The 72,089-nt window shown below is 42.0% G+C and overlaps 1 protein-coding gene across 2 annotated transcripts; it reads left to right on the top strand.

Moving 5' to 3' along the window:
• The first annotated feature begins 18,833 nt into the window (after positions 1-18,833).
• Positions 18,834-59,428, top strand: MMD (monocyte to macrophage differentiation associated). 2 transcript variants are annotated; one of them, XM_075846286.1, is made up of 7 exons: positions 18,834-19,010; positions 36,591-36,672; positions 46,091-46,251; positions 47,758-47,832; positions 50,507-50,608; positions 53,138-53,207; positions 56,031-59,428. In XM_075846286.1, the coding sequence occupies exons 1-7, from the start codon at positions 18,988-18,990 to the stop codon at positions 56,217-56,219; spliced, it is 702 nt and encodes a 233-aa protein (XP_075702401.1). In that variant the 5' UTR covers positions 18,834-18,987; the 3' UTR covers positions 56,220-59,428. The 2 variants fall into 2 exon arrangements, with proteins under 2 accessions (XP_075702401.1, XP_075702402.1); XM_075846287.1 differs by lacking the exon at positions 18,834-19,010 and adding an exon at positions 21,234-21,273.
• The last annotated feature ends 12,661 nt before the right edge of the window (positions 59,429-72,089 follow it).

The following is a 72,089-nucleotide window of genomic DNA, read 5'->3' as shown; positions in this document are numbered from 1 at the left end:
ATGGACTTCGTCACGGACCTTCCACTCTCAGCAGGATGCAACAGCATCTGGGTGGTGGTGGACCGGTTCTCTAAGATGGCACATTTTATCCCGCTGACCGGCCTACCCTCTGCTCCTCGACTGGCAAGTTTCTTCATTCAGCACATCTTCCGCTTGCATGGCTTGCCTCTTCACATTGTGTCCGACCGGGGGGTTCAGTTTACCTCCAAGTTCTGGAGAGCCCTCTGTAAACTCCTGGATGTGAGTTTGGACTTTTCCTCTGCCTATCACCCTCAGTCCAATGGGCAAGTTGAGAGGATCAACCAGATCATGGAAAATTATCTCCGCCACTTCATCTCTTCACAGCACGATAACTGGCTACAACTCCTTCCATGGGCTGAGTTTTCATATAATAACCACACAAGTGAGTCCACCACTTCCACTCCGTTTCACATCGTGTACAGTCAACATCCCAGAGTTCCTCTTCCAGTGTCGACTTCATCTCAGGTACCCGCTGCTGACTCTGCATATGGGGACTTCCTTCAAATCTGGCAACAGACCCGGTCCTCTATTTTGCTGGCGGTAGATCGCATGAAGCGTAAGGCAGATACCAAAAGAAGAGAGCCGCCTCAGTATCTTCCTGGGACTAAAGTCTGGCTGTCCTCTCGAAACATTCGCTTGAGGGTGCCTTCATACAAGTTTGCTCCCAGGTTCCTTGGTCCCTTCGAGATCCTGCAACAAATTAACCCTGTTTCCTATAAGCTGCGGCTGCCCCCTACTCTCAGAATCCCTAACTCCTTCCATGTGTCCCTCCTGAAACCAGTGGTCCTGAACCGCTACAGCAAGACCTCTAGTTCCACAGTTGCTTCCAGCGGCCCTTCTGATGTATTCGAGGTAAAGGAGATCCTGGACCGCAAGAGGGTAGGAGGAAGGACTTTCTATCTGGTGGACTGGAGAGGGTTTGGTCCTGAGGAGAGGTCCTGGGAGCCAGAAGAGAACCTCAGCGCCCCTACTCTTATTAAAAAGTTCCTCTCTCACTCTGGTCCCAAGAAGAGGGGGCGTAAGAGGGGGGATACTGTAGCGCCCATGGCCGCGGGCCGTCGGGTTCACTCACCTCCCGACGCCCGCAGCCATGGATCTGTGAGCGCTGGCCTCCGTCTCCCTCCTAGGAGATGCCAGCGCTCACTTCCGCTCAGTCCGGCTGGGTCCCGTAGGGTGCGCGCGCACGCTCGCGCCCGCTCTTAAAGGGCCAGCGCGCACATGAAAACAATGATCATTAACCCACATGATTTCCTGCTCTATAAGAATGCCCCAGCCCTTCTGATCCTTGCCTGAGCGTTGTTAGTCTTTCCCAGTCTGTCTCGCAAATGGTCCCTTAGTGTCTCCCGTTCCAGCTGTTACCCGTGCCCTGTTACCGTTCCTGTATTCCGCATTGTTCCTGTGCCTACCCGTGTTCAAGTGTCATCTGCCACGTCAAGTGCCATCTGCCACGTCAAGTGCCATCTGCCACGTCAAGTGTCATCTGCCACGTCAAGTGCCATCTGCCACGTCAAGTGCCATCTGCCACGTCAAGTGCCATCTGCCACGTCAAGTGCCATCTGACACGTCAAGTGTCTTCTGCCACGTCAAGTGCCATCTGCTCATCGGATACTGCCCGCCACGTCTGGCGCCACTTTCCGCACCTGCCTCCATCCGTGCTGAAGCCACAGCCACCGCCCGGACTATTTCAGGTACCTAAGCATTACTGTCTGCCATCTTACTTTCACATAGACTGTGACCTGGTCAGCTGCCTCCCCGCTATGGCGGAGCGGCCTAGTGGGTCCACAAACCCAGTGTCCGTGACAATAGGTCATCAGTATATGATCGGTGGAGGTCCAATACCTGGACCCTGCACCGATCAGCTGCTTCGGCTGCCTTTTCCCCCTGACGAAGCCTGGTGGCGAAACGCGTTGGGTGTAACTGGGCTCCTGGCACATCGCTACTCTTTACCCCATTATATATCTGCATGGTCTGTCAACTTCTATTCTATTATTTTTTGGCTACCTTGCCAGATCTGTCTATCGATTCTGATGGTCTATTTCAAAGTTGTTTATTTTTGTTATGTGACTCACCATGGCTGTTTATTTACAATGGTACTTCTGTATGGTATAGATGTTATGGCCAGTAGCCCACACAGTATTTTCTTTACTGTGAGGACTTATATTTGAATCCATTTTTGATGCTATTAACTGTATTTTGTATTTTTATCATGTCTCAATAAAAACTATTTTATTTTGAAAATGTTTGGGTCATTTAACACTGATTTTCTGCATATGTGTTTAAACTACTGTCACCAGATGTTATGCGGTGTATGCAGTAATCGGAGCCGGAAGCAGACGTCTTCGACCACTGGATATCAGCCGTACTGCAGAACAGCAACTCTGCTCCTTTTCACTTGCATCTCGGCTGCTATTCCGTGACCAGAGCTATCTGCTTCCGGCATGGACATCCGGTGACCGGGGGTAGCCGAAACAGCTGATCAGTGCGGGATCCGGTTGTCAGACCCCCACCGATTTTATACTGATGACCTATCCTGTGGATAGTGCATACAGAGCTCAGATAAGTAGTGTATGCATTTTCCAGATATATAGTACAAACAGTGTTTAGATAAATAGTGCACACAGAGCTCAGATAAGTAGTGTATGCATTGTCCAGATATATAGTACATACAGTGTTTAGATAAATGGTGTATGCATTGCCCAGATATATAGTACATATATCCGACAGCCGGACATCGCACCGATCAGCTGTTCCGACTGCTTCCGGGCACCGGATGTTATGCAGGGTATGCAGTATTTGGAGCCGGTAGCAGATGGCACCGACCACTGCAGAGAGGCCCGGCTGCAGAACAGCAACTTAAATAGGAGTAGCACTGCAGCTCGGCTGCTATTCTGTGACTGGAGCCATCTGCTTCCAGCATGGACATCCGGTGCATGGAGTCAGCTGGAGCAGCTGATCGGTGCGGAGTCTGGGTGTCGGACCCCCACCGATCTCATACTGATGACCTATCCCGTGGATAGATCATCAATTGTCCCTGCCTTGACAACCTCTTTAACTGCTCTGCTTTTTAGCTCTAAAGGCTTTGCTCCCAACACATTTTACCTTTTCCACTGCAGAGCAATCAGTATAAATTGTGCATGTCACCAGCAATGTACTGTAGGTTATGTAGTAGATTTTCCTACAGTCCTATGTAACTAACAAGTTACTTAGTTCTGCAACATTTAGCAAATTTACCACTGCTACACGTGTATGTTTGCTTACATTACTTTGTACAACATATGCTTAGCCAACCATTAAAGAGGGCCGTACCGCCGTAGCGGGATAGCAGCTGGCCAAACAGTGTACCAAGTAAAGTCTATAGTCCGATCAAGTGTACTTGTGGTAGTCCAGACAGTAGCGATGGCTAGACTCAGATGGGACCTTGGCAGCAGACACCAGACACCAGGCGTGGTGTAACACAACACGACTCCACCTCTTTTAAGGCACAGGAACAAGGTAGCACGAGATACAGGATACAGGTAGCAGGAACGGGAACACTGGGATCATGAAAACACTAAGGGACCATTTGCTAGACTGACACGGGAAAACACAACAACAACGCTCAGGCAATGAGTAATGGGGCAGGGCCCTTCATATAGTCCAGGGTGATTAGACAATTCTAAACATGTGTGCGCGCTCGCCCTTTAAGGCCGGGACTGAGCTCGTGCGCCCACCCTAGTGGTTACTGCAGGCCAGGACGGCCACATATGCTCGCATCTCCGGGAAGGAAGGCGTCGGCAGGATGAGAGGAGTTTGCTGTCTGTGGCCGCGGACGTTACAAGTTATTCCCATCTCAGACATTTAGGTGAAGGGCCCCAGAGCTGGGACCCCCATCAATCAGACATTTATGGCATATCCTATGGATATGCCATATATGTCTGAGATGAGAATAACTCTTTAAGCCTTGCCTGAATGTCGTTTTTTGTTTCTGTAGAACTGCAGATATTTTATTTGCTTAATATTGATATGATAAGAATATTGAACACATTTGGGCACTGCCAATTAAAGAATATACATTAGGGAGTGTGAAAGTTACGGTCCCAATGTATATTACAAAGGAAAACTCCACCAGTTTCCCTTTTAAGATACACATTTTTTCTAGTCCCAGTAGGATAAAGCGGGCAGGCTCCAGCGTGTATTTCCCTTTGACATCAATTTTTATATCAAGCTCACTGAGCAGGGACAATGGCCTTTGTCCAGTAAATGAATGCAGTATGTTACCCTGATGGATTTCTCTGAATCGCATCCATTCAGTCACTCCTGGCTGCTTCATTGCCTTAGTACAATATTTCTTCTTCAAAACCCCATATAAACATCTGTAAGACATGGGGCAAATACACATTTGACGTTACAATTTGGTCGGTGACTACTGTGCTCAATGATATGATTTGGTATAATTTATTTACACATTACACATAATAATCTGCAATAAAACCGGCATTGTTATTATGTTGGCAAATTTTTGCATGTTACCTAATTTTTATAAAAGTAATTCAATTTAAATAAAATTTTATTTGCTAAAAAATGATCGTGAATCTCCACTTTCACTAATATTTTAGGGAATTGTATTATGAGTGATTCCCTGATCCACATCTATTACCTAAATTGCTCAAATTACACCAAAGCAATATTGATAATATGAGGAGAAGCATTGCCTCTTCTATTCGGTTATTTTCACATGCGGAAGATTTGTTGCAGAAATTTCTTCAACTGAAAATCTGTCCCGTACATCTGAATTGGGCTATTTCTGCATGTTCCTAATTGGTTAGGAAATGTAAAATGGAGACCCTTACTAATATACTGTCACTTTTGAAACTGAAAGGATGTCTATATTTCCCTGTCCTGTGATGTGGTCCTGGAAGTGGAGCTTCTCCCCCGAGCTGTGACTTGACGGCACAGCCTCAGGATGCAGCCCCCTCTGTGTGTTGGTGATGTGATGAAGGAGCTGGCTGCCTGGCTCAGTTCAGTAGATAAGCCAGCCCCTTCTCTATCACGGTTAATACACAGTAGCTTTATGTCCAGTCTGCAATTGTTCCTTTTCCTCCTACTCTCCTTTTTATCTGTTAGCTTCGTTCCCCCTTGACTGTCAGCGCAGAGTTATCGGCTTTCATTGTGAGCCGTACACAGTAATGATAATAAAGGGGGGGTTCCCTGGATCCTGAAGCTATGTCAGCACATCACAGCTAAGGGTAGAAGCTCCCCTTCCGGGACTACATCACAGGACAGCGAAATCTGGACATCCTTGCAGTTTCTAAAGCAAAAGTATGTTAGTAAGTGTCTCCATTTTACATTTCCCAACAACTAGGAACATATTCTGTCGTCGGACAACCCCTTTAAAGGGACCATCAATTCCAGCAACAATGAAATGACAGTAAGGATCTGTTCACACTAGTGTAAATGGAGTCAATCTGTTTTTTTCATCAGGTTTTCTGGTATTTTTTACTGAAGGAATAGCACAATCTGAAAGGCCCCCATCAACGCTAGAATAAATAAACTCATTTACTTATTAAAGTCAATTGGGGACATCAGAATTTGTTCATTTCCATAAAAAAAATGGATCCACCATAAAAGGTCGCCATGACACTTGAGTGAAAAGAGCCAGTGGTCAATGCATTAACATGCAACCCTTATTTATCACAAAACCCAAGGTAGCCAGAAGAAACAGGAGACAATAGGAAAGAAGAAACGAGAGTGGTAGACAGCCAATAAATTAAGATAGATCATAGAGGGCAGGCAAAGGAAATGCACAGTCTGTAATATGTATGTACTTGAAGGAGGAGCCCTTATACTTATATTTTGTGTTTGGGTCCTGGACCTTGGTGACAGCCAAACTTGGTGCATAGGGTTTCCAGTGGAACAACTGGGGAGGAGAGCCTGAAACATCTGCTCTAAACATGAAATGTAGTGGCATTACACGGATCATCTAGATTTTTGGACCAAAATAAAACATTTTACTATAAACTGAAGGGGTTTTCCATTTCTATTATCTGGCATGCCAGAAGGTCACATTGGTGGGTGCATGTAGACTTTACTAACTCCCATTGAGTTCAATTAAGGAACCATGAGAGCACGACTATTTCATTTTAAAAAAAATGGGTGCTTTGGTTGGGGTTCCAGCTCCTAAATTTCCATTGATGTAACATGCTAACATATTTGAGTGACGTCATAAAATACTATATTCAGAAAGCTGTTTTAAAATTGCCGTTTAGAAAGTTGTTATATTGGCAGACAGACTGATCTGGTATTTGCTGTATGATTTTTGCTAGTGGGAGAGAACAGTTCAGATGCCAATCACCATATCATAGGACTCCCTCCAGACTCTCATTACATAATTGCTCTATGGGGACTCTTCAAGAATGTCTGATGTAGTGAATATATTACAGCCGGTGCTGAATCAACCTGTCTGAAACATTTATAGTGCTTTATCTAGATGATAAGAATTATGTTATGTCAAAATATAACCAGGAGTCTCTGAGTATTGCCCTGCATATACAGAGCTACAGGGTCTGGGTATGACTGCTCCCTCTGATCTACAATATATACATAAGGGATAAGCAGGGGCATTGCTATGGGGGACGCAGATATAGCATTCACACCAGACCCTGGTGCCTGAGGTGGCCCAAAGGCCCATCTACCACATAAGACACCCATATTACTAATGTAACATTATAGTATAGGGGCACTCTGACATTGTGCATTGGGACCCAGGAGCTTCCTCTTAGTGCAGTTGCACACGACCGAGTGCGACTAGGGCCGTTTTTCACGCCATCAAAGCGGCACCCGATAGTTTAACTCATTAAACCTTAGCGGGTGAATTGGGTCCGTGAACACTGACCCGATTCTCTGATCCATGGAAAGATAGGACATGTCCTATCTTTTCATGGATCACTGACGGGACCCGCCCGGCGCACACTGTCGTGTGCATGAGGCATTACACCTCTATATACTATTCTGCTTTGTAGCACAAATTGTATTCATTTTGATACTTCATGTTGTCTGAAATTATGATTCTATTCATTTTAGTTTATTAATATTACTCAAAAGGTATGTTTCCCTCTAAATGTGCAACATCTAATAGCATCTTAGTACTCATATACTTTGAAAATTTCTTTACTAATTTAAGAACTTAGTTAATAAGTAAAACAGGCACAAGTCATTTTAAAGAATATGTAAGGGAATGGCATGGATAGCAATTTCTCAACACAACATACAGTCTCCCTTTAATTGTGGGATCATTTAGATAAATATATAAAGGCTGCAGCAAATTTCAATGCAGTTGAGATGCAGCTCAGGAAGAGTCGAAACGCGTCTTGTGTATGCTGCTATATGCAAAACAGATTAAAAGCAACGTTGTGAATGCCGGGATTCCATCTTATCATTGAAGTAGAGACGTTGCCCATCCACGTGCACCACGCTGTTGAAGGACGGAGTGCCGACCATAAAACTTTGCATCTCCTTTCCGGATGAACTGCAATGGTGTGGTAAATTGACCCAAGCGTCCTGGGTGGCAAAACGTGGCACCATAACGGAAGGCCCTTTTTGATCTTTGCTAAGTAGCCCCTTCTCTTTTATGTACGCCATTAACCAGTCTGGGGTCCATTGCCATAAACAGCAGGCTGAGACTTGTAATAATGAGACAATATTAGGTAACTGTCATGGTGCTTTTTAGGAGGATCCGAAGGCAAAGCGTCACATTAAAAATAAGTATAATATCTGTGAAAAGTCCTTTCAGCTTTTGGCTTGGAGTTTTGCTTGTCTTTTACATTACACCCGGGCACTGGATGGCAGAACACTGTTGTGTCTGTGGTTTTGTAGGCCATTTTTAGCTGTAGTTCTCTCTTAGGACTGGTAATTACTACTGTTGTGCGACAAGTGAGGTTCCCCATGGATCACATATATGTACTGTTACTGCTGCTGGATTATCATCGGTAGTGACAAACACGGTAGAACTAGACTTATAGCAAACACACAAATAATGACTCGTTCAGCTACATAGTGACTCTAGACGGAACGTTCAGCAGGAACGTGTACAGTACAAGGTGAGAGGTCATTTACGTTATAAGTTTATCATATTTGACTCAGTAATACTGATAACGTGTTTAGCTAAGGATAAGAACAATATTGGCTTATATGTCTTATATTTACTTTTCTGCACTGAAGCTTGATTTAGTGACGTTGGGCCCTTCACAGCACGCTTGTTCCCGATAATAGCCCTGTGTAAACAGGGCAACGATCAGCCGATGTATGAGGAAACACTTGTTCATCGGCTGATCGTATCGTTTATGCAGCATGAAATATTATCGTTGTCGGCAGCACATCTCTCTGGGTAAATAGGAAGACGTGCTGCCGACATGATAGCGATGTATGGGGAGGAGCGCTCGGAGTAATGAGCGTTCATCAACACACATAACTCCATGTGAAAAGAGCAAACGAGCGCCAATCAACGAGCTAGTTGTTACGGCCAAAATTGGCCGGTGGAAAATGACCCTTAAACTTCATATCTATGTGAACCCCAGAGAAATAGTTTATTTTTTGAACACCAAATCATGGGACATGTCAAGCCCCAAAATGTCATAGAAATAATCATTTCATGTAAATTTGCATAACCTCCACCCCTTTGATGATCGACCATAAGCAGTCCTACACACCAAAAAAAGAATAGATAGATAGATAGATAGATAGATAGATAGATAGATAGATAGATAGATAGATAGATAGATAGATAGATAGATAGATAGATAGATAGATAGATAGATATGGTCATCGGTGCTAGACTAGCCGGGCCAGTATTTCAAAAACTGGCAACCTTGTCAGGTTTTCTCGTGCAATGGTGTTGAAAGTACACTGAGAATGGTGTGATCGAGGAAAAACATAAAGCGGAAGGCGATTTTGGGGACGTCAACAACTCATCGACGAAAGAAATCATTCTGACAAAGCGGCGATTCACAGTCAAGCAAATCGCAGTCTAATACGACGCTGGCGCTCCAACTAACGTGTCCGAATCACAACTCGCCATTACTTCGCACGGATGATCTATAACAGCCGATGACCAGTCCGAGTGCCACTGCTGTCATAGGGAAACAGAAATGTGTATGGAGGGGTGAAACACGTACAGTATATTTGTAATTGAAAATTTAGACTGGGGGATAAAAAAAAATTAAAGAGAGGAGATGGGAATACTCCTTTAATATTTTTGAGCATTCAAGTATTTTCCAGTATTACAGAGTATTTAAGTTCGAAACCTACATTTAGTTTTAGAAAAGAATGATCAATAGTGGAAGCTGAGGTGGGGAATGGCATGGCATGACTGTCGCCAAGCACTTTTTTTCTTATCAGCGCAGTTGACAAGAACTGGTTACAATGGATAATCTGCAGACAGCTAGCGCCATTTACATCGCGATGCCAGGCTGCCCGTCTACAGCAGCAATTCTGTATCACAACTTTCAGGACTTTAGCTTTAGACTGAATTTGGCAGATTTATCACCTGTCTATAAATATATTTAGGTGTAGTATTTATTTCAAGTATAGGTTAACCCCTTGTCAAACGGTTGCATTTTAGGGAATTGCGATTTCTCTATTGCTAGCGTTGCTTCTTAACCCCTTCAGGACCCAGCCATTTTGGGGATTTTCGTTTTAATTTTTTCCTCCCTATCTTCCAAAAGCCATAACTTTTATATCTTTCTGTCAATATAGCTATATGAGGGCTTGTTTATTGCAGGACGAGTTATCGTTTTTAACAGTACAAGTTATTGTACTATATAATGTAGTGGGAAACTGGAAAAAATAATCTTTCTGGGGTGCAATAGGCACATTCTGAGAGCCATAACTTTTATATTTTTCCATCGATCGGTATGACGGCTTTTTTTTTGCAGGGCGAGCTGTAGTTTCTTTTGGTACCATTTTGCCCTACATGAGACTTTTTGGTTAATTTTTTGTTAGATATAAAGTGACCAAAAAACAGCGATTCTGGCGTTTTATATTCTTTTATTTTTACGGCATTCCCCGTGAGAAGTAAATAATGCTATAGTGTAATAGTTCGGACTTTTTTACGGACGCAGCGATACCAATTTTGTATTATTTCATGTTTTTTTCACATTATTTCAGAGGAAGATCGTTAGATCGCTGGTAAAATATACTGCAGGACTAATGTATTGCAGTATATTGTCAATTTTACAGGCTCCTGTTAAGCCCTGCCAGAGACACGGCTTAATAGGAGTTGAAGAAAGTCAGTCCATGGGAGCCTTCATTAGGCCCCTCGGCTGCCATGGCAACCATTGTCGCCCCCCGATTGCTCTGCGGGGGGGGCTGTCAGAGGGGGTGCCCCCCTGTTTGTAACATTTTAGATGCTGCGATCGTGCTTGATCACAGCCTCTAAGGGGTTAAACAGCCAGGAATAAGGCGATCGCTGTTTTTGGCTGTAAGTCCCGGGTGTCAGCTGTAAAACACAGCTGACACCTGCTGCGTATAGATTGGGCTCAGCGGGTGAGCCCACTCTGAACATTACCTCCCCCATCACGACGCAATCGCATGTCGTGGCGCGGTAAGGGGTTTAAGGGTTTTTCTGGTCATGGGGTAATTTTTTTATACTGATGACCTACACGCACAAATCAGCAGTTCCGGCTTCCTCTGGCATCGGGAGTTATACCGTGTTCTGAGCCGGATGTAGATGGCTCCGTACACGGTCTAGCGGCCGTGCGGGGTTAATGCTGCTCTGCTCCTATGTACTTGAATAGGAGCAGAGCTGCAGTACTGCAGCACGACCGCTAGGCAGTGTATGGAGCCATCTACATCCGGCTCAGAACACGGTATAACTCCCGATGCAGGAGGAAGCCGGAACTGCTGATCGGTGCGGGGTCCGGGTGAACTCCACCAATCATATACTGATGACCTATCCTAAAAATAACACCCCATGCCCGGACAACCCCTTTAAAGAGGTCATGTTAGCTTTCCTGATATATCTGTTTTAGTAAATATTTGCTTTCCCCATCCTATACAGATTTTGGAGCATCTTATCTTTACACTTTGCATTGTGCCATAATACATTATATGATCGGCTCCAGGAATATAAAATTGCCTATTCCTTCAGTGCTCCATTATGGGATTAATACCATGCAAAAAAGGGAGCACATCCGAAAATAGAAGTATATTACAGAAGTGCTACATATGTCATTCCCTAAAACAATAGCAAAAGTTACTTTTGGTGATCCATAGTTAAACTAAGACTGAATATATGTTCTAGCATTTACTATCATACTGTAGGAGCACTTCTAATAGTATTTGTAATAATCCTATCAAATATGCAGCTCGCTCTGTTTCCACTAATGGGCTCGAATGTGTCATGACATGTCCAAGGTTGGAAAGAATTTCATAGACAATGACTGAGTGACGTATAAGAATTAAAGGCGTATTCCCATCAGAGTCATTTATGACATATCCACAGGATATGTCATATATGTCAGATAGATGCGGGTCCCACATTTGGGACCAGCACCTATCTCTAGAACGGGGCCCCCTAAACTTCGTTCTACTGCTCTGTGCTGTGGCTGACGCGTTTGATTCCAGACCATGAAGGTGGTTTACAAACCAGACACAACCCCTTCAGCCATTTCTAAACTGAGTATTTGGGAACTACATTTTAAAGGAGTTTTCTGTTTTTTGCACTGTATAATGTAATATTATGCAATTCTTACATGTTTTTACATACGCTTCAATTCCTTCCCATTTTTGAAGTTTACTGTCACTGAATGAGTAACTTTTGGTTTACATCAAGAGGCTGAAAACTTGCAAATGACTTTTCACAGATGAAAGTTTGCTATAATTGTATCTAGTACAGACTATCCTCTTTGAGCTAAATCTATCAACAGCACAAATTGCTTAGGCCCTGTTCACATCTGCGTTCAGCATTCAGTTGTTCTGCTCCGTCAGAGGAGCAGAACAACGAAAATGTCGGAAGCGCAGGCTTCGTTGAACAACGGAGACAACCGCCACCCGACACAACACATTGGGTTCCATCTGGGCCCATTGGTCTACTCACGTAGACTTTACTGATGTCTAGTACAGGTGTCAGCGCAGTCTTAGACTACAACTTCTCCCCATATTTCCACTGCAGGGAATAAGTAATATGAAAGTCTTGGCTTTGTATTTTGCCGTGACTATCGCCAGGATTGCGGTGCCAACTGAGCATAACTTTTCAGCCTTCTCATTCTGTCTAAAGAGACTGCCACACCAGACAGTCACTATAAGAGAAGAAGGTCAAATTGCTCAGCAGAAATGGTCTGCTTTGTGGGCATCTTCTATTGTGATAGTGCTGGACATAAAAAAATGGCCAGTACTAGATCATGATTGTAACGTCCATGGCCACGGGCTGTCGTGTTTACTCACCTCCAGACGCCCGCAGCCATGAACCCGTGAGCGCTGGCCCCATCTCCTTCCTAGGAGACACCAGCACTCACTTCCGATCCGGTCTGCTGTGTCCCGTAGGGTGCGCGCACAGGCTCGTGCCCGCTCTTAAAGGGCCAGCGCGCGCACCTGTAAAACAATCATCAACCACATGATTTCCTGGTCTATAAGAAGGCCCCAGCCCTTCTGATCCTTGCCTGAGCGTTGTTAGTTATCCCAAGTCTGTCTTGCAAATGGTCCCTTAGTGTTGCCCTGTTACCTGTTCCTCTATCCCGTGCTGTTCTTGTTCCTTTGCCTACTAGTGTCGGAGTCGTGTCTACTGCACCTGCTGTCGTTGCCGCGTCCAGTGTCTTCTGTCACGTCCAGTGTCTTCTGCCCCATCGGATACTGCCCTCCACATCTGGCGCTACCTGCTGCATTGACCTCCATCTGTGCTGAAGCCACAGCCACTGTCTGGACTAGTTCAGGTACCCAAGTGTTACTAACTACTATAGATTTTCGTATAGACTGTGAGCTGATCAGCTGCCCCCCCCCCCCCCCCCCGGCCTAGTGGGTTCACATAACCTGTGACCGTGACAATGATTTTGATCATTGTTAGTTTTGAGGATGTTTTTCTTGCCTCGGTTATTGAGATCCATTCCCAGTTTTTGTTAAAGAAATGGATATGGCAGCGGCACTGAGAACTGAGGAAAGCCATATGCATGGAGACTGCACGGTGGCACACATAGTTCCTATGTTTCAATATGAAGGAGCCACAGGCACTCCATGTGGCTCTGTACCTCCGTTAAGCACCATATTCTTTCCTATAACAGACATGTCAGGAGAGGGGACAGATCCTCTATAAATCCTGTGACTCACAAGTGACGTCTTCTCTGATGGGAGTCATTCTCTTTTCTTGTCGTCTCCATCTGACATAAACCATTATGGCGACTTCTCCTGGTGACTGCAGAACTTCCTGCGGAGACCTCTTGCCCCTTGCTACTGCTGATATTTCCAGCCTCTATAAAAACACACAAAAATTCAGATGTCAAATCCCCAAAATCATTCCAGATCCCAGACCAGACCCGTAAGCAAATTTAGACCCCTCCAGGTCCATACATTAACTCAGACTAATGCATTCAGACCCCAGACCAGACTCTAGAATTGATACAGACCTCCTAAACTATTACAGTCCCCAGACCAGACCCCCTTAAACTAATACAGACCCCAGAACAAGCACCCTAAATAAATACAGTCCCTAGACCAGACCCCCTAAATACAGACCTTGGACCAGACCCCCTAAATTAATACAGACCCCAGACCTTTAAATTCAGACCCCCAAAATAAAGACACCTAAACTTATTAGACAGACCCCATACCAGACCCCCTAAATGCAGGCCAGACCTGACCCCCTAAACTAATAAATACCCCAGACCTGACCCATAAATACATACCACAGACCCCCTAAACTAAAATTGACCCCTAGACCTCCTAAATACACACCCCAGACCAGACCCCCTAAATACAGACCCCAAACCCCTTAAACTAATCCATCTCGCTTATACTTACACAGCAGTTCATAGTCTTCTATATGGAGTCTTGCTGCTGTACTAGGACCTGCCTACATGGTCATGTGACCTGCAGGTCTCTCAACAGTAACAAGATTCTGGCAAAAATGCGACAAAACTGCAATGAACTTTTGGTGGCCCTTTGCCCCCCTCCCGGAAACCACGGGCCCCGTGCGGCCACCCCAAATGCACTCAGGAGATGCTTATGCTGATGTCTATCGAGATTTATGTGAGTGGTTCCACCTGGCTGGTTGTAGTATTTGTCTGACTCAGAAAAGAACATGCAAAGAAATCCGAATACTTCCTGAGTTTCTCCGTTTGTACAAGACATGAGAAGAGTATATACAAATACATGCAAATATTTGAACAAAGCTTTTCAAATACTTCTCTGACAATCAAACGTCTCACACTACATTACAGCGGCCCCCATTTTCCCACTATTATGACGCCTTTATCAATACTGGAAATCCCCAGTCAAAAATGAAATATTAGCGATGACAGTGTTTATACGTTTTCTGCCTGTACATTGTAAAGGCTTTGTCCTCCTCGTATTTGATCTTACAGTATGGTTTCGACATTACAGCAACACTGACTGTTATGTTCATGACAGATTTTTCCCCACCGCAGGCCACATGCACACGACCGTAGTTTTTATCCATAATTACGGATAATCTGCTGATCCATTCATTCCTAAAGGCCACGGACACCTTTGCGTATATTTACGGATGTGTATCCGGGCCATAGAAATGATCCGCAAAATATAGACCGTGTCCTATTCCTGTCCGTAATTGCGGCACGGACTTGCCCGTAGAAGTCTATGTTCATCCATAGCCATCCGTAGTTGCGGAAGCGTTGCTATGCGACGACAGGGAATTCCCCAAGAAAACGGCGCCTGAGCGATCATGTGAACTTTTCAGGGACATGTTGGTGACATCATTTGTAGCCTCCCTTTTTCTCATTTTTAGCGGATCCGTAAATACGGATGCACCACGGACTGTATTTGCGGACAGCGTGCCAGATATGCGGATGACTTGTGAATGACTTGTGGATCACTGCGGATCCGCATTTGCGCACAGTAGAGAACACTATGGTCGTGTGCATAGGGACTCAGTCATCTGTCAAAGGTTTTCCGGGACTTTTATATTGATTAGCCTTTCCTTGGTTCAGGTCATCTATTTTAAATTGACCCGGGTCCGACTCTTGGCACCTCCACCAATCCGCTGACTAAATGGGTTGTGGCGACAAATTCTGCGGCCTCTTTATAGTTTACCAGGCACAGCGCTGCACACTTCCGTAGCGGCTGTGCCTGGGATTGCAGTTCTCTGCAGCCCAGTCCCATGAATTAAATGGGACTGGGACTGAAATCCCAGGCACAGCCACTACGGATGGGTACGGTGCTGTGCCTGGTAAACCTTGAAGACGGCGTGGCGTTTGTCACTGTGGTGGCTTCAGTCAGCTGATCAGAGAGGGTGTTGGTAGTCGGACCCCCACCGATCTGATATTGATGACCAAAACCTTCATCACCAAAGTTCATACTCGAAAAGGAAGCTGAGATATGGAGAGTTGTCTGGTGGGGTTTTTACATTGTACAGCTCATTTAGGGGTCCCTATAGTTGCCCCTGCCATAGAGTTGATTTATATTTGTTGCCTTCTTATTTTTATTAGTAAGGATTAACATTTACGTTCCATTTTTATGACTATGTTGTTGCTCGAATTGGCCATTCTTATTAGTGTGTCCTAGTCATACGTGACTGTGTCGTATATGACTGTGTCAGTCACATGTTAATGACCTATTGTCACTATGTCATATAAGTAATACCTGTTTTTTAGTGAGTCCTCCACTAAAAATAGTCAACATGTTGGTGTTAGTGTCATTAACTGTAAAGTCCTTCATCTCCAAAGTTCATTGGTGGGGTTCCTGCATTGTTCAGCTCCTTTAGGGGTCCCTATTTTTGTTTCTGCTATAGAATTGAATTGAATTTCTCTACTTGCCTAACAAAACAACAACTCTACAAAAACCCTAAAAAACAAAAAAAACAAAACCTGTTTTGACATTTCACCTAAAAGCAGCATTATTTTTATACACAGGGAAGATACGTTCTACACAGGAACAACTCTATCAGCTATATAGTGTTACCTGCACCAAACAGCTCTCTATAGCTCAGCTTCCTAGACCAGTGTTAGGGTCAGTTCACATAGAGTTTTTTGGCACTGATTTTGACACGGAAACCGCGTCAGAATCAGCGCAAAAAAACGGCAGAAATCTCCAACAATTGATTTCAATGGGAGGCAGAGGCTTTTGGTCGCTCGCAGAAAAAAGGATAGCGCCTCTGACCTCCCATGGATCATGGATCCATGGGAGGCAGAAAAAAACCTGAGGCACTCGATTCTGGGTGTTTTTGGCTGCATTTTTTTGCCCGCTGTCCCTGCATTAGCTCCAATAGCTGCGGGCGAAAAACTTCGCGAAAAAACACTGAAAAATACATGCAGACAGTACAAAATAGGCCTCAAAATTCCAGAAGAAATTCTGAGGCAGATTTTTTTCAGCCTGCAAAACACTCTGTGTGAACAGGGCCTTAGTGTGACAGAGTGTCTGTATTAGGATTATAAGCAGTAGCTGGTTTCCTCCAGGCATGATGATTACAATTGAGGGCAAAAAGATCAATCTTGGTTTCATCAGACCACAGAATCTTGTTTCTCAGTCTGAGAATCCTTATTTGCAGACTCCAGGTGGGCTTTCATGGGTCTTTTACTGAGGAAGGGCTTCTCTCTGGCCATTCGGCCATAAAGCCCAGATTGGTGGAGTGCTGCAGTGATGATTGACCTTCTGAAAGTTTCTCCCATCTGCACACAGGATCTTTGGAGCTCAGCCGGAGTTAACATTGGGTTCTTGGTCACCTCTCTTACCAAGGCTCTTCTCCTGTGATTACTTAGTTTGGTGGGGCGGCCAGCTCTAGAAAGAGTCCTGGTTGTTCCAAACTTCTTCCATTCAAGAATTATGGAGGCCACTGTGATCTAGGGAACTTTCAGTGCAGCAGAATTTTTTTTTTTGTACCCCTCTCCAGATCTGTACCCCTCTCCAGATCTGTACCCCTCTCCAGATCTGTGCCTCCACACAATCCTGTCTCTGAGCTGTACAGCCATTTCTTTCCTCCTCATGGCTTGGTTTTTGCTCTGATATACATTGTCAGCTGTGAGACCTTATATAGACAGGGGTGTAACTTTCCAAATCATGTCCAATCAAATGAATTTACCACAGGTGGACTCCAATCAAGGTGTAGAAATATTTCAAAGATGATCTAGAGAAATGGGAGGCCCCCAGAGCTAAATGTCAAGTGTCATAGCAAAGGGTCTGAATAGTTATGTCCATGCAAAATATAAGTTTTTCATTTTTAATAAATTTGCAAAAAAATGCTAAAATTCTGTTTTTCACTTTCATTATGGGGTTTTGAGCGCAGAATGATGGGGAAAAACTTGATTTTTTTTATTTTTATTTTAGCACAAGGCCCCAACATAACAAAATGCAAAAAAAGGTGAAAGGGTCTGAAGACTTTCTGAATGAATTGTATACTAGAAAGTCGAAGAACTTTTCATAATACAGTGATTAAGTTTCATTTGTAAAAAGCTGGGAACGCCCTTTGTATGTACATACTCTGTAAAAGACCTAATATTAGATATTTTTTTGTTTTGTTTTGCTAAGGTTTAGCAACAATATTTTACAGTTGAAATTTGTGCGTCAGATGGATTATCTGGAAACAATGTATCAGTACAAGCACAAAGCAGGAGCTTCTGTGGACAGTTTAATAATAGATGCCTACAGTTATATCTATGTAGATAGATAGATAGATAGATAGATAGATAGATAGATAGATAGATAGATAGATAGATAGATAGATAGATAGATAGATAGATAGATAGATAGATAGATAGATAGATAGATATGAGATAGATAGATAGATAGATAGATAGATAGATAGATAGATAGATAGATAGATAGATAGATAGATAGATAGATAGATAGATATGAGAAAGATAGATATGAGATAGATAGATATGAGATAGATAGATAGATAGATAGATAGATAGATAGATAGATAGATAGATAGATAGATAGATAGATAGATAGATAGATAGATAGATTAGATTAGATAGATAGATAGATAGATAGATAGATAGATAGATAGATAGATAGATAGATAGATGAATTTTAGTTTGCATTTTATGGAAATCCGCCTCATACATGACCTTTGCTCCATTAATAAAACGACTATATATTTAGACAAGACCAAAACTATAGACACCGGCAGTAAGAGGAGGGGGCCAGGACGTGTAGAGATTCTTCATCAGTGGTGCCCAACCTGTGCCTCTCCAGGTGTTGCAAAACTACAACTCCAAGCAATGCCCAGATATGATGGGAGTTGTAGTTCTGCAGCTGGAGAGCCACAGGTCTAGATGAAGACCTCCAGTGCCCCTCATGACCATTTTCCCACTGACATCACTAGGTTTTAATGAGTTTTTCTAAATTGCCCAAATTTTGGATGTTCCTTTATTTAATTCTATTGGTCAGATGTTACAATATATCCTTATATCAGAAATTGGAGAAGTAAAAAAAAATTAACAATTGGAAAAAAAAACGCAGGCTGGAAAAAGCGCTTGAGTCACTGCCGTGTGTTCACTTTTCAGCGTTTGCTTCAGGGGCGATGAACCGGTTAAACAGGAATGGGGCGGGGCGATCGGGGCCGTCAATCACGGAGCCGGCTTGCATCTGGTGTGTGTGGGGGTGATTGGCGGGAGGTGGGTGACGTCAGAAAGGGGGCGGTGATATGTGTGGTAAATTGAGGAGGGGCGGGGTGTAGAGCCGGGCTACATGGAGAGTGGGGCGCTCAGTGGTGCCAGTGTCCGGGGCTCTGCCAGCTGCCCTTCCGATGAGGACTCCATCTGTCCGGTTATCACCGCCTGTGATCTGTCCTGAAGCGGGTCAGCAATGGTGGCCAGGGAATTAAAACGGTAGGTGATGGAGAGGGGCTGGGATGCGGGGGCTTCGTTCTTCCCGGATTGTGGAAGGGAGGAGGGGGCTCCATTCTTCACGGGCAGCAGCATGCTGCCTGCTCCTCCACCGCCTGCCCCCACCCAGCACAGTGTGCAGCACAGCCCTGCTCATTCATTGACATGTCGGAGAGATGAAGCCCACGCTGGCACCATGGATGACTACTCCGCTCATCGCCCTATTGGGAGTTGTTCTGCTTTGTTCTCCATGATGATTGTTACATCTGCTGCCTGGACATCTGCCCATGTCTCCTGGTGTCATAATATAAAGTACAGACCATGGCACTAATGACCAGACTGATCCTCATCCCGCGTCTTCTGATGTCATCATACATAGACCATGGCACTAATGCCCAGACTGATCCTCTTCCCGCGTCTCCTGATGTCATCATACATAGACCATGGCACTAAGGACCAGACTGGTCCTCATCCCGCGTCTTCTGATGTCATCATACATAGACCATGGCACTAATGCCCAGACTGATCCTCTTCCCGCATCTTCTGATGTCATCATACATAGACCATGGCACTAATGACCAGACTGATCCTCATCCCGCGTCTTCTGATGTCATCATACATAAACCATGGTACTACTGACCAGACTGATCCTCATCCCGCGTCTTCTGATGTCATCATACATAGACCATGGCACTAATGCCCAGACTGATCCTCTTCCCGCGTCTTCTGATGTCATCATACATAGACCATGGCACTAATGACCAGACTGATCCTCTTCCCGCGTCTTCTGATGTCGTCATACATAGACCATGGCACTAATGACCAGACTGATCCTCTTCCCGCATCTTCTGATGTCGTCATACATAGACCATGGCACTAATGCCCAGACTTGTCCTCTTCCCATGTCATCATATAAAGTACAGACCATGGCACTAATAACCGAACTGGCCCTCTTCTCGTGTCGTCTGATGTCATCATATATAGACCATGGCACTAATGCCTAGACTGGTCCTCTTCTCGTGTCTCCTATACTTATTATACACAGTATAGATCATGGCACTAATTCCTTTATACCTCTATAGCTCTTGCCAATAAGACCCAAACCGGTCCTCTTCCTATCTCCTATTCTAATTATATACGTTACAGATTATGCCAGTCATCTTGTTATGCCTCCTAGTCTTCGTTTATATACAGATCTTGCCAGTGATACCCAAGTTCTCTTACCATGCTTCATATATACACCGTATAACATATAGATCATGACACTAATGCCCAGACTTGCCCTCTTACCATGTCTCATAGACACACACTGTATAACGTATATCTAATGTCACTAATGCCCAGTCTTGCCCTCTTACAGTATGTATGGTATATACCCTATAGATCATGACACTGATATCCAGCCTGGACGGCTTATTATTTCTCCTAGTATTACTGTATATACAATGTATATTATTCTACTTGTGGACAGACTGGTTCTATTACAGGAATGCGTCACATAAACACTGTATATAGTATATAATATCATGCCACTTGTAGCCTGACCAGTCCTCTTATTAAAATCTCATATCTTCTATGAACACAATGTATATCAGTCTACTTGAAGGCTTGGGACATCATACTTTTTGTTGTTGTTTTGGGTAGTTCGTATTAAATTACATTGGTTTTCTAGTAATCCTGAGATTATTCTTAGGTTGTTCCTTACTCATTTAAAATCTATTGACCTTACGCATTTCATCTATAAGTTATAGAGGAGATGTTTCCTTTAGGTTCTGCTCTTCAGATCCTGTTGGTTCTGATTCTTTACGGGTTGTTTTGTTAGATCTTTTAGTGATTCATGGGACCATTGATGGAATACTTCCAGATAATAGGAATAGACTGGTGCCCGGAAGGGGGTGATGATCTCCACTCTGGTCTAATGTCATAGGGTCAGTAGGTCTCACTGACCCCAAGAGGCTAGGTGTTCTTTTAAGGTGGCCACGTTGGACATCATTTCTTTTAGGCTGGTGGGAAGAGCAGAAGACCAGCTGGAACATGAGAATAGATGGATTACTTCATTGTGAGGAGGGGGTTAGTGGTCCTGGTGTTCTCATTGATTGGCTTCTCTATCACTGGCATGTCCAGATCTTCTCATTGGTGGACCAGCCCTCATGGAGATAAGGCCCGCCCTGACTTGGATTCATATCTTTAAACCCTGAATGATTCTTTGTTTGGACTTTAGGATTGTCTCTGGTGAAGAGCCATTCATCATGTTCTCTGTGGGAAGGTAGTGTCATTTATATTGTGGTATATAATATATATATATATATATATATATATATATATACACATATATTCTCTTCGGTCCTGGTCAGAGGGGTGGACACTCGTTTTATTATTTTCTTCTTGTTTTTACTCGTATATTTTGTTTGACTCATTAGATGTTTATTTTAGATGGTCTTTCTTACTACAAACCCTGTAGATTGTTCTTCGTGTTGTGAATGTTTTCTTTGTAACAACAAATAATAGTATCAGAAATGGAAAGCAAAGATCATTCTATTTATTATTGAGTTTATTTGCAAGTCAACACGGAAACATTGGCATTTAAGTGCTGAAAATCCAGTGTCCTGCAGTGTGATACAATGTTCTAGTGTCAGTCTGAAGAGGTGTCAGGAATTCAGGAGTGAAATATTTGACTGTATTTTTTTCAAATTTCATCCAAGATATTTAAAAATTATCTATCTCATTATCTATTTCATTATCTATCTATCTATCTCATTATCTATCTATCTATCTCATTATCTATCTATCTCATTATCTATCTCATTATCTATCTATCATTTGTTTTTTGTATCAGGTCAGCATGATTATATTACAGAATTACTATTCTTTATCAGGTACCTGTTGATTGAGAATGATTTTTAGTCCTATCATAGAAACCTGGTGACCAACCAAAGTTCACACACTATCTTGTTACACTCCATTAAAAAAAACCCTCTATTGTTCTAGAACTTCATTGATAAGAATATATCTGCTTGGCTGGAGGACTCTGATGAATTTGACTGCTTCTTACCATCACGTATTATGGGATACAATGACATTGATAAACAGCAGATGGCTCATTGTCTAGTTTTCAGCATTTTACGTCCGCTCCTCCAGAACATCTTGCCAGTTTTTACCCTGGTTTAGAACCCACCATCCGTCTGCTGTAAATAGACTTTTTATGTGTTATGTGATGAGTAATGGGTTTCTACATAGCTGATGTAGTCTATGGGCGAATCTGTAAATTTTATATATATATTTTATACCTGTTGCTCTATATAGTTCCAATTTATTCCACATTCGAGAGCAGTGCTCTACAACCCTGGTGTTTCCGCTGTTCCAAAACTACTACTTCTCAGCATTCATAATTTCACATTCAATTTTCTCAGTCCACATAACTTTTCCCAGGTCTCCGATGTCCAGTCTCCATGTTCTAGGGCAAATGTTTTTTCTGTCTTGTCTGTTTCCTTTTCTCAGTAACGGCTTCTTGACCGCTACATATCCGTTCCGACCTGTACTATTGACTTGTCTACTCACAGAGGAAGACTGGACAAAAACATCTTTGACATTTTTTTAACGTGTGAAACGACAATGAATTTGGATTTTCTCTTATTTCTTAAAATTGAAATATTTTAGGACCGTTGGCGACCGTCTTTGTGGTCCATTAGGTGTTTTGCGGTTGTTAATAGTCCCATTTTCTTTATTTTTTACTACTTTTTTGAACTTCAGCTTAGGAGACTGAGTACTTTACTTTCCTTGTACTTTATCCTTCCTATTCAAGGGACTAATATCACTAAAGGGGGTTTACACCGGGCGATTATCGGGCAGACAAGCGTTCATAGAACGCTCGTTGCTGATAATTGCCCTGTGTAAACAGGGCAGCGATCGGCAGATGAACGGGCAAATCCTCGATCATCTGCTGATCGTATAATTTTAAAAAAGTAAAATATTATCGTTGTCGGCAGCGCATCTCCCTGTGATCGCTCGTCCCCATCCATAGCTCCGTGTGACAGGAGCAAACAAGCGCCAATCAATGATGTCTCGTTGATCGGCGCTCGCTGCACCGACCAAAATTGGCCGGTGTAATAGGGGCTTTATGCATGCTCATCCAGAGATAAGATTCACTGCCCGATTAAAATATTCTCTGATCTCTTACGCGTTTCTGCACCACATATATATTGGATGCATCTTCAGGGGTATAAATGTTAACAGGCAAGTTTGCGAATACCGGTCTGCAAATCTGCCAGGAAGAGGTTCTTTTACACTGTCCCATTTTGGCCGTGAAAACAAGCGCCGATCAACGAGACAGCTAATTTGCTCCTTTCACACGGAACTATGCATGGGGACAAGCACTTGTTACTCCATTCACTCGTCCCCATACATTTCTATTATGTTGGCAGCGCATCTCCCGGTTTACAAACGTGCTGCCGACAAAGTTAATATTTTAGGCTGACGAAACGATACGATCACCCGATGAACTGACGATGCTTATACTAGATAAAGAATAAATTGTTCTGATCGCTTCATTGTGTCTCTAAATTTGAATGGTTTCAAGCCGCTTCTAGATTACGAAGCAACCAGGGACGCTTGAGCGTCTGGGTGTGTGATTGGTAGTCACAGACTAGGGGAAGATGTCCTATCCCGGGACCTTATTCTGGTGTACTTAGTCGGGATTTGACACCAGTCTCGATGACCTCATCCAAGGGCCCGGCCTTAGCCTTAAAATACTTTTTCTTTTTCTGAACACTGAAAAATGAATAATTTGTAAAGGAGAGCTCCAATCTGGACAACCCACTTTCTAAATGCTGCCATGCCAGGTGTAGGCAGCTACAAATGTACATGGTTGCGACAAGTCCTTCAGAGTGGGAGCAGCTCTCTGTTTTCAGGAGTTCCCGACTCTGACTTGCATATAAGGGCAGGGCCAGCTTCAGGTTTATGTGGGCCCTTGGGCAACACAGACTTAGTGGGCCCCTTTGCGGTGTAACTCACGGTGGCAGTAAAATGGCAGAAAACTTTGCGCCCCCATATAGAAATTAGGCTGTGTTTATGCCCCCTTATAGAACTTAGGCCCCCAGTTTGTACCCCCATAAATTTAGTGGCCTCTGTACATAGTGCCATTATTTTCAATGAACCCGGACCACAGAACACGGCCGTAATAAGACAGGTCTGTTCTTTCTGCGGTGCGGGCTCCCGGGCCGTGCACGGACCGTAAAAACTACGGTCGTGTGCATGGCCCCATAGAAATGAATGGGGTCGCAATTGTACCGTGGATTTTCAGGGGGAATTGCGGCCACAAAAGCACGTTCGTGTGCATGGGGCCTTATTCTGTGATCAGTAAAATACTAATAAACTGGTGGCAGATTGTCTGGACTATGACTTGTTAAGCCTCCCGTTCTCAAAGTTTTCTGCAGATTATTTTTACCTATACAATGTATTTTCTATACATGAGCATTAGATTTTTTTTTTAAATATATGAATATTTCAGATTAATAAATGGTAACCGCTTTACTGTAAAGCAAGTGACCCTGGCAATCAGCTGAAGCATAGTATTACATAGTCGCTCTGACAGCTCTAGCTAATAGATGAGGGCCCCGAGCACCGTACCCACCACTCATGGAGTCCATATGCCCTTGGACAGTTGGTTCAATCATATTAATGGGCACTAATAAGTTACATATTTATTTACCTTTTTCACCACCCCTGAAAGACGATCTACAGGATTCTAAATGCTCATGTGACACCAGATTCAAGATACACTCTATGGACAAAAGTATTGGGACACCCCTCAATCATGGAATTCAGGTGTTTTATTCAGTCCCGTTGCCACAGGTGTATAAAATCCGGCACTCGCCATTCTAGATATTTAACTACGAGTGGTATTATTGCAAAGTGGAAGTGAACCACAGCCACGAAGTGCAAACCACGTAAAGTTACAGTGCGGGATCGCCAAGTACTGAGGCCCTTGGTGAATAAATGTCGCCAGCGCTCTGCTGACTCAATAACTGCAGAGTTTATTCAATAAAAAGAGGGTATAAAAAATAATTTGCTTCCACAGTGGTATTTCCAGGGAATGCAGGTCCAGGTTTTCATTTGGGTGCACAATCCTTTATTCTGATTCTCATTGCAAGTATTGGGCATTATCACACGCAGGTCAATGGATTTATTCGCGGACGTTCTCTGGACTTTTTACATTTTTCTTTGATTTCGTCTTGAATGCGCCAGAAATGGTTTGTGAATTGTACGCTGTGCCGTGTATACGAATCAGATAAGCAGTTTTGTGTGTCTGGAGCGCTATTAGCAGATGTCTCCAGGGCTTGTGGCAACCTCACGTAACCTTTAGCACACTTGGATCACTGAGACTTGACACAGGATTTTGCTGGTTTCCTCATCGGCTTTTGAAAGAGAAATTCTGGATTTCTCTGACTTGTGTAATCTGAAATAGTTTTATTTTTTTCTACCATTCATTATTTATTCAGCAAATGTAATCTCTGGCATATCGCTCCATTACTTTGTCATTTCTTGTAACTTTTTTTTTTTTTTTTTCTTGAAGCCGCCAGCAAGCTGCTGTTGACTGATCTTTTTATTTAGTACACTGTAATGTAGTGTTGTAAATGTTCATTGCTAGCCATTTGAAAGAAAACTATTCAGGGTATGTCACGACTTAAATGGGTTTCGCCGGGGTGTCAGTGGTTTTACCGGAAACAATAGCACAGCGTGCCGCGCTATCGTTTCCGTTAATTTCTGCGATGGAGGCCCCTAATAGAGCCTGCTACGCAGATGTGAACAGGCCCTTAACTGAGAGTTCCCCAATAGGGTATTTTGAAAATGGGTTTTCTAAACCAGAAAAGGGTAGAGTCTTTGTAAGAAAGTCAGGTTTTGGCTGCACGCAGACCCTGCTACGTTGAACCGTACCCTAAAGGTGTTTTATGGTGGTACCACTGTGTCCATGCAGGGAAGAGACCAAGGGCATCTATTAAAGGGATTTTGCAGGATTAGAAAAACATGGCGGCTTTCTACCCCAAACAGTGCCACAACTGTCCAAGGTTTGTGTCTGATATTGCACATAAGCTCTATTCAAGTGAATGGGTTTGAGATGCAATACCACACACAACCTGTAGACTGGTGTGGCGCTGTTTTTGGAAGAAATTTAGTTAAGTTCGTTAGACACATGAACAGAGCGTAAGAAAGGCTGGTTGCCCAGTTTGAGAGGGAAAAAGGATTAAGCACTGGGGCAAGAATATCTTGGGGGGCTAGGGGGACTGGTGGTCAATGTCTCCATGCTGGAGTTGAAGATTTTGCAGCTAGGATAGGACCACTAATGTGCTGGCGACAAAAGTGTGACAACAAAGGCTTCTCTCCGTGTATCGCCATCTTCAGACTGTCCAGTTTGATGCTACTGTGACTCCATTTAAGGGGGTTTTGTACGACCGGACAACTGATGACCTACCAGTATATAATCGGTGCGGGTCCGACACCCATACCCTACACCGATCAGCTGCTCCGGTTGCCTCCGGGCGCCGGATATCTTGAAGAGTATGCAGTAGTTGGAGCCGGAAGCAAATGGCTCCGACCACTATATAGCGGCCATCTGCTTCCGGCATGGACGTCTGGTGCCCGGAGGCAGCTGGAGCAACTGATCGGTGCGAGGTCCGAGTCGCAGACCCCCATTGATCATATACTAATGACCTATCCTGTGGATAGGTCATCAGTTATCCGGTTGTGGTCAGCCCCTTTAAGTAACAGCTTCATGACTAAAGGGGGTTTTCTGTCTTTTAATGAGATTTTGTCACCTCTCCTGACATGTTTGTTTTAGTAAATAATTGCATTTATCCTAAAATAGCAATTGTGGAACTTTTTTTTTTCTTTTTTTTTTTTTTCTCTGAGTTGTATTGTTCCTCTGTTATTCCTCCTGGAAATGAATGAATAAATTGGCAACAGGATGTTACCATTTCTCTCGTTGATGGGGTGTGTCCCTACAGTGTTAGACTGTCTAGGGACACCGACTATTGACAAGGGGAATTTTAACGGCCAGTTATCCATTTTTTATTTTTTTATTTTTTTTTCATAAATAGCCAGGAGGAGTAAGAGAGGAAGGACATAAAGCAAAGTTTTAAGAAAAGGTGCTCCAGCAGAATTTCATGGGGAATACAAGTATTTAGTAACGCAGACATGTCAGGAGAGGTGACGGGTCCCGATTTAAGAATTCTTATCAGACTCAGTACGTTTTAAGGAATAGTAACATTTTGTACTAGCCGTGCGGTAAGCCCACACACTGGCAAGACTTATCGAGTAGCAAGGAAGATAATTATATAGCAAATTCCTCGGCTGGATGAAAAAAAAGCTAAGCTAAAGCAGCGTTTAAAGATAAATAGGATTACACAAAAATATTACCCATTGTTCCTCTGAGGGATTACTCCCACTCCTGTATTACAGCCGAGGTGGCTAAGAACATTTTTTTTTTTTTTTAAATTCTAATTTGAGATCAGGTGGTTTGTCACCTGCTTGGGTGTAAAAACTTTCTAAGGCAGTATTCACACGACCGGGTGTCAAATCGGCCGTGAAAAACTGCTGTTTTTCACTGCTAATTTGCACCGGTGCGGAACCCGTTTTCACGGATTCCTCATAGACTTCAGTCTATTGAGGGATCCAGGAAAATGGGCAAAAATACGACACGTTCCCACTGTCTGTTAAAAAGATGGCCGTGTTAATAGCCCCATAGACATGCATTGATTTTTAATGCAGCCAATAAAACGCCCGTCACACTGCCGATTAAACCTGTCGTCTGAATAAGGCCTAAGGCTTTATTTTTGTAGAAAGTTTATTCTCTATTTATACAGTATATCAGTGTTCCCAAACCAGTGTTCTAGAATTCCTTCAGCAGAATACTGGCTGCTGTCCTTATGATATCCGTCAAATTGGATGGATATTTCATGGTTTGTTTTGTTTTTTGGCAGTCATATGAAAGTGTCCCTTCACTGTCCGAACCATGCTGATACGATTTGAAGGTGTAGGGACACACTCTTTCAGCATCGATCGGACCCAGTCAGATTGTGTAGGGACACTCCACATTGACAAGCAAAATGGGGACACCCAGTTTTAACTTTTCCATACAATTCCAGGAGGGAACGGCACAATGCCGCTCCAGGATTGTTATTTCATGGGGAATTCAAGTATTTACTAAAAAAAAGACCTTTCAGGAGAGCCGACGGGTCGTCTTTATGACGAAATGACTTGAACTGTGACACGTGGTGTGGTCAGCCTTACAATTTGGCAGCTCTTGCAGTCTTTCCATATGGACCATCCACATTTTCGTAATTTCCATGCACTATCATCTTTTTGCAACTTGCAAATCATTTTGAGCAAGTGCTTTGAATGTTCAAGCCGAAGAACTCAACCACTTCTGGGGAAGTAAGGCTGCTAGACTGGGTCATGGTGGCCTTGGAAATCCATTCATGACGTCTCTGATTTGCATTTCGAGTGATTATATAAATAAACGTGTAGTAAGTCATTGTACTTTGCATTCGAGTCATTCGGATGTGAACTTTGCTGCCGGCTGAACAATAGGCATACTTTTTACTTATCACTTGTGGTTGCGCTCATACACAATTATTATGTTGTGCTAATACAATGGTCAGACTGAAATCTGGGCTAAAGGCTCGCCTTGTAGAAAAGACCACATTGGAATGGGCCAAACATCGAATACAGGTACAGCAGTGAGAGGCTCCAGCACGTTTTAAAGAGGACCTGTCACAAGGTCATATAAGTTAAACTGGTTAACTGACCTGAATAGCGCGGTCTCCCTGATTCCAGCGCTGTTTTTCTTTTTTTCCTGGACCCCCCTGTTCCAGAGATATGGCCCACTGTTGGGTTGGCTCCCTGTATGCTAATTTGATGTAGTTAGCCAACAGGGTGTGAACTACTCTCAAGCTGCCTCGCGCTGATTGGCCAGAATCAGAGGCAGGGAAGCTAGCTCCATCCTGTTGACTAAAAAATAGCATAGAAGGGGCAAACACAACAGTGGGTCATATCTCTGGAACTGTGGGGTCCAGGAAAAAAAGAAAAACAGCACTGGAATCAGGGAGACAGCGCTATTCAGATAAGTTACCAGTTCAACTTATAGGACCTAGTGACAGGTCCTCTTTAGGATCAGATCTTTTCCACAGGCAGATTAGTGTTCAAGTTACAACCAGAAAACATTTGTGTAATTATAATAATTTACTGTTTGTCACTTGGAATTTTCTAGTCCTTTAGACGTATGAGTTTACAAAACCGTTTTAATCTTTAGGCCCCATGCACACGACCGTATATGTAATCACGCTCCGTGATTACGGGCACGGACGGCCGTGGACTATTTTCGGCCCGTGCTCCCATTATAGAGTATGCGAGCACGGTCCGTAAAATAAAAAAATAGGACATGTCCTATTTTTTACAGAAGGTTTCTACAGCCCGGACACCTTCCCGGAAATATACACGAAGGTGTCCGTGAACAATAGAAGTGAATGGGTCCATAATTGCAAACTAAATCTACGGCCGTGTGCATGGGGCCTGACGATTTCATATTTTTGGGACATTTGGTTAATACAAAGTTATGTTCTCAAACTAGACTAAAAATGTTATGCAACCGGCTGGACGTGTGCGTGCGTGCGTTATATCAATCTCCTGTTATTGCTAAGCTTCATATAGCAATGTCCCTCATGATCCTGTATTAAAATACTATGCTCCATTCCTGGCCCCAGCTACTAGAAAAAGGGTTATAGAAGATTTTTCTATCATAGAAAGTGATGCCATATTTCTAGGATGTCCTTTTACTTTCTGATCGGTGGGTGTCTGACAGTTAGGACCCTGTCGACCTTGAATGGAGCTGTGGCGCAGTTCCTTGCAGAGCAGGTGGCCAGGAAAACCGCAGGGCCAAACCAGCAGTCCTGGCTGTCGGACCCCAACCAATTAGAAAATGATAGCATTTTGGAAGGATATGCTATCACTTTCTATGATCGGATAAGTATAAAAGTTGTAGTATTACATCATCCATTGTATTCACACTACTTATTTTGGCATAACATGCCATAAATGTCCAATAGATGAGGGTCCCACCTCTGGGACCTGCACCCATCTCTAGAATGGGGCTCCTTGACCCCCACCCTACCTTGTCCGGCTCCCGCTGTTCCCCGGCTACTGTCTGATAAGGTCAGCGAGCTCTGCTTTTTCCGTAGTTCCCACATAAATGAATAGGAGTTACGGCAACAGGATAGCATGGCGAGCTATGCTATTTCCGTAACTTGGGCGCTATGGAAAAAGCCTAGCTCACCATGCTACGGTGTTTCTGTTTCTCCCATCACTTCTATGAGAGTTGTGGAAACCGTTTAGCTAGTTAAGGAGTTACGGAAACGGTTTCTGTACTTCCGACCACCTCGTCAGACAGTGGGCAGGGAACAGCGGGTGCGGGGCAAGATAGGGCACGGGTTAGAGTCCCTCATTCCAGAAATAGGTGTGGGTCACAATGCTGTTGATATGCCACAAACGTCCAAGGTGGGAAAACCCCTTTAATACACATACAGATCACTATCGGCCAAACGCTCTACCCGTACACACGCAAGTTCGGCTTAGTGTACATATGTGCTGAAAAAGAAGGGAGAGTACGACACAGCTAGACACCTTTGGCAGCCACTTAGGGATCGGGCATGAAATCCAACTGGCTGATCATACTCTCGTCGGAGATCTGTCGTCTGTGGAGAGTCAGGAGGCCACCATACACTTTAGATAGTCGGCCATAATCCATTAACCTAATGTGTATGGCAACACAAGCTCTAGCAAAAGAGAAAAAGGTTAAGAAAATAAGGAATATATCATTTCAGGTATAAAGTGCACTTATAACATTGGATAAGGAGTTTTATATCCTCTGTAACGTGGCTCCAATCCAGAACTTCACTTTAATTACTCTTCACATTGGGGTTTTATAGTAAAAAGATATTGCTCTTTTAAAGGGCACCATGTAGACTTCACATCTGTAACTACAGCTATAGTATAATAATAGGTCATGGAAAATCGAAGCCGGGCATGTGTACTCATGCCTTTACTTCATCGCCCACACGGTGTGGAATGGGAGAAATCCTTATACAACATCCGGAAACTTCTTCAGGATCGTACACTGCCCTGTTCTAGGCATGGTCTATACCAGTTATCCCTCCAGTCACTCGATCACTGAGTGATCTGTCTGTTCCTGCCTTCATGTAGAATACTGACTCAGTTCAAGAAAATGTAAAGAGAATGTAGTCCGTGCCCCAGGCACAATTTATGTAAATAGTTCTACTCTAAAAGAAAAAGGAACTTCTACAAAAAATGCCTAGTACAGCTAAACATACCTAGGCCAGTCATGCTATTTTAGACCGAGTTCCCATAACCATTTCTGTACCATGCCGGAGGGAAACTGATGCCAGAACTGATCTCGTGGTCGTCCAAGGGATCGTTTCCGTTGCCTCAATTGTTGCGTCGGATGTCTACGTTCGTGAGATAAAAAAACATTGCATGCAGTGCTGTTCTGTCCAGCTATGGACATCGGACCAGTGCCCAAGAATGTCATCAGTTGTGTCCAGTTCAGGCTAAAACAACTGGCTGGACGGAACTGATCTAAGTGAACCCAGCCTTACGTGGACACCAATTGATACTGGACAGAGAAAAACTAAAGGGCAGAGTGCCTCATAGGACTTTATGTAGCAATAGTCTATTGTACTTATAGGAGCAGATCGAATCTCGCTCACCTATTTGTGTTGTGTAGTAGACACGACATCTTATCAGGCTTTTTGGTATGGGTTAAAGGTGCAGCCGTCACAGGATCGTCGATTGACCGCAAAGGATCATCGGTGGAGGAAGATAGGTAAAAAATACCTGGATCTACACAACCTTAAGTAGAAAAAAACCCAGAACTGGAGTCCATAGTAGTCAAAATAAGGTTCCTTTATTAATATCTTCTACATTTACATACAATTTATGAGATTTTAATAAAGGAACCTTATTTTGACTACTATGGACTCCAGTTCTGGTTTCACCACCTGAATGTTGCGCTTATCCAGGTCTTTTTTCCTGTTTTCCCCCACTTAGGTGGGCACCAGGCATACTATTTAGCCCACTCCTTCCTCTATAGGGGTAATGTGTGTGTGTGTGTGTGTGTGTGTGTGTGCTCGTAACTGCTAAGACCATGCTAGCCAAAATTCAGGAGAGAATATATGAAGGGGTGGGGTGGGTTAAGAGAATGTGCTGGGAAAAAAAATACATAGTTCATTCATTAGTCTATTTTCCCCCGACAACCTGACTGGATACCCACAGAGTTCTGCAGTACCCCCTCATTCACATTTAGATTGTTGGGGTATCCATCCAGAATAACACATTTAGGGCTGCATTTTGTCATGTGTCCATCATTGACCGCTACATTTACAGTTTACCCTTAGAACTAGTCTACCTAAAAAGTTGAGTCCCTTTTTAAATATATTACAATTCCGCAGACTTCAGAACTAAAATCTCCCAGCATGCCTTGCTGGCTCTGTCAGCACAGAGCTTGTTCTGGTGGTTTGCATTGTGTGAAAAGTAATGTATTCCCCAGGAACTGTACAGTAATCTCTTTCACTGCATTATTGGAGCTCAGCTGAGCTGTTAGGGTTTTGTCTGACAACAAAAGTGTTGACTGTTTCCAAATGACAACTAGCGGAATTGTGAATGCAGTTCTGTACTATAATGCAGACGGTAACTCTGGCGTCAGTACAACATAGTACGATATATTTCCAAATTTCCTCAACTTTTTATGTAGATTAAATCTTTAATGAAACTGTAAAATGGTGCTCAAAGTTGGATGTACCCTTCAAAGGGGTTCTCCCAGAATTGACAATTATTACCTCTCCACAGGTGATAACTGTCATCACTGGGGCCCCAAGGTTGGGACCCCCACTGATCGCACTGTACTCTGCTGTTTCCGTCAGTCCCATAGAAAATGAATAGAGTGGCAGCTCAGATTTAAAAAGCCTCCATCCTACATCTTGATTCTCAGATTCCCCAGCTTTCTCTTCCTCTCACCTTTGCTATCAACCCCATGATACGTCAGCACAGCATCACATGACCAGCTAAAGACCATACCATTTCTGCATGCTGGGGGACACTGATTATCATTCTCTCTATATTCTTATAAATAAGCTGAGAAACCATAAGTATACAGACAGGGAGGCTGCACTATATTCTTCTACATTATACCTGTGTGACAGGAACCTGTGTAAGTATCAGTGGGAGCTGATGATAGAAGTTTCTGCCCCCCCCCCCTGTGTAATACTAGTGGGGTACAGGAACTGCTGAAGCCTGTGATGGGTGACACATAGATCTCCATAGACCCAAGTAGAGAAAGTAGTCACCGAGCCGGAGTCACACTGCTGCTAAGCAACCGTCCCAGTCCGATATATAGAGATAGAAGCAGCAAGAAAAATAACAGGACACATGGAATACCAGAATGGCACACATGGGAAACATTAGTTTTGGCCGGAGTGCCCCCTTTTAAAGGTGCATTGTGCCACCTACCTAGCACAATGCACAACACCTGTGGGGGGTAATAATGGACTACCATATTGGTTATTACTCAACTTTCCCATAGATTACAAAACGCTGAACACAATTTTACTATTTTCTTATCTTTTTATGTTCACAACGCTAGTTTTTTCCTTTATATATACAATCTGTGCGGCGAATGACAAATAAGGACGGTAAGGTTTTTCCAGATTGCCTCTGGAATTCATGGGTTACCAGCAGACACCGTCAGTGTAAAGAGTCTTTGTGGATCTGTACGTCTGTTTACTTGGTGCCTGCTTGGATAATGGACTCTGGAAAATAACATCTTAGATAATGGATTGTGCTCTCTATATTTAGACTAGTACGTCACGCCTAGTGCTAAACTATGAGATGCTTTACTACTGAAATCCCCTAAATTACAGTCATTGCCTTTATATAATGGACTTTTTATATTGTAATTCCCAAATGTCATCAATATTCTGTATGTGACCATCAATGAATAGACACCTCCATATCATGCACTTAGTTACTACTAGAAATAAGCACTATATTTACAATTCCATACCTCCCAATTTTCAAGTATCGCAAAGAGGGACAACTGATGTGTTGGCGTAGCGCAGAATTGTTTTCCCCTGTTAAGCCACGCCTCTAACCCCACCCATACACACCCGGTTCAGCCCACACATGCTCCCATAGTGCCTCTCTACACTATAATGCCCTCATAGAACCCACACACAGTATAATGCCCCTATAGCTGCCCCCACACAGTATAACACCCATAGTGCCTCCCACACAGCATAATGGCAAATAGCTGCTCCCAAAAAGTATAATGCCCCATATCTGCCTCATACAATATAATGCCCACACAGATGCCTCATACAGTATAATGCCGCCTTAGCTGTCCCCATACAGTATAATGCCGCCTTAGCTGTCCCCATACAGTATAATGCCGCCTTAGCTGTCCCCATACAGTATAATGCCGCCTTAGCTGTCCCCATACAGTATAATGCCGCCTTAGCTGTCCCCATACAGTATAATGCTGCCTTAGCTGCCCCCATACAGTATAATGCCCCCTTAGCTGTCCACATATAGTATTATGCCCCCTTAGCTTCCACCATTCAGTATAATGCCCCCTTAGCTGCCCCATACAGTATAATTCCACCATACAGTATAATGCCCCCTTAGCTGCCCCATTTAGTATTATGCCCCCTTAGCTTCCACCATTCAGTCTTATGCCCCCTTAGCTTCCACCATTCAGTATAATGCCCCCTTAGCTGCCCCATACAGTATAATGCCCCCTTAGCTGCCCCCATACAGTATAATGCCCTATGGTGCCTAATAAAGAAATTCAAACAAATATTTACATATTTTTTTTTACTGTGAAACAAAACAATAATGAATACAAAAAAATAGGACGTTAATGTGCATAAGTATTCACCCCTTGAAAGTTAATACTTTTTAAAGCAAATGTTTGCTGCAATTACAGATACAAGTCTCTTGGGGTTTGTCTCTATTAGTTTAGCACATCTAGACATTGCAATTTTTGCCCATTCTTCCAGGAAAAACCGCTCCTAATCCTACAAGTTAGATGGCTTGCGTCATGTACAGCGTCTTCATGTCACAGATTCTCAGGTCTGGGCTTTGACTCGGTCATTCCAGGACATTTCAATGTTTGACCTTTAACCCCTCCAGTGTAGATTTAGCAGTGTGTTTAGGCTCATCATCCTGCTGCAATGTGAACCTCCAACCCAGTCTCCGTGGCAGGCTGAAACAAGTTTTCCTCAAGAGTTGCCTTGGATTTACTGCCATCCATCTTTCCTTCAATCCTGACCAGTTTTCCAGTCCGTGCCGATGAAAACCTTCCCGATAGAAGATGCTGCCGCCACCATGCTTCACTGGGAATGGTGTTCTTGGGGTGATGGGAAGTGTTGGGTTTGTGCCACACATACGCATTTTCCATGATGGCCAAAAAGTTTAGTTTTTGTCTTTTCTGACTGGAGAACTTTCGTCCATGTGTTTGGGGAATGTGTCACATGTTTGGCGAATTCAAAACCTGTTTTCCTTTTAAGCAATGGCTTTTTCTGGCCCCTCTTCCATAAAGCCCCACACTATGGAGTGTACGGCTTATAGTGGTCCTATGGACAGATACTTTCATCTCAGCTATGGACATTTGGAACTCTGTCAGTGTTAATTTTGGTGTCTTTCTTGACTCTCGGATTAATGCCCTCCTTGCCCGATCTGTGAGTTTTAGTGGGCGTCTTCTTATGTCAGGTTTGTAGTTGTGTTCTATTCTTTTCATTATGTTATACTGGATTTAGTGGCGCTCTATGGAATGTTCAAAGTTTGGAATATTTATTTTATAGCCCGACCCTGATCTATACTTCTCCACAACTTTGTATCTGACCAGTTTGGAGATTCCTTGGTCTTCATGATGCTTAGTGGTGTTGGGGTCTTTCAGAACTTTCAGACATCATGTGACCTATTGATTCAACTATTTATGTGACTTCTAAAGTTAACTGGTTTGACCAGACATTATTTGAGGGTTTTGTAGGAAATATCACAACTTTTCAGTTTTTAGTTAATTTTTATCTTTTTTTGAACAAGGTATTTTTTGTTCCATTAAACTCTTAACAATTTGGACTATTTTTCAGGTCCGTTACATAAAATCAAATGTAAAATAAATTTTTAAGTCCAGGTTGTAATGCAATAAAACAGGAAAAACAACGAGGGTGAATACTTTCGCAAAGGAACTTTTAGATAAAGGACCTTCTGTACCTACAGACCATCTGCTAATACCACTGTTTTGTGCCCATCACCATGCAGTGCATGGAACGGGTTTCTTCTTCGTTGTATTGTGTGCTCTCTATGAGGAAACCATATATCTGCTTAATGTGGCTAAGTTGAAGCCGTCTCTTTCTCTCATAGAGGAATGATGTAATTGATCTACATATAAAACCCAGAACCTTCATGAAACTCGTAGCCTTGGTGTATGTGAATTTTAATTCTTTCCTTTCTCTACAGGTTCATGAACCACAGAGCCCCGGCAAACAGCCGCTATAAACCGACCTGCTATGAACATGCTGCCAACTGCTACACACATGCAGTAAGTTGATGCTGTAGTTAACATGTGGGAAACTTGTAAAAAAAAATATTACATAACAAAAAACAAAAATTTGTCCCACAAAATGTATTTCCACCCACAAAATTTTTAGGTATTGCTTCGAAATATCATTACTATCTGGGTCTATAATTCTATTTAAGAAAGTGCTAAACTCGGTCTGCTCCTAATTTGTTGGAGTCTTCACCCTTGGGACTCTAGGACACTATGAAAATATGGTTTCATTAAATATTGTTTTTACACGGGCCAATGATCGGGCAAACGAGCGTTCATGAGAATTCCCGATCATTCCCCTGTGTAAACCGCAACCATCAGCCTATGAACGAGCAAACGCTGGATCATCGGCTGATCGTATAGTTTATGCAGTCAAAAATATTATCGTTATCGGCAGCACATCTCTTTGTAAACCAGGAGATGCGCTGCCGATATGATGAAACTGCATGGGGACGAGCGATTGTAGTAACGATCACTCTTCCCCATGCATTTCTGATTATAGCCCCTTGTGAAAGGAGCAAATGTGCACCGATCAACGGGCTGTCTCATTAATCGGTGCTCGTTTTTATGGCCAAAATTGGCTGGTGTAAAAGGACCCTCAGTCTGCAGTCATCTGTTTCACCATAATAACTATTGTGAATACATTGCAATTGCTTGAGGGGACATAGACAATTAGGCAGATGTCTTAAAGGGGCTCGAGATTAGAAAAACATGCCTACGTACTTCAAGAAGCAGCACCTCCCTTGTTGTGTCTGTATCTTCTACATCTTGGCAGAGAGGCACTTCAGTAGCGAAGGACGTATCTGACACGTCCTTGCTACAAATCAATGTAGCTCAGGATAGATCGCGACTGGAGCAGCAATCTTGGTCTTGTTTTCAAGCCAAGAGTCTTCTAGCCTGAGGTAGAGGAGACTGAAGTGAAAGTTACATAGGCTGAAGTGGGAGCTGCACGTCTATGTGAAGGAGCAGATAGACAGCCAGCCGGTGACATAATGACAGCATGCACGGTCAGGTGGACGATCTTTAAAGGGGTTTTCCGGAACCAGTAAATCCTCTTCAGCCTAACTAAACATGTACTACCAAATGTATTTTCAATGTACTTGTGTTTCATCAGATGTTCGTAGCGGTATATTTCTTCTATGGTCACGTGACGCCTCGCTAACCCAAAATCCGAACTTCCTGCTCAGCCACGTACGTGCTGTAACTTCTGCTTATCAGAATGTATGGTTAAGTCATAAACAGTGACTGTATTCACTGCTAAGGGGTGTTGCAATCTACTCTTACGCCGCCATCCGATTCCGAGATAGATGGAGAGTTTTTGGGAGAATCGCTTGGAATCATGGGATTTGTAGGGTTTATTCAGAACAGGAAACGGACGTTCACAACAACAGAGCGAGGTATACAAACTGCATTATACACGCATATAATGAAGGGAATGAGCCGTAAAAAAAAAAAGGTGGGGAACATAGTCTGAACATAGGTAACAGATATTAAGGTACATAAAATGACAAAAACTATTTTGGAAAACCCCTTTAATCCTCCTCTGGTCCCTATATGGCTTTGGATGACCCCTGGGCTGGGATAACATGTACTTTTGTTCATGCTATTACCCCTTTCTCTGAGACCATATCTTCTATCTGATTGTCAAATATAGGTAGTAGATTTTTTTTTTTTTCCCAAGGAGAACCTCTCTGCACCTAATTAAGCCATTTAAAGACTCCATAACCCGGACGTTTACGAGTGTTCGGATTGTGGCATCAAGTAAGTCTCGCCAAACGCTCATTCAAAACAAAAACATCAATAAAATTGATCAATTTGACCTTTCTTTTACTATCTCTAAACGACCTTTAGCTTAAAATTCCCTAACCACGAGCGATACCCGTTACACGCTACTGTCCTAGCGATATTCATTATCACTGAAAAAGAATGTCTACATGTATGACCGAAGGAACAGTTTCTGGCAGTCCGAAATTACAATTTCACCCACTGAAGGTCACCATTAAAGCTCATATTTAACTTGCTCAACAACAACAAAAATTGGTATTCGTTTAGGTTCAGGAATTCACGATTATTGATTAGAATTCGAGTTCATATAAGGGGATAGAAAATGATACACACGTATATTCCCCAATTTAATTTTCATGCAAAAATCGGTCGGCACATTTGTGTTTTTGGCATTTTCTTAAGCACATGCAACAGTGAACGTAGATGTGGGATATGTATGAGCTCATCATATCGAATGTTTTTGCGTAGTACATCTTGTTTGCATAAGGGGTCAGCGTTTTTGTTTTTTTACGTGAAGGTAGTTGTACAGTAATCTAAATATAAGTTAAGTTACATTTTTATACACAACATGCGGTCAGATTTTTAGCTACAACCCTGAATTTTGACGCATTTTTTTTACAAAAAAGTTGCATGAAGGTGTCTGTGTCTATAAAGTGCTGGGTGGGATTTTGAGATGTGCTAGGTGTCTACTTTTAGAAAATATATACGTATGAGATTCTAGTATGAATTTCATAATTCAGGTTTTATGTGTGCATGTTAAGGGTGAGTTCACACACCGTGTAAATACTGCAGCATAATACAGTAGCAGCAGAGTGGATGAGAGTTGAACAAATCTCATCCACACGCTGCGTAAATAATGAGCGGGGAAAAAAAACGCTCAGTGCGTTTTTTTAAATCCAATGCATGTCAATTGAATTTGTGTAATCGCTGCTTTTTTGGTGTGGGTTTTCACCATTGAATTCAATAGGGAGGTAAAACCCCTAACAAATAGCGGATGTTGCAATTTTTTGCGGTGGGAAAACTGATTTTGCCGCAAAAATCGCAATTCAGAAGGAAATACCCAGAATTCTGTGCTTCTTCGTCCAGGCCGGCCTCCTGGGATGACGTTTAATCCCATGTGACCGCTGCAGCCAATCACAGGCTGCAACCGTCACATGGGATGAAACGTCATCCCATTATGCCGAGCTGAAGGACGGCAGAGGGACGCATCACCATGGCTATGTAAGTATAATTTTTTTTTTTACGTGCAGTTTTCCGCTGCGGGCAATTCGGTTGAAAAACTGCACCACAATTTGGTGCATTTTTTTGGGCCGAAATTTCCTGCGGCGCCCAGGGTGGATACTTTTACGCAGAGTTTCCGCCCTGTGCGAATATATCCTAGAGGAGTAGAATAAATTGTCTCGGCTACCAGAGGTACAATATATCCAGAAACCCCTGGAAGCAGAGGGGTTAAATGAGGATAACCATCCATAACAGGCACATCCCATGGGCAAGAGTACCGCTGAGAAAACCGTCATGTTTTTCTCATTTCATGCAACCTCTTTAAGGTTTATGGCTTCAGATAAACTCACTAGGATTTATTACCTACAGGGATTCATGGCTTGGTCAGTGTCAATGGTTGCTAGCAAAAACGCATTTCGCCCACAAACCTGTATTTTATAGATTTTTTTTTAATACGTTCTTCATGAAGTACATGACATGTTTTAGTAGTTGCTCACAAAAATTAAGTATTTTCAGAAACCTTGTAAAGTTAAGAGTTTCAAACGCTTTTCCGCGACCATTGCAGAACTTTATTGCTGAAGATGTGGCCCATGGCCAACCTAGACCTTAGAGGAAATAATAAATGTGCTTGTTTATATCTTCGTACTAGTGCGTCCTTTTCACTAGACTGTTTCTCACGCATTTCTGTGTGAAGGGTGATGGTGTGGTTGAATGACTGCAGGTTTCACCAACTTAAAGAGATGGTGCAGTGAGAGATACTAGGGTTATGTTCACACAGGGAGGATACGCTGCGTAAAAGCACGCAGCATATCCGCCCTGGTTGCCGCAGGGAGTTCCAGCCGAAAAAACGCACCAAATTGTTGTGCAGTTCTTCGGACAAAATGTGAAAAACTGCACATAAAAAAAAAATAAAGTTTGATACTTACCAGTAGCCATGGTGACGCGTCTCTCTGCTGTCCTGCAGCCCGACCTCCTGGGATGACGTTCCATCCCATGTGACCGCTGCAGCCTGTGATTGGCTGCAGTGGTGACACTACATGAAACGTCATATCAGGAGGCCGGGCTGGACGAAGAAGCACAGAATTCTGGGTAAGTTTAAGAGGCTTTTTTTCTGAGCTGTAATTTTTGCGGCGGAACCGCAGCTTTTCCTCTGCAAAAGTCACAACATTTATTGCGGCTTTTACCGCCCCATTGAATCCTACGGGAAAAACCTGCAACAAAAAAGCAGCGATTCCACAAATTCAATTGTAATGCTGCAGATTAAAAAACCGCACCGCAGATCAATTTCTGAGCGTTTTTTCCACTTCTAATTTACGCAGCGTACGGATGAAATTTGTTCAAATCTCATTTACTCTGCTGCTACTGTATTATGCTGCGGATTTTCCGCAACAAAATTAGTTGCCGAAAACCTGTAGTATTTAAGCTACATTTGAACCCGGCCTTAGGCGGCAAACTTCTTCTTTTTTTTTTTTGTTGACTTTTATAGTGTTTTGAGAAAAATCCACAGCACTCCAGAATATATAGATGCAAATGAAATATGTTTTTTGGCGATATCAAAGACATAATTTACTAATAGATTAACGGTATATTGCAATACTCAAAATAATTATTGCTGGACGTCTTGGCCCTCCTGGGCCTTGGTCACCCATATCCTAGAGGCCGTGGTTATGCAGGAGGATGACCCCAGCCTGGAGCTCATGTGATGTCTGCTACACATCATGTGATGTCTGCTACACATCATGTGATGTCTGCTACACATCATGTGTTACATGGCAGATGTCACATGAACTCCAGGCTCGTTCCTCCTGCATAACCACCGCCTCTGCGATACGGGTGACCAATAGGGCCGAAACGTCCATTAATTAAAATTATTTTGAAAATTGCTATATACCATTTATCTATTACTAAATAATGTGTCTTGTATTGCAATGAAATTATTTTATTTACATCTATATATTCTGGAGTGCTGTGGATTTTTCTTGAGTGATTTGCGAATTTTCATATCTTTCCAATGGGCGCCACCTAGTGACCGGAGTGCTGAACTCACCACTGCTATCGATTTTATATAGTGCCAGTATATTTGTCATCACTCTTTCGTTGCCCCCAATGGGGCTCAAAATTAATATTCCCTATCTCAAGCATATATATATATTAGGGCCAATTTCATAAGAACTCTATCAATCCACTCTGCCGACCAAACCTCTTGATCATGTGGCTAAGCTGTGTTGAGCAAAAATGTTACACCTTTCAACGACCCTTCGTTATACCCTTAATTAAAGTGATGCGCCTATTTGGAGCCACTTTAGGGGGTTGACAGCCTCTCTCTCCAGCCTGATCCGATACCGGATGTGGAGAGACGCCGCTGCAGGCCGGGCGACATAAATGATGAGGTAACCGTCCGATGCCCTGCAAATAGTCGGCACGGGCCCTATTCTAATTAATAGGACACGTGCACAATACTTGCTGCCCGTCGTATTGTTGCCTCGGCAACTGTCCTACCCGGCGTCTATCCATTCCCAATGGGTTTGAGAGAGGGGCTGGACATCCCCTTTAAATGATATATTTGTGAATAATACCATCAAAGCTTAATTGGTTTTCTGAGAACCCCAAAAAATGGAGGAAATGGCATAAAAGAACCTTCATTTCGTCAAAACGACAGAACCCCTGCACAACTGAGACAAACTGAAACCGTTGGCACCGCATCCGTCACCATTGAAATCAATGGTGATGGAAACGGAAACCTAAAATTTCCGTTTGTTTCAGTCAGGGCTCCAATCTGACGGAAAGCTACGATGGAACGTCAGAATAGAGCCCTGACGGATATGTGAACGAAGCATAAGTTGCATATGGACTAGTCGACCAGTAGCCCATGATTGACTATTGGGCAACGCCTGACTATGACAAAAAGAGGTCTGGGACAAGTGACGGTGCCGTTCCTCAAGCGTCCACTCACCAGTTTGGTGTCCAATATTTCATCAATCTGTTATTTCTAAGACTTAAAAATCTTTTAACTATTAACCCTGACAATGCTGCTTTCCCGACCATTTCATACAGTGTTGTTGTGTTTCATATGGATTAAAAGCAGGGTAATAAATCTAAAGTGTGGTCATACCACGGCCAGCTGGAACATTTCGTAATTGCGTCGAGCATTTCCAGTCCTCGCTATTATTGCTAAAAGGTTCCTTCTCCTTGTAAATAATTAAACTTGCACGCACCATTTCGTTCATTTCTTGTAAGCAATTGGGATACGAGTTTGTTTGCAGCCCATATACAACACTTCAATATGCTGAAGGAAAATTCCAGTCCTCGAATAATATTTTATTAAGGGCTCTGTACACCTTTTGTGTGGGTTTTTTTTTGTCTGTTTTTTTTTTTTTTTTTTTAAATATAAATGTGTATCTGTCTTTGGTGCAACTTGCTAATTACTTTTTATTAACATCTTCCCGCCGCAGCCATTTTTCGGATTTTTATTTTCGTTTTATTTCTCCCCATGTTCCAAAAGCCATAATTTTTCATTTTTCCATCAATATTGCATATGAGGGTTTGTTTTTTTGCGGGACGAGTTGTAGATTTTCACAGCACCGTTTATTGTACCATATAATGTAGTGGGAAACCGGGAAAAAAATATTTGTGCCGTGGAATAGGAAAAAACAGCAATTCCTCAATCTTTTGGGTGGTTTTGTTTTTACGGCATTCACCGTGTTGGTAAGCGCTTGGTCCACATGGACCACAACCCCTGTATCATCACCAGCCCCTCCCAGTAATTTATCCACCGGTTCAACCACATGGCAAACCTTGGCACCACAAAGGCTGCAAACTATTCGGTTGAGGTGGTCTTGGCGGCAAATTATTCTATCCTTCTTGGCTATGGAATCCCCGATGACCACGAACTGTCTTGCCTTACCTGAATTACCATATCCTGGCTACTAGCTGGGTTTTTTTTTTTTTTTTCAGCAAAACAGTACGAAAGAACTATAGCAAAGTTGCATCATTTTTCAAGTTTAGATGCATTGGGACAATAAAAAAAATTCTGGTTACAAAGGCGGACGTACTCTTTAAAGAAAAGCTTTCCTGCGCACCTTCTTGTTTTAGTCCACAGGGTAAGTGCCAGGTGAACTTCGATTTATCCTGCGCACCTTCTTGTTTTAGTCCACAGGGAAGGTGCGGTGAACTTGGATTCCCCTTCCGGTTGTTATCATAAGGATATGACAGCTATAAGAATAGTATCCAATAAAACATTATATTAGGAAATCTCTTTTTATAAAATTATATATATATATAAATTGTTGGCCATGTCTGGCTATATCTATAGTCTTGTGCATTTGCCGGGCCACAGACTAAAATAATAGTGTTAGGAGTACTTAATCCTATAGATTTGACTAAACTGATAATTAAACGGTCACGTTTGACCATCGACAAATGCTGTATATCAACCCAAAAAAGAAATCTATAATGTGCAAGCATCAGCCCTACCAGAGCAAACAGATGAAAGATCAGCTCTTATCTGATGTGACAGCAAGAGGTTCATGAAGAGGACACGTGCTCCAGATCGAGCCAGACATCCAGATAGAGGATAACGCAGTCAGACATATTAAATAATATGGCATTGGTAAACGACCATCATTTTCTTCCGTTAGAATGAATTTCACAAAAATTTATCGACTAATATGTTAACTTTTGGAAGCTCTGGATACCGCAGACCAGCACTGTCCTCCACCCATGGAAATATGGCACATTAGGAGATTATCAGATTTGAAAGAGATTAATTAAATGCTTCTACAGATCAATAATCCCTCTGTTTTGAGTGATTGAATTGGTTTTCCGGTTTTATGTCCAACATTGAAAGCTGAATCCCTGTATAGTTAACAGACGTGCAGTTTTCTAATATAATCTGTATATCACTTTCTTGCTTTTTTCAAGATCTCTATAAATAAATTAAATTCTTGTTTGCATCCAGAGGCTTAAAACCAGTATAGATCTTTTCCTGCTATGAGGTGGATACAATTAAAGGGGTTATGTGGGTATCAAAAATTATTGAATAAAAATTCTTTAAGGAGGACCTGTCGCCTCTCATGACATGTCTATTTTAGTGAATACTGGTGTTCCCCATGAAATAACAATTCTGGAACATGTTTTCTTAGAACTCTGCGTTGTGCCGTTCCCCTGTTATTCCTTCTAGAAATGTATTTAGAGTGTTACCATTCTTCTTGTCAAGGGGGCGTGTCCCTACAGTCTCACTCTGTCAGCACTGATTGGACAGTGTCGGTCTTAGGGACACACCCCCAACTGGTAACACCCAGTTGACAATTTATTCATAAATTGTCAGGAGAGATAACAGAGGAACGGTACAATGTAGAGTTTTAAGAAAATATGCTCCAGAATTGTAGTTTCATGGGGAATTATTTATTAAAACAGTCCTGTCCGGAGCTGTGAAAGGTCCTTTTTAAGTCATTTGGGTTTACAAGTGCATACAGGTCAATATGATTACGGCAATATGAAATTTATGTCGGTTTTTGTATGTTTTACTACTTTTACAAGGAAAAAATGGGCTGATCGTTGCCCTGGGAATGCTTGTTTGCCCAATAATTGGCTCGTGTAAAAGGGCCTTTTCTCATGGACGTTGTCTCATTGCTGTCGATTAGCACCCACTACTTGAAATTTTTGGGGACATGGGGAATTTAAGGATAAACCACCTGGAAATCTAACTGGAAATAAAGGGCAATTGGCTTCTACAGACCATTTAAAAGGGTTGTCTAGAATTAAAAAATAGGGCCTGCTTTTGTTTAAGAAACAGAGCCTCACTTGTCCGTGGGCTATGCCCTCTTTAGCAGCTCTGTACCATCAAAGTTAAAGGTGCTGAGCTGCATTAACAGACACAGCCTTTGGACAACGGGGGCGCTGTTTTCTGGGGGGGGGGGGCAGACTTATTTTCAACCCCTTTAAAGTGCAGATTCCAATAAACGAAACTGCTCTACTTTCCTACTTTTAGGGCTTCTGGCCAATAAATGGCCTACCTGTGCCAAACGCTCACCATATCTCTCTGTATCACCCTGTAGTCCAGATCGCTCAGGCTCCATGACATGCCAGTGTTGCCTAATCCCTTTTCAAACCGATTGCAGTAAATCCTGACCGATTCTGTGACTTATTATGGGGGGCATCAGATTTGTGTGAAGTAGACCGCAGGCAGGATATCCTACAGTGGAAAGGACTAGGTCTGTATAGGTTTTCACCCTCTGGATGTCGTTTTACTGGCCGCAAGCAGAGATATTGAAATTTAAAATTTTTTTGTATACACAATGATGGTTTGTATGTTTTTTGTTTTCTCATAAAAAGTCATAAAATCCCTATTCCCCTTTCTTATCTGGAGTCTATTCATTATCGTGTCTGTCTATTTATTTTCCAGTTCCTCATCGTCCCTTCTATTGTGGGAAGTGCTTTATTACACCGCATGTCAGATGACCGATGGGAGAAGATAACCGCCTGGATTTATGGAATAGGCTTGAGTGCCCTTTTTATAGTGTCCACGGTATTTCACATAGTCACCTGGAAGAAAAGTCATCTTAGGTATGTACTGCACCTGGATGTGAAGAGTCAATCATTGTCAGCCTATGGGATGACTTCTCTTGAGATACCACAGCCACACATATTTGCTTAAAGGGACACTCCGGCCAAAATCAAAACTTTACGATTTGTACCATTATGATATTCCATGTGTCCTATTATTTTTATTGCTGCCGCTCTCTCTATATATCAGACCGGGATGGTTGCTTAGCAGCAGTGTGAATCCAGCTCGGTGACTACTTTCTCTACTTTGGTCTATGGAGATCTGTGTCATGCATCACAGGCTTCAGCAGTTCCTGTACCACACTAGTATTACACAGGGGGGGCAGAAACTTCTATCATCAGCTACCACTAAGGGTATGTTCACACGGCAGCGTCCGTAACGGCTGAAATTACGGGGCTGTTTTCAGGAGAAAACAGCCCCGTCATTTCAGCCGTAACTGCATGTGCAGGCGCTTGAACGCCGCATCCATTACGGACGTAACTGGAGCTGTTTTTCCATGGAGTCCATGGAAAATGGCTCCATTTACGTCTGAAGAAGTGACATGACACTTCTTTGGCGCGGGCGTCTATTTACGCGCCGTCTTTTGACAGCGACGCGTAAATATACGCCTCGTGTGAACGGACAAACGTCAGCCCATTGCTTTCAATGGGCAGATGTTTGTCAACGCTTTCAAGCCGTATTGTCGGACGTAATTCCAGGCGTAAAATGCCCGAATTACGTCCGTAAATAAGCCGTGTGAACATACTCTAATACTTACACAGGTTCCTGTCACACAGGTATAATGTAGAAGAATATAGCGCAGCCTCCCTGTCTGTATACTTATGGTTTCTCAGCTTAAGGAGAATATAGTGAGAATGATAATCAGTGTCCCCCAGCATGCAGAAATTGTATGGTCTTTAGCTGGTCATGTGATGCAGTGCTGAAGCATCATGGGATTGATAGCAAAGCAGAGAAGAAGAGAAAGCTGGGGAAATCTAAGAATCAGTTAAGTCTAAGGCAGCAGTTCAAAAAGTAAGTACAGTATACATAAAAGAAGTGTAGAGTGGTATACAGTCAGGTGGGGAATGCATACATTGAAAGTTGAGCCCTTGACAGGCAAAACCCTTGATAGGCTGCAATTCAGATCACAACCACTAAGTGGCCACACATAGACATCTCGTGACAGAGTATCGTGAAATCATGTTTTTTTTCAAAGCTGGTCATCTCACGCCACACATCCCAGGAAATATGGTAAGATTAGAGAAAAGGTTAGGAAGAATACATCTATAGATCTCTAAAGCCATGGCATATACATGCTGTCATTTTGCTATTGCTCTTGTAAGCTGGTTTAGCATAGACCACAACAGTGCAGCTCACCACATCTCCTGATCTTGTGAATGATCTCCCTGGAGCAGTGTCACCAAGCAGAACAATATTTGGCAACTTTCCCAGACTTATTGCATTATTTATCTAACGGCAGATCAGTTACAGGACTGTCCAGATAAGCTTTCCTTTGTTGTTTCTAGGACTGTAGAGCACTGTTTCCACATGTGTGACAGAATGGTCATCTACTTTTTCATTGCGGCATCCTATGCACCATGGTGGGTATTAAAGGTTACATTTTGTGTATGTTCGCGTCTCAGCATGCCACCTCCGTTCAACTTTTTCCCTTTGATTTACTCAATATTATTGAAATTTTCTATTGTTCGATTTTAATCTGTATTAATCCCCTTACATATTAAAATCTTGATGGACCTTCTTTCACTTTTTAACCTTAACAATAAAATCATACCTCCCAACTTTCAAGTATTGCAAAGAGGGACGACCGTTGCGGCACGTTTCCCAGTTAAGCCACACCTCCGTTTAGCCCACAAAGTATCATGCACCCATAGTGCCTCTCCACACATTATGACCCCATAGTTGCACTCCACATAGTATAATGCCCCTGTAGTTACCCCCCACACACAGTATAATATCCCATAGCCCCCCACACAGTATTATACTCCCATAGTGCCTCCCCACCGTATAATGCCCCATTGAACCCCCGCACAGTAAAACGCACCCATAGCTGCCCCCCACACAGTAAAATGCCAAATAGCTGCCCCCACACTGTATAATGTCCCCACAGATGCATCTATACAGTATATTGCCCCTTAGCAGGTGCCCCCATAGTGCCTAATAAAAATAATAATAAAGAAATACTTATCAAGCCACGTTTCCACGACAAGTGGAGTAGATCCCTCTGATCTGTGCTGAGTAGCTCGGTGCAGACAGGCGCGATGATGTCACTGCATCGCACATGTTTGTGCCGAGCCGCTTCAGCATTAGATTAAACTATCTGTATCATAGCCGGGAAATGCCACTGGCCGTCCCCGGGACAGCGGAGCACTACCCAGAATCTGGGACTGTCCAACTGAATCCAGGACGGTTGGGAGGTATGATAAAATGGTATTTTATGCTACCATGGACCAATCACTTTAACAATATTTTAATGTTGAGTGAACACCACAATATTCCTCAGTAAATTAAAGGAACAGTAAACTGATACACTTTGTTAATTCTAGTGCAAGGCCAGAGTGGGAGGTCCATGACTCTCTTGAATCCCTGTGTTATTCACCTTCCTCTCTGGCCTTGCACTAGGCATAACATAATGGTAACATTTTAGGGTTAGTTCACACAGGGTTTTTTGTAGGAAGAAAAAAATTTGCCTCAAAATTCTGTCAGGAATTTAACGCTTTTGTGTTTTTTGCCCACAGCCATTAATTCTAATGCAAGGACCGCGGGCAAAAACACTACAAATAACGCTCAAACTCGCGCCGCAGCTCTTTTCTGCCTCCCATTGATTTCAATGAGAGGTCAGGCGGAAAACGTGGGAAGAAAGAACATGCCACTTTTTTTTTCCACGAGCGACCAAAAGCCTCTTGGGGAAATCAATGGGGGGAAATGTGGACAATTTTTTGTTGCTGATTCCGACACGGTTTCCACGTCAAAATCGGCGCCAAAATACTCAGTGTGAACTTGGCCCTACCTTGGAGTGTTCTAATAAATGTATCATGTACTATATTTGTGTTTTTGCTGTTAGAAATGATACAGTATGACGCCTAGAAGCCAGAAACTGGAAAGTTTGAGATTGTATAGGTTTACAGGTTATCAACCCTCACTATTCGCCAACAGCCACCCGTGCATCCCTTGCCACTTGAGGGCCATTCCTTCAGTCAATATAAACAAAGCATGGCATGTGCCTTTACTAATTTAAATTGGCGCTTTGTCGTGCTGTGTTTTTCATAAGCATTATGGTGCTCATGCCACAAACCGCTGATCAGAATTGGCCTATCGATCCCTACTATGCCATCAGAGAATTAACAACCGTAGATTCACATGAGAAATGTATGCCCACGAGGGAATTTAGAACTATATACACCAGGGAATTGAGAACTTTCTCAACCCTAACCCACTGGGTGAATGGGCATATCCAATATGACATCAGTGCATTCAACCAAGGTCAAAGGGATTCGGAACCATTTTCCTATATTTAACAAGGCACTTTTGGGGTAGTATTTTCCACAAGGTCATCCAAAAATGTTTGATACATTTTAAAAGAAACTAGAGACTTCCCACTGGGCCAGCATCAGATGTATAAACTATGTAAAAAGGACAATACTGTTCTTCATATTTAAGGGGTTGTCCACTACTGAACAACTGATGACCTCCACCGGATAGGTCATCAGTATGTCATCGGAGCGGGTCCGACACCCGGACCCCACACTGTTAAGCCGCTCCGGCTGCCTCCGGGCATCGGATGTTATGGCCCATTATGCGATGTATGGAACCGGAAGCAGTTGGCTCCGTACAGAGCATAGCGGCCATACTGCAGCTTTGCTCCTATTCACTTGAATACTGCAGTACTGCAGCTCGGCCACTATTCAGTGGCTGGAGACAACTGCTTCCGGCATGTACGTCCGGTGCTCGGAGGCAGCCGGAGCGGCTTAACGGTGCGCGGTCCGTGTGTCTGACCCCCACAGATCATGTACTGATGCCCTCTTCGGTGGATAGGTCATCAGTTGTCCAGTAGTGGACAACCCCTTTAAGGTGAACCGACAAATTATTTTCTTATTACAGGCAGGTAGCCCATGCATAACTAAAGTAATATTTCCATAATATCATTTTTATTGGCTTTTGTTTTCATTAACATACAATTATTCTATCATTTAATCATAGGCATTAGTTTCAGAATTGATAGATTTTGAACCAATAACATTTTCCTCGTGTATTAAGGTTAAATCTACGTGAACTGGGACCCCTGGCCTCTCACATGAGGTGGTTCATCTGGTTGATGGCTGCCGGTGGAACCATTTATGTGTTTCTGTACCATGAAAAGTAAGTTGTTGCTTTCCTTTTGTGCATGACATTTTTTTTATGTCTTCTTTATAGAGTAGTAATTGGTGTTCCCTTAGATCATTATTACCAAGGGCGACATCTGCATGGAGTTTGTATGTTCTCCCTATGTTTTAGTGGGTTTCCTCGCAGTATTCCACTTTCATCCCAAGCTCCAAAAATAAGTTATAGGAAAAGTAGACCAAAAAAGGACCTCCTGAAAGGGGTTTTCTACTTTCAGCTATCTTCTGTGATGTAATAGAGTCTGAAGATAACATGAATGGGAGTCAGAACAGAGAAACATCCTAAATCCTCCATCGCTGGTAGAAAGTTTCTATATCTGAATTTTACTCTTAATGTCTATGTACATACTTTGAACGCTATTTTACAGTTTATATATAATCTACAAAAAAAGTTGAGTAACTTTGTAAACACATTACGTTACTTATCTTATACTGATCCTGAGCCTGTATTATAGTCCACAGTATATTCTGCAGTTCTGTTGGTTGTTATTGGAAACAGTCGACAAGCTTGTTGTCAGACACACCCCTTACAGCTTAGTTTAGCTCATAAAATACAGAAGAACAATTAGTTTTACCTATATCAGATGACTATACAGGACCTGGTATTTAGACTACGCTTTCCAGAATACAAATCACCAAATATGTTCCCTTAAACAAACCTCAGCTGCTGCAGAACCTCTTTTTGAAGACTAGGGGGAAGACTCCTGACCACAATTGATTGATCTGAAAGGAGAAAGTCTGCAGCATCTCTTTTTAAAAAAAATTATGATTTGCTTTTCAAAAGAGGGGGCGCACTACATGTCAATCTGTGTGATTAGCACAGAAAAGACTAAAAATTATTAGGCGTATACAGCCCCTATGCAAACCTATGTGCACCATGTTATTGAAGACTCTGTGCAGTAGTTAGACTTCAAACAAACCGGTGTGTACTCTGGTTTATGTATTCTTCTTGCTAACCAGAGCACTATAGAGGCGCCTGTGGTCAGAGCAAATTGTTCCCCCCTTAAGGTTGTTGTGATTGTCCTATGGGGTTACTGTTATGGGGATGCACTTGCTGTCACTGTTGGGCTGAGTTCACATGGGGCGGATATGCTGCGTAAATGCACGCAGCGTATCCGCACGCAGCGTATCCGCCCTGTGCGCCACATGGAATTCCGCGTGAAAACCTGCACCAAACTGTGGTGCAGTTTTTCGGCCGGAATGTCTGCTGCGGAAAACTGCAGCACTTCATCCCAGGAGATCGATGCAGCCTGTGTTTGGATGCAGCGGCGGTCACATGGGATGAAGCATAATTTCAGGAGGCTGGACCTCTGACGTCTTCCAGGCCGGCCTCCTGGGATGAGGTTTCATCCCATGGGACCGCCGCTACAGCCTGTGATTGGCTGCAGTGGTCATCTGGGATGAAACGTCATCCCAGGAGGCCGGCCTGGAGGAAGAAACACAGACTCCTGGGTAAATATAAGATTATTTTTTTTCTCAGAGTTGCGTTTTTTTCCGGCTAAATCAATACGAACCCGTCGCAAAAAAACGCAACAACTCCTATTTTTTGCGTGTTTTACTTGGAAAACCCGCAACAAATAAGCAGTGTTTACGCAAATACTATTGACATGCTGCGGAATAAATTAAAATTACTGAGCATTTTTCCCGCTTCGTATTTACACAGCGTGTGGAGATTTGTTTTATCTCATCCACTTTCCTGCTACTGTATTTGCTGCAGATTTTTCGCAACTGATTCCGTTGCGGAAAATCCGCAGTATTTACGCAACGTGTGAACTGAACCTAAGAGTATATTCACACACAAAACGAAAAACAGCCATAAAATACGGCGCTGTTTTCAAGGGAAAACCGCCTCTGATTTTCAGTCGTTTTTAAAACCACAAACATTTTTTGCAGCCGTTTTTCTATTGACACAATGAAAAACCGCTCCCAAAACGACTCAAGAAGTGACATGCACTTCTTTTTACGGGGCGTTTTTTTACGCACTGTTTTTTGCTTTAATTATGTTGGAATTTTTTTAATTGGCAATTTACCGCAATTTATTGTCACTGTGCAGTCTTTTCCTTGGCACTTGTGAGAATATCCCAAAGAGTTTGGACACACTCTGAAAAAAAGATTAGCCAACCCTGGGCTAGAGCATTAATACTTCATGGGGAATGCCCACTGAGCTCAAAGCTTGAAGCTACACAAGCAGGCATGTCCGAGAATGGTATTCAATATTAGAAAAGCCGATCTCTACCAAGAGTATAGTGCAGCTAAAACCCCTCCAGGTACATACACATCTAAAAACCACTTTCCATGACAAAGGTGCCCATACCCTTTTTGAAGTACACATGATTCCTAATTGAATAAATAGGTCCTGAACTGTACCTTTTTTCCAGATATCTGTTGCTGTGGACTTGTTTGTGAATTTTCTCCCATGATTACACGTTATTTGTAATGTTTTTTTTAAATCCATTTTGGCATTTTATTTTTGCATCTGAACCATTAAGAATGTATTTCATTCTTCTAGGTATAAGATTGTTGAATTGCTCTTCTACCTAGCAATGGGATTTTCTCCAGCTTTCGTAGTGACATCAATGGTAAGAATTTCTATGTTCATGTGAAATCTTGTTTTCTTTTCCAAAATAAAGAAAAAAAGCAAAAAATTACACCACCTGCAGTGGCTAGATAAAAATACAATTCCCAAATGCCATATATACCTGAATCATTGCATTTTTACATTTCTTGTGCAGGATAGTTGCTCTTTTGCATATTGTTGTTTTTAGTGCCATTATATTTAGAATATTTTCACATAAGACAAACTCTTCGAGGATTTTTCAAAAAGTTTGCAGCAGAAATCCGATTCTGAAGCTCGGATTTCTGCTACGAATATACAGCAGGGCTTTTCATTGCAGAATCCGCGTCAATAATGAATTTTAAAATCCGCAGTCTGTTCATAATTCCACTTTTTGCCTTTTTTTTTTTTTTTTTTAATGGAGAATGTGAATGGGGTTGCAAAAACTCCATTCATTTGCATTGGATGCAGATTGATAAGGATTTAGTCGCGGAATCCAATGCCTGAGGGTAGGAACACACAGGCCAGATACACTGCGTCAAGCTGTGGTGCGTTTTTTTCGGGCGTAAATTCCGCTGTGTAAATTATCGGACATACTTACCCTCTCCCTCCTCTGACGTCCGCTCCGGCCTCCCTGGATGACGTTGCAGTCACATGGCCTGCAACGCCATCCAGGGAGGATGGACTGGACAAGAACCAGGGAACTCTGGGTAAGTATAACTTTATTTTTATTTTTTTACTTGCGATTTTTTTGCAAATATCGCAACACACACCATTTTGCTGCCGGTTTAAGCACCCCATTGAATACAATGGGAAAACCCGCAACAGAAGAGCTTCGATTCCCGGAGCATTAATTGACATGTTGCGGTTGAAGAAACCGCACTGCAGGTCAATTTATGTGCGGGTTTTTTGGCAGCATTTTTCCGCAGTGTGTTGATGAGATTCGTTAAAATCTCACCCACTCTGCTGCTACTGTAATACGCTGCAAATTTTCCCCAATTAATCTGTTGCGGAAAATCTGCAGTGTTCACGCCATGTGTGTTCCTACCCTTAAACTCTATCAAATCTTTAACATGTGAATACGTCCGACGGGCTAATTTGCACAGAAAAAAGAACATAGCGGGGATACAGATCACAAAGATGGCCGTGTAAAGGGTCTGTATTACCAGAAATAATGAATTAGATGTTTTTTTAGGAACAAAAAAAACATGAACATAAATTTTCAATCATTGACTTGTAATAGTTTTGTTTGTTTTTTACCAAATTGAAACCATTTTCGTTGAAGTTTTACGAGGGTTAGAAAATGCAAAGTGAGAGCTATTTCACGCATGTGGGAAAAGGAAAAAAACAAAAACCTTGAATCACGAGTTACATATTTGTCATTCCAGTCCACAGAAGTGATAATGTGTTTTATTCATTGGATGAATGCCTCCTTTCTCATTTTACGTGATCAGAGCATGGGGTAACAATACTGATCCTACTTAACACTTGGGTGGTGTCTGGATGACCCACATACAGAATTATCTAAATTCTAGTCTGTGTCACATAATAATTTGGACTTTCTAGAGAAAGAGAAAAATTTAACATGAATTTATCCATATTGATATTCTAGTGGAGCTACATGGGGGGACCGTACAATACGTAATACAGTTGAAAAGGGTTTTCGGCTCCCTAAAACAACCAAAAACAATTATAATGTACATTCACTTCAAACTATATATATATATATATATATATATATATATATATATATATATATTAGGAAGGTAATATAGCTTGTTTGTAGATTCATATGTGCTCCAGCTATTCGGCACCGTATAACTATCTTTTAAAGTGAGCGTCCACATATAGGCAACGTTTTTTAAAGGGTTTTTCCTATGTAAACAAGTGTTAGCATGTCGCTAAGATATCCCGTCACTTCTTGATCATGGGGTTCAAAGTAATAGGTCCTCCACTGGTCCCTAAAATGAAATGCCACCTCTTAATTTTTCTCTGCACAGTGCTGCTCCCAACCGTGCACTGTGCAGGTACCCCTTCATTCCGGTCATCAGTGGGGTCCCTGCGGTCGATTAGCACGTGATGGCACATGGGGAAACCACTGTATTTTTGCCAGACAGTCCTCCAGTCTTGAAACTACATTCTATTTAATTTATTAAAAATAATATATTTTTGATTTTAATGCCTTGTGTTTCTTCGGTGCCTTATTGACCTAATGATGGGGCAAGTGTATAACTGTATACAGTGCATTTGGAAAGTTTTCAGACCCTTTCACTTTTTTCATTTTGTTATGTTGAATTTTTTTTATTTTAGCACAAAGCCTCAAGTTTTTTCCCATTATTCTGCACTCAATACCCCATAATGACAAAGTGAAAACAGAATTTTTGAAATTTTTGCTAATTTATTAAAATTGGAAAACCTCTAATTTGCACATAACCAAAAGTGAAAAAATGTAAAGGGTCTGAAGATTTTCCGAATGCATTGTAACTCGGGAATTGTTCGGACCAGTGCATCTGTAATAAACAGCACTCCTTAGAGCTCAATTGATCCCCAATGGAAGTACTGTTGTACTTTGCTTACCCAGTGGGTAGCGATACAGGGACACTAGTCTGATTCAGAAGCCTCAATCGGGTCAGAGAAGGGAAGAGCAAGCTTTGAAGTGTCGTCGCAAAATAGACCGAACTTTTTAAAATAAAGTTCCCAATTTGCCTATACAATGGCTCTCAAGGTTTTTTTTGTAGGTAGTGCCAATTTAAAGTGTCTTCTTAACTTATTCGAGAGTTGGTTTTTGGTAATATTGGTTTTCACATTTTTATTTTGGTAATTGATAACACATCCCCTTCCTTTTCAGAACAATACCGAGGGCTTACAAGAACTTGCCTGGGGAGGGCTGATCTACTGCATGGGTGTGGTGTTCTTCAAGAGTGATGGAATCATCCCTTTTGCACATGCCATCTGGCATCTTTTTGTGGCACTTGCAGCTGCTGTGCATTATTATGCCATTTGGAAATACCTTTACAAAAGTTCGCTTCAGATCTGATTCGGCAGAATGAGGCCGATTAAACGAAACACTATCAGTATTACTTGACTTGGCAAAGAATGTATGATAAGGCGAAGGAGGTATTGTATTCTACAAAAAAATGCACTGAAGTATTCAGTTCTCCACAACTTACTGTGAATAAGATGTGAATCTTAACAGTTAATATCGAGGCCCATTCCTCAACCAACTTTTTGCCCCTGGCGTCCTGGTCGAAGGCTTTTCTGCTCGCCCCAGCCACAAAAGTGCTCAGCAGCCAGCTCTTAGTCCATCAAGCCGGGTCCTGGAACTGGCTCATCTAATGTTTACAACGCGGAAAATTCTTTTTCTATTAACGGTTTGATGATACTTTTTAAACACAGATTTATTTCCTTACGAGTTGAATTCAAACATTTCAAGACTTAAAATGCCAATAGGTGAAATAAATGAGGGTATTTTCATTCCTCCATTTCTACGAGCACTTACAAAAATGAAAACTCGATCTATACATTCCAATAGCTAAGCTTCATTCGCTGGTAAAAACGGAAGACTGTTATGTTTGTTGTATGTGAAGCAGTAGTCAAGATGGAAGCTGTCTTTGATATTCCTAAATCGTGCACTGTTTGCACCTTCTGCGACATCCAAGTGAGCTAGATGGGTTCAGCAGTGTTTGGGCTACATGCACACGTTGCGTTTATCTGTGGATTTCTGCATCAAATTCTGCAAGTAATTCCGCAGGTAAAATCCACATGTAATGTTGCGGTTTTTAGGTCCGGCTTTTACATTGTGTGCGGAAACATTTGCTGATTTTGGAGCATTTTTTTTCTTACAAAATTGTCAGATACATTTTCGAGATGGAAACGCAAGATAAATTGACGTGCTGTGGATTTTAAAATCTGGAAGAATTCTGCAACGTGTAGATGAGATTACTTGAAATCTCATTTACTTTGCTGGTACTGCTTTACCCTGCGGATTAGTCGCGGGAAAGTTCACCCGGCAAATCCGCACATAATACGCATCGTGCTCATGCGGCCTTTAAAGCTGGCACACGCAAGTGTTCTTAGTATTGAGGGCTTTGCCTACTTCTGAAATCCATAGTGACACGCCAGGACATAAAATAAACTTAAAATAATATACTGAAAGTAAGGGCAGGGTTAAGGGCTACAATCCAGGCTGGAGGTGGGTCACATCACCTAAATTATTGTTGTATCATTCCATTATGATTCTTCCCATTTGCTCCATTTGAATGGAGAAAGTCATAGAGCTGATCCAAATCCATTTCCGTTATATTAGGGTGAGACTGTTCCATCTGTCCAGTTACCCCAAAATTGTAGTAAATTCCAACTTTGGCTATATCTGGTGTTGAGGTCACTTTGTGAGACTGTTCTCCTACAGAAGCAGTTGTCATTCTTAGCTACATAAAGCCGAAAGATTGTTTTCTGCCCTATATTTAAATACACTAGCCAGAGTGGCCTGTGAACTCAGCACCCGGGTATATGTCCCGCTAGCCCCTCTCCTAGCTACGACCCTAGCACTTCTGGAGTCTTCCTGCTCTAAATGCCTCGGAAAATATATTTTTGCAAAAGTACTTACCACCCAACATTCAATATGCCAAGCAAGGTTTAGGCTATTTAAGGATGTACCATACTGAAATGCAGGCAAGGCACTTACAATAAATTAACCCTTGAATCGCTTATTGAATGTTTGGGTTAACCATGTCTCTTTGTTAATTACTGGAGTACTATTCTAATAACCACTGCACTGAACAGTATTAAGATAGAGGAGGCAAGTGATAATGGCACGAAGAAATATGTAAGAAATATAGTATTTGTACTTATCATGGTGTTGTACCTGAGTATTGTAATGACCAATTTGTTGCTAAAATGTATCTAGCATTATACTCTTTACCCATGGGAGCTTAAAGGGGTTGTCCACTACTGGACAACTGATGACCTATCCACCGGATAGGTCATCAGTATATCAGTGCAAGTCAGAAACCCCGCACCGATCAGCTGCCTGCGAGCATCGGATGTCATTGTACAGTATGCAATGTACGGAGCCGGAAGCAGTGGCGTAAGATCCGATAAGTTTATTACAAAATTTGTTGCATCTTTGGCTATTTGTGCGCCAGAAACGGAAATCTACGCCAGCTACAAGCTAGATTTCTACTGTAATTTACGCCAGTTTCTGGCGTAAATTATAGTAAATGTTGCAGCTCACTGCTCTCCCTGAGCCCAGCCAATTTTTTAAAATTTTTTTTAAAGTGGCGGGAAAAATACGAAAAGTTGATTTACGTTTTCGCGCTGAAAGCTGGTTTTTGCCAAACTGACTTTTCTATAGAAGAAATCTGGTGTGGAGTGTAAAAATGAGTTGTCCGGGATCACCAAAAAAAACAGGCTAAGGGAGGAAATGCCATCAAATAATAAAAGAAGCATAATTTACATGTTAAATCCAGCGTTGCTCCGGCACGCCACTCCGGTGCCCCTTGCCAGTCGCTGTTTACTATGCTGCAGCGATGACGTCAAGTTGACACATCCACTGCTGAAGCCAGTAATCGGCTGCAGCAGTCACGTGTGTCGACGTGACGTCATTGATACAGCTCAGTAAACCGCACCGGAGTGGCGACGCTGGAGCGACTGGGAGATTTAACCATTAAATTATTTGTTTTTTTTAATCTATGCCATTTCCCACCCTTGGCCCTATTTTTGGCAATCCCAGGCAACTCCTTTAATAAATTCCCTCCATGGTGTATCTGTGTTTGCCTGCAATCTTACCTTAGGAGCAACTAATTTATATCCGAATCTTTCAAAGCAACAATGCTACTTTACATACATATAGACTTAAGTCCAATCTCTATCATTTCAAGACCCCTAACCATTGTAATTTCCATCTTCTTTGTGGATCTTAATGCATTTTTTAAAGTGTCTTATATTAAGATAAATATCTAATTTACCTTTTGTTATTTTGTTTTCACATGGTTGTAATAAAAATGTTGCCTTTTCTGAAATCTATGTTCCCTTTAGTCGTAGCTTTATTTCTTTCGAGTGGATTTATAAAACCTTGAACATGTACGCTGAGATATTCTACAAAACCACTCGAGACGATTCTAACAGCGAGCCTCTTAAAACTATGTGAGAAGACCTTGTTGAACCTTAGAAACTTTGTGGGTATTTTTTCTTGTCTTTAGTACTGTTTTCTGCGAACTGGTAATTTAATAAATATATTTACTGTTATATACTGCTTTGATGTGAAATCATGGGTAGAGTTGACCTACACCAAATATCTGTGTCCAAGCTGCTTGCGAGTAATTGGATATTTCTATGATCTGACATGTCAAAAAGTTTCTGTGCTGTCACATAAGCCTATAAAAACAGGGACCACATCTGAAAGAAGATCTTAATACTCTGGAAAAAAAATTCCCATTTCCCCCCCCCCCCCCCCCCCACCCCACCCCCACAGTTTGCAATGTAGTCATGTGTTTGGCTGTATTTCATAGGTAGCCATTCCGGTCTGCCGCTCGGTCAAGTGATCTTCAGTCTGGCTCCCTGTATTCTACAGCATCTACTGTAGAAACTTGGTTAGGCTCTCATAGACTTGCATTAAGAGACTGCTGTAGGGACCGGTAGTCAGACGCTGTAGGATATAGGGAGTCTGAACATCAAGGCACGGAACGGAGTAGCTACTCATAACACAGCACCAGCTAAGCCGATACACATGACTACATTGCAGTACATCACATTTGCAAATGGATGGGTGAAAAAAGCTGGAATGCTTACCCCATAAAGTGGAGCATCTGTAAAGTCAGCTGTTCCAGTAACCGGTAGAATAAAAATAAATCATGTAAAAAAAAAAATTGACGCCAACTGTATAAACCACAATCAGATACTATATGTCCATACCTAGCAGGTGGTGGGACAACTTAGCTCCTAGAAGTGTAGAATCGTCTGATGTTCTTCAGTGTGCAGTATAATTTACAACAAGAAGCATTGGTTAAAGGGGTTGTCCGGTGGATTTAAAAAAAAAAAAAAAAACCTGAAATCATTTTATAAAATGTTTTCCAAGCTCTTTTAAGTTGAGTTATGTAAAGAAAAATCTTTTTTTTTTCCTCAAACCTCGTGGACCTCTCAGCCCTCCTTTATGAGAAGCTCGCACATTTCCGGTTACGGGGTAATGCTTTCGCTTGCCGCACACCTCTCTAAACTATGTTTCCCGACATCCCATTTCTGCCTCAGTTCCTCTCTAATCTCCATGGTATCCTGTCAACAGGATTGTACGTAAGACACTCCTATCCCACCCTCCTGCACTCTTCCTAGCCTTCCCCTAACTACACCGCTGATACCAGCCCCCTGAACCCCTTGTCTTAAAGGGGATCAGGGGGCTGACTTTCAGATAGACTAGGAACCGTGTTACCATTCCAGTTGTCAAAGAGGCGCGTCCTTACACAGTCTTTGTCAGCACGGATTGGACATTGTCAGTCTGTGTAGAGACACACGCCCAACTGGTAACACCCAGTTATCAGTGTATTCATATATTTCTAGGAGGAATAACCGAGGCACAACATAGAGATCTAAGAAAACATGTTCCAGAATTGTTGCTTTATCGGGATTCCAAGTATTTACTAAAACAGACATATCAGGATAGGTGACAGATCCTCTTTAACATTATTTACAGTATTCCTATTATTGCCAAAATTTGACACAATTGTAATGGATTTATGAAGTATTTGCCTAATTATCAATTATACACATTGAAAATAAACACAATTAGCAATGCCTACAGTCCTCCTCCTTTTTTGAGGATCTTAAAAAAAAAAAAAAAAATGTAGGCTTCCATGCTGTACATGAACTATTCACATAGAGATAATTGACCGCTTGTGCCACACTGGTGATGGAAGGAGTAAATGTTCGAACAGAGGATGGCGCAAAAGGTTTCATCCATGCATCTCTCAAAACCATTTCTTATACTGGTAGTACAAGTACATCAGTCATATCCACATGAGCATTGATCACCATCTGTACAACTGGAGTCTGGAACAGAGAGCAGAATAAACTAAAAGCTTCAACATGTGGAAGCCCTTCTCATGAAGTGGGCAAGTTAACTGCATCACAACTGTCCATGTTTCCCGTTGCCATTAGCTTATGTAGTCACTGGGCAATTTTGATATTTACCCCATCAAATCTTACCTGATTGAATTAATTTATTTTGAGGACCATACTGTTGTCTGCCACGTTTTCTTAACAAAATGTCCATCTAGCTTGATCGTTTAGTATGGAGACGAATGATCGTTCCTACGATCGATCATCCCAATAATGCATATGCATTATGTCGGTAGCACATCTCCCTGTTTGCACAGGGAGGTGTGCTTCCGACTAGTGATTATTTTTTTAGCTGTAGTACAGATATGATCAACCGATGAACGGTCGTTTCCCAGGTCATCGGCTGATCGTTGCCCTACCCTGGAACGATCGTTCATATGAACGACAGTTTGCCTGATCATTGGCACGTGTAAAAGGGCCTTTGGTGACATTTCACTTGCTCAAAATTTTTAGAAAAACAAAATATTTCACGTGTTATCACTTCTCTGTTAGGATCTCATGAACAGTAATATGAATATTTTAACCTACAGAACTACTATAATTCCTGTGTTTTTTTTAACTTTTATTCTGATGTACATTTCAACTGATTTCACACCACTAATATTATCTCTACATTGGGCAAGATGTAACCTATTACAACCTTATTTACTCCATTGCAACTCACCTGTTTAGATGGAAGGTGCACAAACCGGAATAGGGGCTATTGATAGTAACATTTTACACCATGCCTTACAATTGATGGGCATCTTCAATTAAATACTATGCAACCTCTTAGACCACTAGTCTCCAACCTGCGGCTCTTCAGCTGTTGCAAAACCGCAACACAAAAAAAGTGTAACTAAACTTTTGACATATCAGATGTTTTGATCGGTGGGGGTCCAAGCACTCGGCTAAGAGATGTGCCGCTTCCTTTCTGATAGGCTTTCCTCAGAGCGGTGTATGGGCTCAATAGAAAATATATAAGTCCGTACACTGCTCGCCCGGCTTTTCGTGGAAAGCCGTTCAAAAACTAAGCTCACCGAGTGCTTCTGCCACTTTGTTTTCTTGATGCTCGGACCCCCACCGATCAAAACTTCTAACGTTGTCACTATGACAGTTCAAATTTTTTTAAAACGTTTATTTAACCTTTAAATGCATTATTGTAGTCCTGAAATAAACTGTATTACAACCTGCCTTGTGACTATATTTCGTCTACTCAATACAAAGCCTAAAAAAACAACCAAGTGCCCTATTATTAGCATATTATCCTTATCGGTTTGATTTAGTGTTTTTTATGCAACTTTAAAAATTACTTTTATGAAAAAAAAATAACTTTTTACAATACAGCTTCTACGTATCCTGTATACATAGAAGCGTATCGTTTTGTCAAAAACAATGCCGTCAATTCAGCTGAACTGACGGCTCGGCTAAAAGCTGGTCCTGCCTGTCTCTGACACGCAGGATCCAGCTAATAACATGAACTTAGATGGGATCGTTATTAGCTGGATCCTGCGTGTTAGAGACGTGCAAGTCCAGATTTCAGTCGAGCCGCCAGTTTAGCTGAACTGACGGACGATACATAGAAGCTGTATCTTAAAAAGTTAAAAAAAATTATAAAAGTAACTGTAAAAGTTGCTTAAAAACATTAAATGCATTCATTTAGATAAAAAAATGCTAACAAAGGTGAACATAGCTTTTAATAGGTAATTAATCAAACTGATGAGGATAATATGCTAATAATATGGCACTTGGTTGTTTTTTTTAGGCTTTGTCTTGTGTAGGTTAAGGTCCGACCACTTAGGAATGATGCTATAAATGTAAGGTGCACTATGGAAAAGAACGGGCCATAGGTTATGGGGCAAGTTTGAATCCGTGATAGGAGATTTGGAGCTTGACCATTTGGAAAGTCTTCTATATTCCTACGTCCCTGTCTATGTCTACAGAATTTTTTTTTGTACTATGTACGGTTTTATTTTAATTGTTAACCATCACAAATGTTTTTTGCTTTTTCTGTCTGTTTCACGTCCCTCAGATCCACACATTGTGGACACCGTGTATTAACCACTATAACACACATAGCTGCTCACTGTGACTATTGTAGCAAATATTGTCCTTTTTCTCTCTAGAAGCATTACTAGAAATGTTTGAAATTGAACTTTTACATTTTTCTGTACATTTTTATCTATCATCTTCATACATTTTGAGTGTAAAAAATAAAACATAATTATCTTGATAAAATATCATTGTTGACTTTTCTTAACATAAAAAAATAATAATAATATAATTGGAATTGAATTTATAAGTTTGACTTGCACCTAAAAATTTACCTCCAGATTCTATCCTATGTTTTTTGCTTTTATAAAACATTCTTTATTACATTTTCTGCCCTATTTTAAAGTGTATATTCACCTTTTTACACCCTTTTACAGTTTTCTTACAAAAACAAATTTATTTTTTATATATATATATATATATCCTATTCATAACCCTCAGTGAAAAGTGAATTCAATGTAATTCCAAAAATACAGCAAACCGAAAAAGCAACAGAAAGCAATATGCCCAGGTAGGTATAAACAAGTCTATAATCTTTATTAAATGACAGCAAGTAGTATAATAATAAAAAAAATTATAATTGGTAAAAAAAAATAAAGAAATTGGACTAAAATTGTGCGGGCTATACTATTTAAACCCTAGTTCTCTCTTTTTTACCAATTTTATTTTTGATTTTTTTTATATTACTTTCGGTAATTTAATAAAAATAGACTTGTTTATACCTACTTGGGCGTATTGCCCTTTTGACTTATTTATATATGTCCCTGGATGAAGCTGGAATGAAAACATTCATTATTTACATGGCTGGCTACATTCAGAGAACTAAATCCAAACCGCTTTATTATAACCTATACAAACAGGAAACCTTTCCGCTTGTTGCTAGTAGCTTTCTTTTATAGAACTGGTCAAAGACAATAAATATATTGGTGCGATGTAATGATGAAGCTAATAATTGCACCGTATATGGTCAGATAAGTCTTCAGACTGCACACTATTGTGCTGAATGGGTCCCACTAGAAAATTCCAGGATTCGTTTTAAGTAGGAAAATGGTGAGAGTCACAGTAAAGAGAGTCTTAAATATTTTTTTATATGACCTGTTGAGCTGATGTTATATAGGTAAAAAAAAAAAAAAGACACAGGTCCATCAAGTCCAAACATTCTTAATAAATTACACTTCATTCATTGCTAGATTAATTCTAACCCCCAATGACATTTGTCAGTAGAGAAACATCTAGCACTTTATAAATGCTGACATAATATCTGCCATTACTACCTTTTGGGGTAGGGCGTACCATAGATTAACTACTGTAACTGTAAAGAACCCTTTCCTATATTTACGTCGGACACCTCTTTCTTCCATAGGCAATGAATGTTCTTTGTAGAGTCCTTGGGAAGAACAGATTACGCCTGCCTTTGAACCCTCTCCAATTCTTCTATATTCTATTGACAATGTCCAGCCCAAAACGGAATTCCATATTCAAGATGTGGCCTTACAAGGGATTTATAGAGTGGTAATATTACATTTGAATCAGTCTTTTTCTCTTTCTTTTTATACAACCTAAAATCCTATTTGCTTTTGCAGCTGCTGCCTGACATTGACTACAGCTGCTTAGCTTATTTATCCCCAGTTTTATTCCATTTAATGTATATGAATTAATACTATTATTGCGTCCTAGGTGCATTACGTTACATTTATAGACATTAAATTTCATCTGCCATGTTTTTGTCCATACTGCCAGCTTATCTAGGTCTTTCTGTAATATTTTATAGTCAAAATCTTAAAACATTAACAGTATATAGTCTACCTTAAATCATCATGGTTCTATTTAGCATTATTGTTTCTATAAATGGGATTTAGTGTTAAGAATGAGACCCTCACCTTTATTCTCATTACCCTTGATAATTGCAAATGCTGCTTTTCCTCTTTAGTATTCAATAGTTTATACAGCTTTGGATTATTTTGTAGAAGGAGAACATTGTCACTCCTAGTCTTAACCCTCCCAAACCACACAAAGGAAAAGGAGTATTTACTAACTTAGCCCTCCGGTTCTAGAAGGTGACCACCATCACTAGTCTCCAATAAAACAAGGAGAACCATCGGTGGTTATCTCAGCCAGCTGAGCCCGTTGTTAGGCAGGTGTCTGAACTCAATTGGGCACTACCTGGTATGCTTGACACTTGCTTAAATGAATAATTAGTAATTCTGAAGGATTGTTTAAGGGAGGGTTCAGGTATCGAAACTTTGTCAAGTTTACAGTACAATACACGTGGCTAGGTTTTTCAAAATCCCATCCACATGAAGCGGAAAAAATGTGCATGGAATTCAGGGCATGCTGCAGATTTTAAAATTTGTAGCATGTCAAATATTGTGCAAACTCACAATGGTTTTCACCCTTTGTGATGCAAAGGCCAGCAAAAATGTAAGCAATGTTATTTTTCTTAATATCTATATATCAGACCGGGATGGTTGCTTAGCAGCAGTGTGAATCCGGCTCCATGACTACTTTCTCTACTTGAGTCTATGAGATCTATGTGACACCCATCACCGGCTTCAGCAGTTCCTATACCACACTAGTATTACACATGGGGCTGGGGGGCAGAAACTTCTATCATCAGCTACCACTGATAAATAGACAGGCTCCTGTCAGACAGGTCTAATTTTAAAGGGGTTTTGTAGGATTAGAAAAAAGGAACCCCACTCTTTGCCGTTCATATGCCCTAATCGGGTAATTTGACAGGGGGTAAATATAGATCTTCCACTGCATAAGTATTACGTGTTCTTCTAGCTTAACGTCTTTCAGTCCCTTTTCCTATCAGTGCTGTAGAAGACCTTCTATAACCTGCAGAAGTACTCACTAAAATGAATGAGACCACCCACAAATGTTCAGAAAAAGCCAGTTGAACATGGTCTTGTGAGATTGCGGATACAGAGATTTCAGACAAACTATGAAAGACTGGTCACTTCTTTTTCTTTAAGGGCTCATTCACACGAGCGTGTATTACGTCCATGTGGCGGCCGTTAAAACAACAATGTATTTCAATAGGGTCGTCCTATTTTACTGCGTGTCACGCATCCCTCCATAGACATTGGAATGGAGCCCTGTCTGACACACACTGAAACCAGAGGTTTCCATCACCATTGATTTCAATGGGAAATACGGCGTTCTGTTCCGACGGGGCATTTTTTTACGCCTCGTTTTCAAATAACGGCACATAAAAAGACGCCCGCGAAAAAGAAGTGCATGTCACTTCTTGGGACGTTTTTGGAGCCATTTTTCATTGACTCTATAGAAAAACGGCTCCAAAAACGTCCGTAAAAACACGGCGAAAATCGCAAGTGGCTTAAAAAAACGTCTGAAAATTAGGAGCCTTTTTCCCTTGAAAACAGCTCCGTATTTTCAGACGTTTTTGATTTTGTGTTTGCACATACCCTTAAGGTCATAATAAGGAATCGGTGTAAAAAATACGAAGAGTGGATAACATAAGCCCATGTTTTTATTTTAGTGAAACTAGTTTGACGACAAGATTTTTTTTAGCCATGTTTCGCAATCTGTTATTTTTTTTCACATTTATGGGCCAAATTGTGTCTATGGTAGACCCTCTGTTTGGGGATATGGGCCTTTTTAGGAAATATATTAACCCTGTATGGGAAGCTTTTTTTTTTATTGCTTCTGTACAAAACACCCCTGAAGTGGCCCTTCTCTCATTGAGACCTGGCCCTCTAAACAGCCAAGAGAGGCCTCCTCAGATATTTCCGAAGTTATAAGAGAGCCTAATTTACCCCTTGGTTATCAAAATAAATTCTCTGTCTTAATTTTATAACGAGAATGGAAGAATTGACTGCACAATTTACTGATTTAATCTCTCAGTTCCATACCGTGGTTGTCTTTTAGACTCAGATACTCCTTGCTTTGCTACTCACCATTTAGTGTGCCCCTTGCCTCCCACATACCCACAACCATGTTTGTTTTTCTCCTATAACCTTCTGCCCTGGTACCCCTAACACCTACTACCTCAAAAAAAATACAGCATTTTTTAACCCCCTAACAACCATGTCTATTTTGGCCTTAAAGGAAACCTGTCACGTCAAACAGCCTTCTCATCTGTGGAAAATATGCCATAAATCAGGAGGAGCTGAACAGATTTATATTATGAAAAAGGTTCAAGACAACCTGTAATTTAACCTGCTCACTATGGGCTAAAGAGTCTAGTGGGCGGTCTCACCCAGTGATAGGCAGCTAATCCAGAATGCACTCTAAGGCCTTGTTCGCACAGTGGTTTTTTTGGCGCTGTTCTTGACACGGAAACCACACCAAAAAAGTTAGAAATGCCTCGCATTTGATTTCAATAGGAGGCGGAGGCGTTATTTTTCCCGCAAGCGGGAAAAAAAACGCTTGCGGGAAAAACAAGCGTCATGCCCTTTTGTCAGGCGTTTCCATCTCTGACCTCCTATTGACAACAATGGGAGGCAGAGAAAGCGGTCTACGCTGCGTTTTTTGCCAGCGACGCAAAAAACGCCGCGAGTGCTCTTCCGGCAGGTCAAATTCTGCCACAAAATTCCTTCAGGTGATTTTTACGCCTGCAAAAAACTCTTAAGGAACAGGGCCTAAAACTTACAGGCTTTACAAAAATTGGAAAAGACCCTAGTAGTTGGCGGGTAAAAAACTTAAATATATAGAAAAATTGCCAAGGCAATAGGAACCCGTTATTTTTCACAATTACTTACTAATAGAATAGGATAGTAGAATAAATGAAATACCTTTATTAAATTAGGGAAAAACAACATGAAAATGTAAAACTACAAAGTGAACTGGCACATGCAACTTGCAGACATAAATCTGTCTATAGAACATGAGAGATATAACCCAATGCAAAGTTGACACTGAGTATAACTGCAAGCTATAGTCAATTATATGAAGGATCAGCTCCAGTCAACATCGCACTAAAAGACTAGTATAGCCCACCCGACATGTTTCCCCACAGACGCGGCGTCCTCAGGGGTCTTAGGGGCATATAGTGGCACGCTCCAAACAAAACAGCCTCTTTATGGACTTCCACTACAACGAGAACAGGGGTGTGGCTATGCCTAGCCAATGACTGCGTGTATTCACCTTAAGGCACTTCCTACCTGCCAGATAGACTTGAAATGTGGCCAATAGTAAACCGATGCAACACGGCCAATCACAAGCAGGCGCCCACACCTGCGCACTAATGCCATAGACAGCTACCAAAACTAAGTAAAAAATCAGCACTACTTTGCATGTCAAAGGACTTAGAAAAAATATCAAGCAAACTGCTAGAAGATGCCGAGACTATGTGGAAAATCAGCGCTACTGAGCATGTCACGGGACTTAGAAAATGTCGGAAAAAATATATCATGCAAAATGCTCGAACACTAAGGGTATGTTCACACGCAGTATTTTCAGGCGTATTTCGTGGCGTTTAGGGCTTGAAAAACACCTGAAGAAACGGAAGCTGAACGCCTACAAATATTCTGCCCATTGAAAGCAATGAGAAAAACAGCATTTAGTTGATACGGGGCGTTTTTTTACGCCGCTGTTTTAAAAAACGGAGCGTAAAAAGCCGCTCGGTAAAAAGAAGCAGCATGTCACTTCTTGAGGCGTTTTTTTGGAGCTGATTTTCCATTGAACACTTAAGAACGCCACAAAAAACGCTTGAAAAGAAGCCTCAAAAGAAGTTCCAAATTAAAATAAGCTTCATTTTCAGCTTCTAAAACACCTGAAAATCAGAGGCTGTTTTCTCTGAAAACAGCTCCGTATTTTCAGACTTTTTTAGTAAGCGTGTGCACATACCCTCAGGGTATGTGCACACACAGTGTTTTCAGGCGTATTTAAGGGCGTTTACGCCTTGAAAAACACCTGAAAAATGGAAGCAGAACGCCTACAGACATCTGCCCATTGATTTCAATGGGAAATACAGCGTTCTGTTCCGACGGGGCGTTTTTTTACGCCTCGTTTTCCAAAAATGGCACGTAAAAAGATGCCTGCGAAAAAGAAGTGCTCTTCTTGGGACGTTTTTGGAGCCTTTTTTCCATTGACTATATATATAAAAAGAGCTCCAAAAACTGGCGTAAAAAACGCAGCGAAAATCGCGAGTGGCTTAAAAAACGTCTGAAAATCAGGAGCTGTTTTTCCTTGAAAACAGCTCCGTATTTTCAGACGTTTTTGATTTTGTGTGTGCACATACCCTTAGAATGGCAATCAAATGATGTTGTTCACATGGCATCTGTCAGCCATTATTACATCTAATGGATAAAGGAAAAGATGGATGTGAATAACATCCATTATTTAACAAGGATGATAATCTCGTGGAAGACAAGATAAAATGTGACAAGTGAAACAAAGTAGGTCCTCAGTGAAAACAATGGTATTTTCCCACCATCCTAAAAATAAATTAGCATATGTAAGTGCACAAACTGTCCCCATAGTGGTGCCCTTTAATTAATGGTAATATTTGCCATCAAATGTGAAATATTTATGTGTAAAAAAAACGGGTTCCTATTGCCTTGGCAATTTTTCTATATAAAACTTACAGGCAGCCTATTATGATCTACTGCTAGAATCCAGTAATAAAAATGTATTTTCCCTGCAGCTCCTCCACAGGGAAAATTAAGAATTACACAAATCTACAGAAATCAATGGATTATCCATGTAGCTCTTTGTTGTCTCCTTTTATAAACTCTATTAGGGTATTTGGAAATTGGTTTGAGTTAAACCATGGAGTCTGGTAACCCCCTAATCCAGACCAGATTTCCTGAGACAGATTTTCTGTACAACTATATATTATGCATATTGGCCATTTTCTTTGAGAAGACCACCCAATTAGATGGCCACCTTTCAATGCAATTTTGAGTGGTCATCTCAAAGAGGTTTCACTGTACATATATACATAATCTGCAAACACATATGTAATAAGATATACCAGCCCTATGTAGTGTGTAAAGTTATTTATTAAAGGGTAACTAAACTTTCAACAAACTTCTGACATGTCATTGTGACATGTCAAAAGTCTTGATCGGTGGGGGTCCAAGCACTGAGATCCCCACCGATCGCTAGAACGAAGCAGCAGAAGCGCTCGGATGAGTGCTGAGCCACTTGGTTTCTGATCGGCTTTTCTCAGAAAGCCGATGTAAGTGTAATGACTCAATAAAAAGTCTGTGGGCCCATACACTGCTACATCGGCTTTCCGAAAAAAAACCATCAGAAACACTGTGGCTCAACACTCACCCGAGCACTTCTGCAGCTTCATTTTAGTGATCGATGGGGGTCTCAGTGCTCGGACCCCCACCGATCAAAACTTCTGACATGTCACTATGACATGTCGGAAGTTTGTTGGAAGTTTCGTTACCCTTTAAGTTTGTGGCACACATACTGTACATATATACATATATACACTACGAAAACATATAATATTAGATATAGGCAATCGGCAATACCAGACCAACTCCACTAGGCAGGGCCGACCATCAGGAATTTCAGGGCCCCATACAGCTAAATTTTCTGGGCCCCCCTACCGTGGCACCGCCTGTTAACGGTACTCCGTCCAGCACTATATCATGCTACCCAGGGCCGCCATCAGGGGGCCTGTTTTTTTTCTACCAAAGGCAAGTTGCGGCACGTGGTGCTTTTCTGTTTTCATTCATAGTTTATACTGCTGCGGAAGTGCTGGGCGTGATTTTCACGCACCCATTGACTTATATGGGTGCGTGATGCGCGAACAATGCACAAATATAGGACATGTCGTGAGTTTTACGCAGCGTACACACGCTGCGTGAAAATCACTGACAGTCTGCACGGCCCCATAGTCTAACATAGGTCCGTGCGAGGCGAGTGAAAATCACGCACGCTGCACGGACGTATTACACGTTCGTCTGAATAAGCCCTAACAATAAGGCCCAGTTCACAGAGTTTTTGGGCCTTGATATTGACTCGGACACTGCGTCAGAATCAGCACCAAACAACTTCCAAAACCGCCTCCCATTGATTTAATCTGAAATCAATGGGAGCCAGTCGCGGAAAAAAGAAAAAGCAGCACGTCCTTTCTTGCCGCGGTTCAGCCTCTGACCTCCCATCGAAATCAATGGGAGGCAGAAAATGCATTTTTCGGTGCGTTTTTTGTCTACTGTCCTCAATCGCCACAGGCAAAAAACGCAGCAAAAGACGCGGCAAGATAGTGTGGGCAGGTCAAAATCTGCCTCAAAATTCTTTAAGGAATTTTGAAGCAGATTTTTTCGGCCTGCAAAATACCCTGTGTGAACAGGGCCATACATGATCAGCACTTTGAGACACTTTACTCACTGTCAGAAGAGCTGCTGGCTCCCACTCCAGTCCTCGTCAGGCGATGTCTTCGGTCCAGATGTCCAGTCCTTCGCCTCCAGGCTCCAGAAAATGGCGGGGATCGTAGAACTCCTGCCGCCGCGCAACAACTGGACTCCTCCCCCTCTCCTTACGCAGCCACGCTCTGGAGGAGGAGGCAGAGGCGGAGGAGGAGGAGGCGGAGGAGGAGGAGGCGGGCCAGCAGGTAACTAGTCTGTGCGCCGCTCTCCCTGTGTGGCTGTCCTTGCCAGTAATTCCGGGATGTTCTTGTAGTTCTGCTGCTACTGTATTATGCTGCGGATTTTCCGCAACTAAATCTGCAGTATTTACGCTATGTGTGAACTGACCCTAACTGTGACAAAGCAAGGGCTGTATTAAGTCAAAAGTTTGGATCCCACTAAATACTTACAGACGGGTACATACCTATAGG

This window comes from Rhinoderma darwinii, chromosome 13 (genome assembly GCF_050947455.1).
Source record: "Rhinoderma darwinii isolate aRhiDar2 chromosome 13, aRhiDar2.hap1, whole genome shotgun sequence".
Classification (NCBI taxonomy): Eukaryota; Metazoa; Chordata; class Amphibia; order Anura; family Rhinodermatidae; genus Rhinoderma; species Rhinoderma darwinii.
Note: the sequence above shows the minus strand (reverse complement) of the source record. Positions and strands in the feature narration are given on the sequence as shown.

Bases quoted from the DNA above. Each gene is read 5' to 3' on its own strand.
- MMD (XM_075846286.1), top strand. From the start codon at position 18,988: ATGGTGGCCAGGGAATTAAAACG. The intron at 36,673-46,090 runs GTAAGTTGATGC...TTTATTTTCCAG, and splicing joins CCAACTGCTACACACATGCA to TTCCTCATCGTCCCTTCTAT. The intron at 53,208-56,030 runs GTAAGAATTTCT...CTTCCTTTTCAG, and splicing joins CTTTCGTAGTGACATCAATG to AACAATACCGAGGGCTTACA.